Genomic DNA, 72089 nt, shown 5'->3' with positions numbered 1-72089 from the left:
CCACTCGGTAGGATTTTACAAACTTAGGCGAGTACTGGACTGCAGCTAAGCCCCCGAGTGGGAGGATTGCTCATCACTTAGCAGGATTTTTTAAACTTAGGCGAGTACTGGACTGCAGCTAAGCCCCCGAGTGGGAGGGTTGCTCACCACTCTGTACGATTTTACAAACTTAGTCGAGTACTGGACTGCAACTAAGCCCCCGAGTGGGAGGATTGGTCACCACTCGGCAGGATTTTTTAAACTTAGGCGAGTACGGGACTGCAGCTAAGCCCCCAAGTGGGAGGATTGCTCACCACTCGGCAGGATTTTTTAAACTTAGGCGAGTACCGGACTGCAGCTAAGCCCCCGAGTGGGAGGGTTGCTCACCACTCTGTAGGATTTTACAAACTTAGGCAAGTACTGGACTGCAACTAAGCCCCAGAGTGGGAGGATTGCTCAGCACTCGGCACGATTTTTTAAACTTACGCGAGTACTAGACTGCAGCTAAGCCACCGAGTGGGAGGGTTGCTCACCACTCGGTAGGATTTTACAAACTTAGGCTAGTACTGGACTGCAGCTAAACTCCTGAGTGGGAGGATTGCTCACCACTCGGCAGGATTTTTTAAACATAGGCGAGTACTGGACCGCAGCTAAGCCCCCGAGTGGGAGGATTGCTCACCACTCGGCAGGATTTTTTAAACTTAGGCGAGTACTGGACTGCAGCTAAGCCCCCGAGTAGGAGGGTTGATCACCACTCGAGAGGATTTTACAAACTTAGGCGAGTACTGGACTGCAGCTAAGCCCCCGAGTGGGAGGATTGCTCACCACTCGGTAGGATTTGACAAACTTAGGCGAGTACTGGACTGCAGCTAAGCCCCCGAGTGGGAGGATTGCTCATCACTCAGCAGGATTTTTTAAACTTAGGCGAGTACTGGACTGCAGCTAAGCCCCCGAGTGGGAGGGTTGCTCACCACTCGGTAGGATTTTACAAACTTAGGCGAGTACTGGACTGTAGCTAAGGCCCCGAGTTGGAGGATTGCTCATCACTCAGAAGGATTTTTTAAACTTAGGCGAGTACTGGACTGCAGCTAAGCCCCCAAGTGGGAGGGTTGCTCACCACTCGGTAGGATTTTACAAACTTAGGCGAGTACTGGACTGCAGCTAAGCCCCCGAGTGGGAGGATTGCTCATCACTTAGCAGGATTTTTTAAACTTAGGCGAGTACTGGACTGCAGCTAATCCCCCGAGTGGGAGGGTTGCTCACCACTCTGTAGGATTTTACAAACTTAGTCGAGTACTGGACTGCAACTAAGCCCCCGAGTGGGAGGATTGGTCACCACTCGGCAGGATTTTTTAAACTTAGGCGAGTACGGGACTGCAGCTAAGCCCCCAAGTGGGAGGATTGCTCACCACTCGGCAGGATTTTTTAAACTTAGGCGAGTACCGGACTGCAGCTAAGCCCCCGAGTGTGAGGGTTGCTCACCACTCTATAGGATTTTACAAACTTAGGCGAGTACTGGACTGCAACTAAGCCCCCGAGTGGGAGGATTGCTCAGCACTCGACACGATTTTTTAAACTTACGCGAGTACTAGACTGCAGCTAAGCCGCCGAGTGGGAGGGTTGCTCACCACTCGGTAGGATTTTACAAACATAGGCTAGTACTGGACTGCAGCTAAACTCCTGAGTGGGAGGATTGCTCACCACTCGGCAGGAATTTTTAAACTTAGGCGAGTACTGGACTGCAGCTAAGCCCCCGAGTGGGAGGATTGCTCACCACTCGGCAGGATTTTTTAAACTTAGGCGAGTACTGGACTGCAGCTAAGCCCCCGAGTGGGAGGGTTGCTCACCACTCGAGAGGATTTTACAAACTTAGGCGAGTACTGGACTGGATCTAAGCCCCCGAGTGGGAGGATTGCTCACCACTCGGTAGGATTTGACAAACTTAGGCGAGTACTGGACTGCAGCTAAGCCCCCGAGTGGGAGGATTGCTCATCACTCAGCTGGATTTTTTAAACTTAGGCGAGTACTGGACTGCAGCTAAGCCCCCGAGTGGGAGGGTTGCTCACCACTCGGTAGGATTTTACAAACTTAGGCGAGTACTGGACTGTAGCTAAGGCCCCGAGTTGGAGGATTGCTTATCACTCAGCAGGATTTTTTAAACTTAGGCGAGTACTGGACTGCAGCTAAGCCCCCGAGTGGGAGGGTTGCTCACCACTCGGTAGGATTTTACAAACTTAGGCGAGTACTGGACTGCAGCTAAGCCCCCGATTGGGAGGATTGCTCATCACTCAGCAGGATTTTTTAACCTTAGGCGAGTACTGGACTGCAGCTAATCCCCCGAGTGGGAGGGTTGCTCACCACTCGGTAGGATTTTACAAACTTAGGCGAGTACTGGACTGCAGCTAAGCCCCCGAGTGGGAGGGTTGCTCACCACTCGGTAGGATTTTACAAACTTAGGCTAGTACTGGACTGCAGCTAAACTCCTGAGTGGGAGGATTGCTCACCACTCGGCAGGATTTTTTAAACATAGGCGAGTACTGGACCGCAGCTAAGCCCCCGAGTGGGAGGATTGCTCACCACTCGGCAGGATTTTTTAAACTTAGGCGAGTACTGCACTGCAGCTAAGCCCCCGAGTAGGAGGGTTGATCACCACTCGAGAGGATTTTACAAACTTAGGCGAGTACTGGACTGCAGCTAAGCCCCCGAGTGGGAGGATTGCTCACCACTCGGTAGGATTTGACAAACTTAGGCGAGTACTGGACTGCAGCTAAGCCCCCGAGTGGGAGGATTGCTCATCACTCAGCAGGATTTTTTAAACTTAGGCGAGTACTGGACTGCAGCTAAGCCCCCGAGTGGGAGGGTTGCTCACCACTCGGTAGGATTTTACAAACTTAGGCGAGTACTGGACTGTAGCTAAGGCCCCGAGTTGGAGGATTGCTCATCACTCAGAAGGATTTTTTAAACTTAGGCGAGTACTGGACTGCAGCTAAGCCCCCAAGTGGGAGGGTTGCTCACCACTCGGTAGGATTTTACAAACTTAGGCGAGTACTGGACTGCAGCTAAGCCCCCGAGTGGGAGGATTGCTCATCACTTAGCAGGATTTTTTAAACTTAGGCGAGTACTGGACTGCAGCTAAGCCCCCGAGTGGGAGGGTTGCTCACCACTCTGTAGGATTTTACAAACTTAGTCGAGTACTGGACTGCAACTAAGCCCCCGAGTGGGAGGATTGGTCACCACTCGGCAGGATTTTTTAAACTTAGGCGAGTACGGGACTGCAGCTAAGCCCCCAAGTGGGAGGATTGCTCACCACTCGGCAGGATTTTTTAAACTTAGGCGAGTATCGGACTGCAGCTAAGCCCCCGAGTGTGAGGGTTGCTCACCACTCTATAGGATTTTACAAACTTAGGCGAGTACTGGACTGCAACTAAGCCCCCGAGTGGGAGGATTGCTCAGCACTCGACACGATTTTTTAAACTTACGCGAGTACTAGACTGCAGCTAAGCCGCCGAGTGGGAGGGTTGCTCACCACTCGGTAGGATTTTACAAACATAGGCTAGTACTGGACTGCAGCTAAACTCCTGAGTGGGAGGATTGCTCACCACTCGGCAGGATTTTTTAAACTTAGGCGAGTACTGGACTGCAGCTAAGCCCCCGAGTGGGAGGATTGCTCACCACTCGGCAGGATTTTTTAAACTTAGGCGAGTACTGGACTGCAGCTAAGCCCCCGAGTGGGAGGGTTGCTCACCACTCGAGAGGATTTTACAAACTTAGGCGAGTACTGGAGTGGATCTAAGCCCCCGAGTGGGAGGATTGCTCACCACTCGGTAGGATTTGACAAACTTAGGCGAGTACTGGACTGCAGCTAAGCCCCCGAGTGGGAGGATTGCTCATCACTCAGCTGGATTTTTTAAACTTAGGCGAGTACTGGACTGCAGCTAAGCCCCCGAGTGGGAGGGTTGCTCACCACTCGGTAGGATTTTACAAACTTAGGCGAGTACTGGACTGTAGCTAAGGCCCCGAGTTGGAGGATTGCTTATCACTCAGCAGGATTTTTTAAACTTAGGCGAGTACTGGACTGCAGCTAAGCCCCCGAGTGGGAGGGTTGCTCACCACTCGGTAGGATTTTACAAACTTAGGCGAGTACTGGACTGCAGCTAAGCCCCCGATTGGGAGGATTGCTCATCACTCAGCAGGATTTTTTAAACTTAGGCGAGTACTGGACTGCAGCTAATCCCCCGAGTGGGAGGGTTGCTCACCACTCGGTAGGATTTTACAAACTTAGGCGAGTACTGGACTGCAGCTAAGCCCCCGAGTGGGAGGGTTGCTCACCACTCGGTAGGATTTTACAAACTTAGGCTAGTACTGGACTGCAGCTAAACTCCTGAGTGGGAGGATTGCTCACCACTCGGCAGGATTTTTTAAACATAGGCGAGTACTGGACCGCAGCTAAGCCCCCGAGTGGGAGGATTGCTCACCACTCGGCAGGATTTTTTAAACTTAGGCGAGTACTGGACTGCAGCTAAGCCCCCGAGTAGGAGGGTTGATCACCACTCGAGAGGATTTTACAAACTTAGGCGAGTACTGGACTGCAGCTAAGCCCCCGAGTGGGAGGATTGCTCACCACTCGGTAGGATTTGACAAACTTAGGCGAGTACTGGACTGCAGCTAAGCCCCCGAGTGGGAGGATTGCTCATCACTCAGCAGGATTTTTTAAACTTAGGTGAGTACTGGACTGCAGCTAAGCCCCCGAGTGGGAGGGTTGCTCACCACTCGGTAGGATTTTACAAACTTAGGCGAGTACTGGACTGTAGCTAAGGCCCCGAGTTGGAGGATTGCTCATCACTCAGAAGGATTTTTTAAACTTAGGCGAGTACTGGACTGCAGCTAAGCCCCCAAGTGGGAGGGTTGCTCACCACTCGGTAGGATTTTACAAACTTAGGCGAGTACTGGACTGCAGCTAAGCCCCCGAGTGGGAGGATTGCTCATCACTTAGCAGGATTTTTTAAACTTAGGCGAGTACTGGACTGCAGCTAAGCCCCCGAGTGGGAGGGTTGCTCACCACTCTGTAGGATTTTACAAACTTAGTCGAGTACTGGACTGCAGCTAAGCCCCCAAGTGGGAGGATTGCTCACCACTCGGCAGGATTTTTTAAACTTAGGCGAGTACCGGACTGCAGCTAACCCCCAGAGTGTGAGGGTTGCTCACCACTCTGTAGGATTTTACAAACTTAGGCGAGTACTGGACTGCAACTAAGCCCCCGAGTGGGAGGATTGCTTAGCACTTGGCACGATTTTTTAAACTTACGCGAGTACTAGACTGCAGCTAAGCCGCCGAGTGGGAGGGTTGCTCACCACTCGGTAGGATTTTACAAACTTAGGCTAGTACTGGACTGCAACTAAACTCCTGAGTGGGAGGATTGCTCACCACTCGGTAGGATTTTTTAAACTTAGGCGAGTACTGGACTGCAGCTAAGCCCCCGAGTGGGAGGATTGCTCACCACTCGGCAGGATTTTTTAAACTTAGGCGAGTATTGGACTGCAGCTAAGCCCCCGAGTGGGAGGGTTGCTCACCACTCGAGAGGATTTTACAAACTTAGGCGAGTACTGGACTGCAGCTAAGCCCCCGAGTGGGAGGGTTGCTCACCACTCGAGAGGATTTTACAAACTTAGGCGAGTGCTGGACTGGATCTAAGCCCCCGAGTGGGAGGATTGCTCACCACTCGGTAGGATTTGACAAACTTAGGCGAGTACTGGACTGCAGCTAAGCCCCCGAGTGGGAGGATTGCTCATCACTCAGCTGGATTTTTTAAACTTATTCGAGTACTGGACTGCAGCTAAGCCCCCGAGTGGGAGGGTTGCTCACCACTCGGTAGGATTTTACAAACTTAGGCGAGTACTGGACTGTAGCTAAGGCCCCGAGTTGGAGGATTGCTTATCACTCAGCAGGATTTTTTAAACTTAGGCGAGTACTGGACTGCAGCTAAGCCCCCGAGTGGGAGGGTTGCTCACCACTCGGTAGGATTTTACAAACTTAGGCGAGTACTGGACTGCAGCTAAGCCCCCGATTGGGAGGATTGCTCATCACTCAGCAGGATTTTTTAAACTTAGGCGAGTACTGGACTGCAGCTAATCCCCCGAGTGGGAGGGTTGCTCACCACTCGGTAGGATTTTACAAACTTAGGCGAGTACTGGACTGCAGCTAAGCCCCCGAGTGGGAGGGTTGCTCACCACTCGGTAGGATTTTACAAACTTAGGCGAGTACTGGACTGCAGCTAAGGCCCCGAGTTGGAGGATTGCTCATCACTCAGAAGGATTTTTTAAACTTAGGCGAGTACTGGACTGCAGCTAAGCCCCCGAGTGGGAGGGTTGCTCACCACTCGGTAGGATTTTACAAACTTAGGCGAGTACTGGACTGCAGCTAAGCCCCCGAGTGGGAGGATTGCTCATCACTTAGCAGGATTTTTTAAACTTAGGCGAGTACTGGACTGCAGCTAAGCCCCCGAGTGGGAGGGTTGCTCACCACTCTGTAGGATTTTACAAACTTAGTCGAGTACTGGACTGCAACTAAGCCCCCGAGTGGGAGGATTGCTCAGCACTCGGCACGATTTTTTAAACTTACGCGAGTACTAGACTGCAGCTAAGCCGCCGAGTGGGAGGGTTGCTCACCACTCGGTAGGATTTTACAAACATAGGCTAGTACTGGACTGCAGCTAAACTCCTGAGTGGGAGGATTGCTCACCACTCGGCAGGATTTTTTAAACTTAGGCGAATACTGGACTGCAGCTAAGCCCCCGAGTGGGAGGATTGCTCACCACTCGGCAGGATTTTTTAAACTTAGGCGAGTACTGGACTGCAGCTAAGGCCCCGAGTTGGAGGATTGCTCATCACTCAGAAGGATTTTTTAAACTTAGGCGAGTACTGGACTGCAGCTAAGCCCCCGAGTGGGAGGATTGGTCACCACTCGGCAGGATTTTTTAAACTTAGGCGAGTACGAGACTGCAGCTAAGCCCCCAAGTGGGAGGATTGCTCACCACTCGGCAGGATTTTTTAAACTTAGGCGAGTACCGGACTGCAGCTAAGCCCCAGAGTGTGAGGGTTGCTCACCACTCTGTAGGATTTTACAAACTTAGGCGAGTACTGGACTGCAACTAAGCCCCCGAGTGGGAGGATTGCTTAGCACTTGGCACGATTTTTTAAACTTACGCGAGTACTAGACTGCAGCTAAGCCGCCGAGTGGGAGGGTTGCTCACCACTCGGTAGGATTTTACAAACTTAGGCTAGTACTGGACTGCAACTAAACTCCTGAGTGGGAGGATTGCTCACCACTCGGTAGGATTTTTTAAACTTAGGCGAGTACTGGACTGCAGCTAAGCCCCCGAGTGGGAGGATTGCTCACCACTCGGCAGGATTTTTTAAACTTAGGCGAGTATTGGACTGCAGCTAAGCCCCCGAGTGGGAGGGTTGCTCACCACTCGAGAGGATTTTACAAACTTAGGCGAGTACTGGACTGCAGCTAAGCCCCCGAGTGGGAGGATTGCTCATCACTTAGCAGGATTTTTTAAACTTAGGCGAGTACTGGACTGCAGCTAAGCCCCCGAGTGGGAGGGTTGCTCACCACTCTGTAGGATTTTACAAACTTAGGCAAGTACTGGACTGCAACTAAGCCCCAGAGTGGGAGGATTTCTCAGCACTCGGCACGATTTTTTAAACTTACGCGAGTACTAGACTGCAGCTAAGCCACCGAGTGGGAGGGTTGCTCACCACTCGGTAGGATTTTACAAACTTAGGCTAGTACTGGACTGCAGCTAAACTCCTGAGTGGGAGGATTGCTCACCACTCGGCAGGATTTTTTAAACATAGGCGAGTACTGGACCGCAGCTAAGCCCCCGAGTGGGAGGATTGCTCACCACTTGGCAGGATTTTTTAAACTTAGGCGAGTACTGGACTGCAGCTAAGCCCCCTAGTAGGAGGGTTGATCACCACTCGAGAGGATTTTACAAACTTAGGCGAGTACTGGACTGCAGCTAAGCCCCCGAGTGGGAGGATTGCTCACCACTCGGTAGGATTTCACAAACTTAGGCGAGTACTGGACTGCAGCTAAGCCCCCGAGTGGGAGGATTGCTCATCAGTCAGCAGGATTTTTTAAACTTAGGCGAGTACTGGACTGCAGCTAAGCCCCCGAGTGGGAGGGGTGCTCACCACTCGGTAGGATTTTACAAACTTAGGCGAGTACTGGACTGTAGCTAAGGCCCCGAGTTGGAGGATTGCTCATCACTCAGAAGGATTTTTTAAACTTAGGCGAGTACTGGACTGCAGTTAAGCCCCCAAGTGGGAGGGTTGCTCACCACTCGGTAGGATTTTACAAACTTAGGCGAGTACTGGACTGCAGCTAAGCCCCCGAGTGGGAGGATTGCTCATCACTTAGCAGGATTTTTTAAACTTAGGCGAGTACTGGACTGCAGCTAAGCCCCCGAGTGGGAGGATTGCTCATCACTCGGCAGGATTTTTTAAACTTAGGCGAGTACTGGACAGCAGCTAAGCCCGCGAGTGGGAGGATTGCTCACCACTCGGCAGGAATTTTTAAACTTAGGCGAGTACTAGACTGCAGCTAAGCCCCCAAGTGGGAGGATTGCTCACCACTCGGCAGGATTTTTTAAACTTAGGCGAGTACCGGACTGCAGCTAAGCCCCCGAGTGGGAGGGTTGCTCACCACTCGGTAGGATTTTACAAACTTAGGCGAGTACTGGACTGCAACTAAGCCCCCGAGTGGGAGGATTGCTCACCACTCGGCAGGATTTTTTAAACTTAGGCGAGTACTGGACTGCAGCTAAGGCCCCGAGTTGGAGGATTGCTCATCACTCAGAAGGATTTTTTAAACTTAGGCGAGTACTGGACTGCAACTAAGCCCCCGAGTGGGAGGATTGGTCACCACTCGGCAGGATTTTTTAAACTTAGGCGAGTACGAGACTGCAGCTAAGCCCCCAAGTGGGAGGATTGCTCACCACTCGGCAGGATTTTTTAAACTTAGGCGAGTACCGGACTGCAGCTAAGCCCCAGAGTGTGAGGGTTGCTCACCACTCTGTAGGATTTTACAAACTTAGGCGAGTACTGGACTGCAACTAAGCCCCCGAGTGGGAGGATTGCTCAGCACTCGGCACGATTTTTTAAACTTACACGAGTACTAGACTGCAGCTAAGCCGCCGAGTGGGAGGGTTGCTCACCACTCGGTAGGATTTTACAAACATAGGCTAGTACTGGACCGCAGCTAAACTCCTGAGTGGGAGGATTGCTCACCACTCTGCAGGATTTTTTAAACTTAGGCAAATACTGGACTGCAGCTAAGCCCCCGAGTGGGAGGATTGCTCACCACTCGGCAGGATTTTTTAAACTTAGGCGAGTACTGGACTGTAGCTAAGGCCCCGAGTTGGAGGATTGCTCATCACTCAGAAGGATTTTATAAACTTAGGTGAGTACTGGACTGCAGCTAAGCCCCCGAGTGGGAGGGTTGCTCACCACTCGGTAGGATTTTACAAACTTAGGCGAGTACTGGACTGCAGCTAAGCCCCCGAGTGGGAGGATTGCTCATCACTTAGCAGGATTTTTTAAACTTAGGCGAGTACTGGACTGCAGCTAAGCCCCCGAGTGGGAGGGTTGCTCACCACTCTGTAGGATTTTACAAACATAGTCGTGTACTGGACTGCAACTAAGCCCCCGAGTGGGAGGATTGGTCACCACTCGGCAGGATTTTTTAAACTTAGGCGAGTACGGGACTGCAGCTAAGCCCCCAAGTGGGAGGATTGCTCACCACTCGGCAGGATTTTTTAAACTTAGGCGAGTACCGGACTGCAGCTAAGCCCCCGAGTGGGAGGGTTGCTCACCACTCTGTAGGATTTTACAAACTTAGGCAAGTACTGGACTGCAACTAAGCCCCCGAGTGGGAGGATTGCTCAGCACTCGGCACGATTTTTTAAACTTACGCGAGTACTAGACTGCAGCTAAGCCGCCGAGTGGGAGGGTTGCTCACCACTCGGTAGGATTTTACAAACTTAGGCTAGTACTGGACTGCAGCTAAACTCCTGAGTGGGAGGATTGCTCACCACTCGGCAGGATTTTTTAAACATAGGCGAGTACTGGACCGCAGCTAAGCCCCCGAGTGGGAGGATTGCTCACCACTCGGCAGGATTTTTTAAACTTAGGCGAGTACTGGACTGCAGCTAAGCCCCCGAGTAGGAGGGTTGATCACCACTCGAGAGGATTTTACAAACTTAGGAAATTACTGGACTGCAGCTAAGCCCCCGAGTGGGAGGATTGCTCACCACTCGGTAGGATTTGACAAACTTAGGCGAGTACTGGACTGCAGCTAAGCCCCCGAGTGGGAGGATTGCTCATCACTCAGCAGGATTTTTTAAACTTAGGCGAGTACTGGACTGCAGCTAAGCCCCCGAGTGGGAGGGTTGCTCACCACTCGGTAGGATTTTACAAACTTAGGCGAGTACTGGACTGTAGCTAAGGCCTCGAGTTGGAGGATTGCTCATCACTCAGAAGGATTTTTTAAACTTAGGCGAGTACTGGACTGCAGCTAAGCCCCCAAGTGGGAGGGTTGCTCACCACTCGGTAGGATTTTACAAACTTAGGCGAGTACTGGACTGCAGCTAAGCCCCCGAGTGGGAGGATTGCTCATCACTTAGGAGGATTTTTTAAACTTAGGCGAGTACTGGACTGCAGCTAAGCCCCCGAGTGGGAGGGTTGCTCACCACTCTGTAGGATTTTACAAACTTAGTCGAGTACTGGACTACAACTAAGCCCCCGAGTGGGAGGATTGGTCACCACACGGCAGGATTTTTTAAACTTAGGCGAGTACGGGACTGCAGCTAAGCCCCCAAGTGGGAGGATTGCTCACCACTTGGCAGGATTTTTTAAACTTAGGCGAGTACCGGACTGCAGCTAAGCCCCCGAGTGTGAGGGTTGCTCACCACTCTATAGGATTTTACAAACTTAGGCGAGTACTGGACTGCAACTAAGCCCCCGAGTGGGAGGATTGCTCAGCACTCGGCACGATTTTTTAAACTTACGCGAGTACTAGGCTGCAGCTAAGCCGCCGAGTGGGAGGGTTGCTCACCACTCAGTAGGATTTTACAAACATAGGCTAGTACTGGACTGCAGCTAAACCCCTGAGTGGGAGGATTGCTCACCACTCGGCAGGATTTTTTAAACTTAGCCGAGTACTGGACTGCAGCTAAGCCCCCGAGTGGGAGGATTGCTCACCACTCGGCAGGATTTTTTAAACTTGGGCGAGTACTGGACTGCAGCTAAGCCCCCGAGTGGGAGGGTTGCTCACCACTCGAGAGGATTTTACAAACTTAGGCGAGTACTGGACTGGATCTAAGGCCCCGAGTGGGAGGATTGCTCACCACTCGGTAGGATTTGACAAACTTAGGCGAGTACTGGACTGCAGCTAAGCCCCCGAGTGGGAGGATTGCTCATCACTCAGCTGGATTTTTTAAACTTAGGCGAGTACTGGACTGCAGCTAAGCCCCCGAGTGGGAGGGTTGCTCACCACTCGGTAGGATTTTACAAACTTAGGCGAGAACTGGACTGTAGCTAAGGCCCCGAGTTGGAGGATTGCTTATCACTCAGCAGGATTTTTTAAACTTAGGCGAGTACTGGACTGCAGCTAAGCCCCCAAGTGGGAGGGTTGCTCACCACTCGGTAGGATTTTACAAACTTAGGCGAGTACTGGACTGCATTTAAGCCCCCGAGTGGGAGGATTGCTCATCACTCAGCAGGATTTTTTAAACTTAGGCGAGTACTGGACTGCAGCTAAGCCCCCGAGTGGGAGGGTTGCTCACCACTCGGTAGGATTTTACAAACTTAGGCGAGTACTGGACTGCAGCTAAGCCCCAGAGTGGGAGGATTGCTCATCACCCGGCAGGATTTTTTAAACTTAGTCAAGCACTGGACTGCAGCTAAGCCCCCGAGTGGGAGGATTGGTCACCACTCGGCAGGATTTTTTAAACTTAGGCGAGTACTGGACTGCAGCTAAGCCCCCGAGTGGGAGGGTTGCTCACCACTCTGTAGGATTTTACAAACTTAGTCGAGTACTGGACTGCAACTAAGCCCCCGAGTGGGAGGATTGGTCACCGCTCGGCATGATTTTTTAAACTTAGGCGAGTACGGGACTGCAGCTAAGCCCCCAAGTGGGAGGATTGCTCACCACTCGGCAGGATTTTTTAAACTTAGGCGAGTACCGGACTGCAGCTAAGCCCCCGAGTGGGAGGGTTGCTCACCACTCGGTAGGATTTTACAAACATAGGCTAGTACTGGACTGCAGCTAAACTCCTGAGTGGGAGGATTGCTCACCACTCGGCAGGATTTTTTAAACTTAGGCGAGTACTGGACTGCAGCTAAGCCCCCGAGTGGGAGGATTGCTCACCACTCGGCAGGATTTTTTAAACTTGGGCGAGTACTGGACTGCAGCTAAGCCCCCGAGTGGGAGGGTTGCTCACCACTCGAGAGGATTTTACAAACTTAGGCGAGTACTGGACTGGATCTAAGGCCCCGAGTGGGAGGATTGCTCACCACTCGGTAGGATTTGACAAACTTAGGCGAGTACTGGACTGCAGCTAAGCCCCCGAGTGGGAGGATTGCTCATCACTCAGCTGGATTTTTTAAACTTAGGCGAGTACTGGACTGCAGCTAAGCCCCCGAGTGGGAGGGTTGCTCACCACTCGGTAGGATTTTACAAACTTAGGCGAGAACTGGACTGTAGCTAAGGCCCCGAGTTGGAGGATTGCTTATCACTCAGCAGGATTTTTTAAACTTAGGCGAGTACTGGACTGCAGCTAAGCCCCCGAGTGGGAGGGTTGCTCACCACTCGGTAGGATTTTACAAACTTAGGCGAGTACTGGACTGCAGTTAAGCCCCCGAGTGGGAGGATTGCTCATCACTCAGCAGGATTTTTTAAACTTAGGCGAGTACTGGACTGCAGCTAAGCCCCCGAGTGGGAGGGTTGCTCACCACTCGGTAGGATTTTACAAACTTAGGCGAGTACTGGACTGCAGCTAAGCCCCCGAGTGGGAGGATTGCTCATCACCCGGCAGGATTTTTTAAACTTAGTCAAGCACTGGACTGCAGCTAAGCCCCCGAGTGGGAGGATTGGTCACCACTCGGCAGGATTTTTTAAACTTAGGCGAGTACTGGACTGCAGCTAAGCCCCCGAGTGGGAGGGTTGCTCACCACTCTGTAGGATTTTACAAACTTAGTCGAGTACTGGACTGCAACTAAGCCCCCGAGTGGGAGGATTGGTCACCACTCGGCATGATTTTTTAAACTTAGGCGAGTACGGGACTGCAGCTAAGCCCCCAAGTGGGAGGATTGCTCACCACTAGGCAGGATTTTTTAAACTTAGGCGAGTACCGGACTGCAGCTAAGCCCCCGAGTGGGAGGGTTGCTCACCACTCTGTAGGATTTTACAAACTTAGGCAAGTACTGGACTGCAACTAAGCCCCCGAGTGGGAGGATTGCTCAGCACTCGGCACGATTTTTTAAACTTACGCGAGTACTAGACTGCAGCTAAGCCGCCGAGTGGGAGGGTTGCTCACCACTCGGTAGGATTTTACAAACTTAGGCTAGTACTGGACTACAGCTAAACTCCTGAGTGGGAGGATTGCTCACCACTCGGCAGGATTTTTTAAACATAGGCGAGTACTGGACCGCAGCTAAGCCCCCGAGTGGGAGGATTGCTCACCACTCGGCAGGATTTTTTAAACTTAGGCGAGTACTGGACTGCAGCTAAGCCCCCGAGTGGGAGAGGTGATCACCACTCGAGAGGATTTTACAAACTTAGGCGAGTACTGGACTGCAGCTAAGCCCCCGAGTGGGAGGATTGCTCACCACTCGGTAGGATTTGACAAACTTAGGCGAGTACTGGACTGCAGCTAAGCCCCCGAGTGGGAGGATTGCTCATCACTCAGCAGGATTTTTTAAACTTAGGCGAGTACTGGACTGCAGCTAAGCACCCGAGTGGGAGGGTTGCTCACCACTCGGTAGGATTTTATAAACTTAGGCGAGTACTGGACTGTAGCTAAGGCCCCGAGTTGGAGGATTGCTCATCACTCAGAAGGATTTTTTAAACTTAGGCGAGTACTGGACTGCAGCTAAGCCCCCAAGTGGGAGGGTTGCTCACCAGTCGGTAGGATTTTACAAACTTAGGCGAGTACTGGACTGCAGCTAAGCCCCCGAGTGGGAGGATTGCTCATCACTTAGCAGGATTTTTTAAACTTAGGCGAGTACTGGACTGCAGCTAAGCCCCCGAGTGGGAGGGTTGCTCACCACTCTGTAGGATTTTACAAACTTAGTCGAGTACTGGACTACAACTAAGCCCCCGAGTGGGAGGATTGATCACCACACGGCAGGATTTTTTAAACTTAGGTGAGTACGGGACTGCAGCTAAGCCCCCAAGTGGGAGGATTGCTCACCACTTGGCAGGATTTTTTAAACTTAGGCGAGTACCGGACTGCAGCTAAGCCCCCGAGTGTGAGGGTTGCTCACCACTCTGTAGGATTTTAAAAACTTAGGCGAGTACTGGACTGCAACTAAGCCCCCGAGTGGGAGGATTGCTCAGCACTCGGCACGATTTTTTAAACTTACGCGAGTACTAGACTGCAGCTAAGCCGCCGAGTGGGAGGGTTGCTCACCACTCGGTAGGATTTTACAAACATAGGCTAGTACTGGACTGCAGCTAAACTCCTGAGTGGGAGGATTGCTCACCACTCGGCAGGATTTTTTAAACTTAGGCGAGTACTGGACTGCAGCTAAGCCCCCGAGTGGGAGGATTGCTCACCACTCGGCAGGATTTTTTAAACTTAGGCGAGTACTGGACTGCAGCTAAGCCCCCGAGTGGGAGGGTTGCTCACCACTCGAGAGGATTTTACAAACTTAGGCGAGTACTGGACTGGATCTAAGCCCCCGAGTGGGAGGATTGCTCACCACTCGGTAGGATTTGACAAACTTAGGCGAGTACTGGACTGCAGCTAAGCCCCCGAGTGGGAGGATTGCTCATCACTCAGCTGGATTTTTTAAACTTAGGCGAGTACTGGACTGCAGCTAAGCCCCCGAGTGGGAGGGTTGCTCACCACTCGGTAGGATTTTACAAACTTAGGCGAGTACTGGACTGGATCTAAGCCCCCGAGTGGGAGGATTGCTTATCACTCAGTAGGATTTTTTAAACTTAGGCGAGTACTGGACTGTAGCTAAGCCCCCGAGTGGGAGGGTTGCTCACCACTCGGTAGGATTTTACAAACTTAGGCGAGTACTGGACTGCAGCTAAGCCCCCGAGTGGGAGGATTGCTCATCACTCAGCAGGATTTTTTAAACTTAGGCAAGTACTGGACTGCAGCTAAGCCCCCGAGTGGGAGGGTTGCTCACCACTCGGTAGGATTTTACAAACTTAGGCGAGTACTGGACTGCAGCTAAGCCCCCGAGTGGGAGGATTGCTCATCACTCGGCAGGATTTTTTAAACTTAGTCGAGCACTGGACTGCAGCTAAGCCCCCGAGTGGGAGGATTGGTCACCACTCGGCAGGATTTTTTAAACTTAGGTGAGTACGGGACTGCAGCTAAGCCCCCGAGTGGGAAGATTGCTCACCACTCGGCAGGATTTTTTAAACTTAGGCGAGTACCGGACTGCAGCTAAGCCCCCGAGTGGGAGGGTTGGTCACCACTCTGTATGATTTTACAAACTTAGGCGAGTACTGGACTGCAACTAAGCCCCCGAGTGGGAGGATTGCTCAGCACTCGGCATGATTTTTTTAACTTACGCTAGTACTGGACTGCAGCTAAACCCCTGAGTAGGAGGATTGCTCACCACTCGGCAGGATTTTTTAAACTTAGGCGAGTACTGGACTGCAGCTAAGCCCCCGAGTGGTAGGATTGCTCACCACTCAGCAGGATTTTTTAATCTTAGGCGAGTACTGGACTGCAGCTAAGCCCCCGAGTGGGAGGGTTGCTCACCACTCGGGAGGATTTTACAAACTTAGGCGAGTACTGGACTGCAGCTAAGCCCCCGAGTGGGAGGATTGCTCACCACTCGGTAGGATTTGACAAACTTAGGCGAGTACTGGACTGCAGCTAAGCCCCCGAGTGGGAGGATTGCTCATCACTCGGCAGGATTTTTTAAACTTAGTCGAGCACTGGACTGCAGCTAAGCCCCCGAGTGGGAGGATTGGTCACCACTCGGCAGGATTTTTTAAACTTAGGCGAGTACTGGACTGCAGCTAAGCCCCCGAGTGGGAGGGTTGCTCACCACTCTGTAGGATTTTACAAACTTAGTCGAGTACTGGACTGCAACTAAGCCCCCGAGCGGGAGGATTGGTCACCACTCGGCAGGATTTTTTAAACTTAGGCGAGTACGGGACTGCAGCTAAGCCCCCGAGTGGGAGGATTGCTCACCACTCGGCAGGATTTTTTAAACTTAGGCGAGTACCGGACTGCAGCTAAGCCCCCGAGTGGGAGGGTTGCTCACCACTCTGTAGGATTTTACAAACTTAGGCAAGTACTGGCCTGCACCTAAGCCCCCGAGTGGGAGGATTGCTCAGCACTCGGCACGATTTTTTAAACTTATGCGAGTACTAAACTGCAGCTAAGCCGCCGAGTGGGAGGGTTGCTCACCACTCGGTAGGATTTTACAAACTTAGGCTAGTACTGGACTGCAGCTAAACTCCTGAGTGGGAGGATTGCTCACCACTCGGCAGGATTTTTTAAACATAGGCGAGTACTGGACCGCAGCTAAGCCCCCGAGTGGGAGGATTGCTCACCACTCGGCAGGATTTTTTAAACTTAGGCGAGTACTGGACTGCAGCTAAGCCCCCGAGTGGGAGGGTTGATCACCACTCGAGAGGATTTTACAAACTTAGGCGAGTACTGGACTGCAGCTAAGCCCCCGAGTGGGAGGATTGCTCACCACTCGGTAGGATTTGACAAACTTAGGCGAGTACTGGACTGCAGCTAAGCCCCCGAGTGGGAGGATTGCTCATCACTCAGCAGGATTTTTTAAACTTAGGCGAGTACTGGACTGCAGCTAAGCCCCCGAGTGGGAGGGTTGCTCACCACTCGGTAGGATTTTACAAACTTAGGCGAGTACTGGACTGTAGCTAAGGTCCCGAGTTGGAGGATTGCTCATCACTCAGAAGGATTTTTTAAACTTAGGCGAGTACTGGACTGCAGCTAAGCCCCCAAGTGGGAGGGTTGCTCACCACTCGGTAGGATTTTACAAACTTAGGTGAGTACTGGACTGCAGCTAAGCCCCCGAGTGGGAGGATTGCTCATCACTTAGCAGGATTTTTTAAACTTAGGCGAGTACTGGACTGCAGCTAAGCCCCCGAGTGGGAGGGTTGCTCACCACTCTGTAGGATTTTACAAACTTAGTCGAGTACTGGACTACAACTAAGCCCCCGAGTGGGAGGATTGGTCACCACACGGCAGGATTTTTTAAACTTAGGCGAGTACGGGACTGCAGTTAAGCCCCCAAGTGGGAGGATTGCTCACCACTTGGCAGGATTTTTTAAACTTAGGCGAGTACCGGACTGCAACTAAGCCCCCAAGTGTGAGGGTTGCTCACCACTCTATAGGATTTTACAAACTTAGGCGAGTACTGGACTGCAACTAAGCCCCCGAGTGGGAGGATTGCTCAGCACTCGGCACGATTTTTTAAACTTACGCGAGTACTAGACTGCAGCTAAGCCGCCGAGTGGGAGGGTTGCTCACCACTCGGTAGGATTTTACAAACATAGGCTAGTACTGGACTGCAGCTAAACTCCTGAGTGGGAGGATTGCTCACCACTCGGCAGGATTTTTTAAACTTAGGCAAGTACTGGACTGCAACTAAGCCCCCGAGTGGGAGGATTGCTCACCACTCGGCAGGATTTTTTAAACTTAGGCGAGTACTGGACTGCAGCTAAGCCCCCGAGTGGGAGGGTTGCTCACCACTCTGTAGGATTTTACAAACTTAGTCGAGTACTGGACTGCAACTAAGCCCCCGAGCGGGAGGATTGGTCACCACTCGGCAGGATTTTTTAAACTTAGGCGAGTACGGGACTGCAGCTAAGCCCCCGAGTGGGAGGATTGCTCACCACTCGGCAGGATTTTTTAAACTTAGGCGAGTACCGGACTGCAGCTAAGCCCCCGAGTGGGAGGGTTGCTCACCACTCTGTAGGATTTTACAAACTTAGGCAAGTACTGGCCTTCACCTAAGCCCCCGAGTGGGAGGATTGCTCAGCACTCGGCACGATTTTTTAAACTTATGCGAGTACTAAACTGCAGCTAAGCCGCCGAGTGGGAGGGTTGCTCACCACTCGGTAGGATTTTACAAACTTAGGCTAGTACTGGACTGCAGCTAAACTCCTGAGTGGGAGGATTGCTCACCACTCGGCAGGATTTTTTAAACATAGGCGAGTACTGGACCGCAGCTAAGCCCCCGAGTGGGAGGATTGCTCACCACTCGGCAGGATTTTTTAAACTTAGGCGAGTACTGGACTGCAGCTAAGCCCCCGAGTGGGAGGGTTGATCACCACTCGAGAGGATTTTACAAACTTAGGCGAGTACTGGACTGCAGCTAAGCCCCCGAGTGGGAGGATTGCTCACCACTCGGTAGGATTTGACAAACTTAGGCGAGTACTGGACTGCAGCTAAGCCCCCGAGTGGGAGGATTGCTCATCACTCAGCAGGATTTTTTAAACTTAGGCGAGTACTGGACTGCAGCTAAGCCCCCGAGTGGGAGGGTTGCTCACCACTCGGTAGGATTTTACAAACTTAGGCGAGTACTGGACTGTAGCTAAGGTCCCGAGTTGGAGGATTGCTCATCACTCAGAAGGATTTTTTAAACTTAGGCGAGTACTGGACTGCAGCTAAGCCCCCAAGTGGGAGGGTTGCTCACCACTCGGTAGGATTTTACAAACTTAGGTGAGTACTGGACTGCAGCTAAGCCCCCGAGTGGGAGGATTGCTCATCACTTAGCAGGATTTTTTAAACTTAGGCGAGTACTGGACTGCAGCTAAGCCCCCGAGTGGGAGGGTTGCTCACCACTCTGTAGGATTTTACAAACTTAGTCGAGTACTGGACTACAACTAAGCCCCCGAGTGGGAGGATTGGTCACCACACGGCAGGATTTTTTAAACTTAGGCGAGTACGGGACTGCAGTTAAGCCCCCAAGTGGGAGGATTGCTCACCACTTGGCAGGATTTTTTAAACTTAGGCGAGTACCGGACTGCAACTAAGCCCCCAAGTGTGAGGGTTGCTCACCACTCTATAGGATTTTACAAACTTAGGCGAGTACTGGACTGCAACTAAGCCCCCGAGTGGGAGGATTGCTCAGCACTCGGCACGATTTTTTAAACTTACGCGAGTACTAGACTGCAGCTAAGCCGCCGAGTGGGAGGGTTGCTCACCACTCGGTAGGATTTTACAAACATAGGCTAGTACTGGACTGCAGCTAAACTCCTGAGTGGGAGGATTGCTCACCACTCGGCAGGATTTTTTAAACTTAGGCAAGTACTGGACTGCAACTAAGCCCCCGAGTGGGAGGATTGCTCACCACTCGGCAGGATTTTTTAAACTTAGGCGAGTACTGGACTGCAGCTAAGCCCCCGAGTGGGAGGGTTGCTCACCACTCGAGAGGATTTTACAAACTTAGGCGAGTACTGGACTTGATCTAAGCCCCCGAGTGGGAGGATTGCTCACCACTCGGTAGGATTTGACAAACTTAGGCGAGTACTGGACTGCAGCTAAGCCCCCGAGTGGGAGGATTGCTCATCACTCAGCTGGATTTTTTAAACTTAGGCGAGTACTGGACTGCAGCTAAGCCCCCGAGTGGGAGGGTTGCTCACCACTCGGTAGGATTTTACAAACTTAGGCGAGAACTGGACTGTAGCTAAGGCCCCGAGTTGGAGGATTGCTTATCACTCAGCAGGATTTTTTAAACTTAGGCGAGTACTGGACTGCAGCTAAGCCCCCGAGTGGGAGGTTTGCTCACCACTCGGTAGGATTTGACAAACTTAGGCGAGTACTGGACTGCAGCTAAGCCCCCGAGTGGGAGGATTGCTCATCACTCAGCTGGATTTTTTAAACTTAGGCGAGTACTGGACTGCAGCTAAGCCCCCGAGTGGGAGGGTTGCTCACCACTCGGTAGGATTTTACAAACTTAGGCGAGAACTGGACTGTAGCTAAGGCCCCGAGTTGGAGGATTGCTTATCACTCAGCAGGATTTTTTAAACTTAGGCGAGTACTGGACTGCAGCTAAGCCCCCGAGTGGGAGGGTTGCTCACCACTCGGTAGGATTTTACAAACTTAGGCGAGTACTTGACTGGAGCTAAGCCCCCGAGTGGGAGGATTGCTCATCACTCAGCAGGATTTTTTAAACTTAGGCGAGTACTGGACTGCAGCTAAGCCCCCGAGTGGGAGGGTTGCTCACCACTCGGTAGGATTTTACAAACTTAGGCGAGTACTGGACTGCAGCTAAGCCCCCGAGTGGGAGGGTTGCTCACCACTCGGTAGGATTTTACAAACTTAGGCGAGTACTGGACTGCAACTAAGCCCCCGAGTGGGAGGATTGCTTAGCACTCGACACGATTTTTTAAACTTACGCGAGTACTAGACTGCAGCTAAGCCGCCGAGTGGGAGGCTTGCTCACCACTCGGTAGGATTTTACAAACATAGGCTAGTACTGGACTGCAGCTAAACTCCTGAGTGGGAGGATTGCTCACCACTCGGCAGGATTTTTTAAACTTAGGCGAGTACTGGACTGCAGCTAAGCCCCCGAGTGGGAGGATTGCTCACCACTCGGCAGGATTTTTTAAACTTAGGCGAGTACTGGACTGCAGCTAAGCCCCCGAGTGGGAGGGTTGCTCACCACTCGAGAGGATTTTACAAACTTAGGCGAGTACTGGACTGGATCTAAGCCCCCGAGTGGGAGGGTTGCTCACCACTCGGTAGGATTTTACAAACTTAGGCGAGTACTGGACTGCAGCTAAGCCCCCGAGTGGGAGGATTGCTCATCACTCGGCAGGATTTTTTAAACTTAGTCGAGTACAGGACTGCAGCTAAGCCCCCGAGTGGGAGGATTGGACACCACTCGGCAGGATTTTTTAAACTTAGGCGAGTACGGGACTGCAGCTAAGCCCCCGAGTGGGAGGATTGCTCACCACTCGGCAGGATTTTTTAAACTTAGGCGAGTACCGGACTGCAGCTAAGCCCCCGAGTGGGAGGGTTGCTCACCACTCTGTAGGAGTTTACAAACTTAGGCAAGTACTGGACTGCAACTAAGCCCCCGAGTGGGAGGATTGCTCAGCACTCGGCACGATTTTTTAAACTTACGCGAGTACTAGACTGCAGCTAAGCCGCCGAGTGGGAGGGTTGCTCACCACTCGGTAGGATTTTACAAACTTAGGCTAGTACTGGACTGCAGCTAAACTCCTGAGTGGGAGGATTGCTCACCACTCGGCAGGATTTTTTAAACATAGGCGAGTACTGGACCGCAGCTAAGCCCCCGAGTGGGAGGATTGCTCACCACTCGGCAGGATTTTTTAAACTTAGGCGAGTACTGGACTGCAGCTAAGCCCCCGAGTGGGAGGGTTGATCACCACTCGAGAGGATTTTACAAACTTAGGCGAGTACTGGACTTCAGCTAAGCCCCCGAGTGGGAGGATTGCTCACCACTCGGTAGGATTTGACAAACTTAGGCGAGTAATGGACTGCAGCTAAGCCCCCGAGTGGGAGGATTGCTCACCACTCGGCAGGATTTTTTAAACTTAGGCGAGTACTGGACTGCAGCTAAGCCCCCGAGTGGGAGGGTTGCTCACCACTCGGTAGGATTTTACAAACTTAGGCGAGTACTGGACTGTAGCTAAGGCCCCGAGTTGGAGGATTGCTCATCACTCAGAAGGATTTTTTAAACTTAGGCGAGTACTGGACTGCAGCTAAGCCCCCAAGTGGGAGGGTTGCTCACCACTCGGTAGGATTTTACAAACTTAGGCGAGTACTGGACTGCAGCTAAGCCCCCGAGTGGGAGGATTGCTCATGACTTAGCAGGATTTTTTAAACTTAGGCGAGTACTAGACTGCAGCTAAGCCCCCGAGTGGGAGGGTTGCTCACCACTCTGTAGGATTTTACAAACTTAGTCGAGTACTGGACTACAACTAAGCCCCCAAGTGGGAGGATTGGTCACCACACGGAAGGATTTTTTAAACTTAGGCGATTACGGGACTGCAGCTAAGCCCCCAAGTGGGAGGATTGCTCACCACTTGGCAGGATTTTTTAAACTTAGGCGAGTACCGGACTGCAGATAAGCCCCCGAGTGTGAGGGTTGCTCACCACTCTATAGGATTTTACAAACTTAGGCGAGTACTGGACTGCAACTAAGCCCCCGAGTGGGAGGATTGCTCAGCACTCGGCACGATTTTTTAAACTTACGCGAGTACTAGGCTGCAGCTAAGCCGCCGAGTGGGAGGGTTGCTCACCACTCGGTAGGATTTTACAAACATAGGCTAGTACTGGACCGCAGCTAAACTCCTGAGTGGGAGGATTGCTCACCACTCGGCAGGATTTTTTAAACTTAGGCGAATACTGGACTGCAGCTAAGCCCCCGAGTGGGAGGATTGCTCACCACTCGGCAGGATTTTTTAAACTTAGGCGAGTACTGGACTGTAGCTAAGGCCCCGAGTTGGAGGATTGCTCATCACTCAGAAGGATTTTATAATCTTAGGTGAGTACTGGACTGCAGCTAAGCCCCCGAGTGGGAGGGTTGCTCACCACTCGGTATGATTTTACAAACTTAGGCGAGTACTGGACTGCAGCTAAGCCCCCGAGTGGGAGGATTGCTCATCACTTAGCAGGATTTTTTAAACTTAGGCGAGTACTGGACTGCAGCTAAGCCCCCGAGTGGGAGGGTTGCTCACCACTCTGTAGGATTTCACAAACATAGTCGAGTACTGGACTGCAACTAAGCCCCCGAGTGGGAGGATTGGTCACCACTCGGCAGGATTTTTTAAACTTAGGCGAGTACGGGACTGCAGCTAAGCCCCCAAGTGGGAGGATTGCTCACCACTCGGCAGGATTTTTTAAACTTAGGCGAGTACCGGACTGCAGCTAAGCCCCCGAGTGGGAGGGTTGCTCACCACTCTGTAGGATTTTACAAACTTAGGCAAGTACTGGACTGCAACTAAGCCCCCGAGTGGGAGGATTGCTCAGCACTCGGCACGATTTTTTAAACTTACGCGAGTACTAGACTGCAGCTAAGCCGCCGAGTGGGAGGGTTGCTCACCACTCGGTAGGATTTTACAAACTTAGGCTAGTACTGGACTGCAGCTAAACTCCTGAGTGGGAGGATTGCTCACCACTCGGCAGGATTTTTTAAACATAGGCGAGTACTGGACCGCAGCTAAGCCCCCGAGTGGGAGGATTGCTCACCACTCGGCAGGATTTTTTAAACTTAGGCGAGTACTGGACTGCAGCTAAGCCCCCGAGTGGGAGGGTTGATCACCACTCGAGAGGATTTTACAAACTTAGGCGAGTACTGGACTACAGCTAAGCCCCCGAGTGGGAGGATTGCTCACCACTCGGTAGGATTTGACAAACTTAGGCGAGTACTGGACTGCAGCTAAGCCCCCGAGTGGGAGGATTGCTCATCACTCAGCAGGATTTTTTAAACTTAGGCGAGTACTGGACTGCAGCTAAGCCCCCGAGTGGGAGGGTTGCTCACCACTCGGTAGGATTTTACAAACTTAGGCGAGTACTGGACTGTAGCTAAGGCCCCGAGTTGGAGGATTGCTCATCACTCAGAAGGATTTTTTAAACTTAGGCGAGTACTGGACTGCAGCTAAGCCCCCAAGTGGGAGGGTTGCTCACCACTCGGTAGGATTTTACAAACTTAGGCGAGTACTGGACTGCAGCTAAGCCCCCGAGTGGGAGGATTGCTCATCACTTAGCAGGATTTTTTAAACTTAGGCGAGTACTGGACTGCAGCTAAGCCCCCGAGTGGGAGGGTTGCTCACCACTCTGTAGGATTTTACAAACTTAGTCGAGTACTGGACTACAACTAAGCCCCCGAGTGGGAGGATTGGTCACCACACGGAAGGATTTTTTAAACTTAGGCGAGTACGGGACTGCAGCTAAGCCCCCAAGTGGGAGGATTGCTCACCACTTGGCAGGATTTTTTAAACTTAGGCGAGTACCAGACTGCAGCTAAGCCCCCGAGTGTGAGGGTTGCTCACCACTCTATAGGATTTTACAAACTTAGGCGAGTACTGGACTGCAACTAAGCCCCCGAGTGGGAGGATTGCTCAGCACTCGGCACGATTTTTTAAACTTACGCGAGTACTAGGCTGCAGCTAAGCCGCCGAGTGGGAGGGTTGCTCACCACTCGGTAGGATTTTACAAACATAGGCTAGTACTGGACTGCAGCTAAACTCCTGAGTGGGAGGATTGCTCACCACTCGGCAGGATTTTTTAAACTTAGGCGAGTACTGGACTGCAGCTAAGCCCCCGAGTGGGAGGATTGCTCACCACTCGGCAGGATTTTTTAAACTTAGGCGAGTACTGGACTGCAGCTAAGCCCCCGAGTGGGAGGGTTGCTCACCACTCGAGAGGATTTTACAAACTTAGGCGAGTACTGGACTGGATCTAAGCCCCCGAGTGGGAGGATTGCTCACCACTCGGTAGGATTTGACAAACTTAGGCGAGTACTGGACTGCAGCTAAGCCCCCGAGTGGGAGGATTGCTCATCACTCAGCTGGATTTTTTAAACTTAGGCGAGTACTGGACTGCAGCTAAGCCCCCGAGTGGGAGGGTTGCTCACCACTCGGTAGGATTTTACAAACTTAGGCGAGTACTGGACTGCAGCTAAGCCCCCGAGTGGGAGGATTGCTCATCACTCGGCAGGATTTTTTAAACTTAGTCGAGTACAGGACTGCAGCTAAGCCCCCGAGTGGGAGGATTGGACACCACTCGGCAGGATTTTTTAAACTTAGGCGAGTACGGGACTGCAGCTAAGCCCCCGAGTGGGAGGATTGCTCACCACTCGGCAGGATTTTTTAAACTTAGGCGAGTACCGGACTGCAGCTAAGCCCCCGAGTGGGAGGGTTGCTCACCACTCTGTAGGAGTTTACAAACTTAGGCAAGTACTGGACTGCAACTAAGCCCCCGAGTGGGAGGATTGCTCAGCACTCGGCACGATTTTTTAAACTTACGCGAGTACTAGACTGCAGCTAAGCCGCCGAGTGGGAGGGTTGCTCACCACTCGGTAGGATTTTACAAACTTAGGCTAGTACTGGACTGGAGCTAAACTCCTGAGTGGGAGGATTGCTCACCACTCGGCAGGATTTTTTAAACATAGGCGAGTACTGGACCGCAGCTAAGCCCCCGAGTGGGAGGATTGCTCACCACTCGGCAGGATTTTTTAAACTTAGGCGAGTACTGGACTGCAGCTAAGCCCCCGAGTGGGAGGGTTGATCACCACTCGAGAGGATTTTACAAACTTAGGCGAGTACTGGACTGCAGCTAAGCCCCCGAGTGGGAGGATTGCTCACCACTCGGTAGGATTTGACAAACTTAGGCGAGTACTGGACTGCAGCTAACCCCCGAGTGGGAGGATTGCTCATCACTCAGCAGGATTTTTTAAACTTAGGCGAGTACTGGACTGCAGCTAAGCCCCCGAGTGGGAGGGTTGCTCACCACTCGGTAGGATTTTACAAACTTAGGCGAGTACTGGACTGTAGCTAAGGCCCCGAGTTGGAGGATTGCTCATCACTCAGAAGGATTTTTTAAACTTAGGCGAGTACTGGACTGCAGCTAAGCCCCCAAGTGGGAGGGTTGCTCACCACTCGGTAGGATTTTACAAACTTAGGCGAGTACTGGACTGCAGCTAAGCCCCCGAGTGGGAGGATTGCTCATCACTTAGCAGGATTTTTTAAACTTAGGCGAGTACTGGACTGCAGCTAAGCCCCCGAGTGGGAGGGTTGCTCACCACTCTGTAGGATTTTACAAACTTAGTCGAGTACTGGACTACAACTAAGCCCCCAAGTGGGAGGATTGGTCACCACACGGAAGGATTTTTTAAACTTAGGCGATTACGGGACTGCAGCTAAGCCCCCAAGTGGGAGGATTGCTCACCACTTGGCAGGATTTTTTAAACTTAGGCGAGTACCGGACTGCAGCTAAGCCCCCGAGTGTGAGGGTTGCTGACCACTCTATAGGATTTTACAAACTTAGGCGAGTACTGGACTGCAACTAAGCCCCCGAGTGGGAGGATTGCTCAGCACTCGGCACGATTTTTTAAACTTACGCGAGTACTAGGCTGAAGCTAAGCCGCCGAGTGGGAGGGTTGCTCACCACTCGGTAGGATTTTACAAACATAGGCTAGTACTGGACTGCAGCTAAACTCCTGAGTGGGAGGATTGCTCACCACTCGGCAGGATTTTTTAAACTTAGGCGAGTACTGGACTGCAGCTAAGCCCCCGAGTGGGAGGATTGCTCACCACTCGGCAGGATTTTTTAAACTTAGGCGAGTACTGGACTGCAGCTAAGCCCCCGAGTGGGAGGGTTGCTCACCACTCGAGAGGATTTTACAAACTTAGGCGAGTACTGGACTGGATCTAAGCCCCCGAGTGGGAGGATTGCTCACCACTCGGTAGGATTTGACAAACTTAGGCGAGTACTGGACTGCAGCTAAGCCCCCGAGTGGGAGGATTGCTCATCACTCAGCTGGATTTTTTAAACTTAGACGAGTACTGGACTGCAGCTAAGCCCCCGAGTGGGAGGGTTGCTCACCACTCGGTAGGATTTTACAAACTTAGGCGAGTACTGGACTGCAGCTAAGCCCCCGAGTGGGAGGATTGCTCATCACTCGGCAGGATTTTTTAAACTTAGTCGAGTACAGGACTGCAGCTAAGCCCCCGAGTGGGAGGATTGGACACCACTCGGCAGGATTTTTTAAACTTAGGCGAGTACGGGACTGCAGCTAAGCCCCCGAGTGGGAGGATTGCTCACCACTCGGCAGGATTTTTTAAACTTAGGCGAGTACCGGACTGCAGCTAAGCCCCCGAGTGGGAGGGTTGCTCACCACTCTGTAGGAGTTTACAAACTTAGGCAAGTACTGGACTGCAACTAAGCCCCCGAGTGGGAGGATTGCTCAGCACTCGGCACGATTTTTTAAACTTACGCGAGTACTAGACTGCAGCTAAGCCGCCGAGTGGGAGGGTTGCTCACCACTCGGTAGGATTTTACAAACTTAGGCTAGTACTGGACTGCAGCTAAACTCCTGAGTGGGAGGATTGCTCACCACTCGGCAGGATTTTTTAAACATAGGCGAGTACTGGACCGCAGCTAAGCCCCCGAGTGGGAGGATTGCTCACCACTCGGCAGGATTTTTTAAACTTAGGCGAGTACTGGACTGCAGCTAAGCCCCCGAGTGGGAGGGTTGCTCACCACTCGGTAGGATTTTACAAACTTAGGCGAGTACTGGACTGTAGCTAAGGCCCCGAGTTGGAGGATTGCTCATCACTCAGAAGGATTTTTTAAACTTAGGCGAGTACTGGACTGCAGCTAAGCCCCCGAGTGGGAGGGTTGATCACCACTCGAGAGGATTTTACAAACTTAGGCGAGTACTGGACTGCAGCTAAGCCCCCGAGTGGGAGGATTGCTCACCACTCGGTAGGATTTGACAAACTTAGGCGAGTACTGGACTGCAGCTAAGCCCCCGAGTGGGAGGATTGCTCATCACTCAGCAGGATTTTTTAAACTTAGGCGAGTACTGGACTGCAGCTAAGCCCCCGAGTGGGAGGGTTGCTCACCACTCGGTAGGATTTTACAAACTTAGGCGAGTACTGGACTGTAGCTAAGGCCCCGAGTTGGAGGATTGCTCATCACTCAGAAGGATTTTTTAAACTTAGGCGAGTACTGGACTGCAGCTAAGCCCCCAAGTGGGAGGGTTGCTCACCACTCGGTAGGATTTTACAAACTTAGGCGAGTACTGGACTGCAGCTAAGCCCCCGAGTGGGAGGATTGCTCATCACTTAGCAGGATTTTTTAAACTTAGGCGAGTACTGGACTGCAGCTAAGCCCCCGAGTCGGAGGGTTGCTCACCACTCTGTAGGATTTTACAAACTTAGTCGAGTACTGGACTACAACTAAGCCCCCAAGTGGGAGGATTGGTCACCACACGGAAGGATTTTTTAAACTTAGGCGATTACGGGACTGCAGCTAAGCCCCCAAGTGGGAGGATTGCTCACCACTTGGCAGGATTTTTTAAACTTAGGCGAGTACCGGACTGCAGCTAAGCCCCCGAGTGTGAGGGTTGCTCACCACTCTATAGGATTTTACAAACTTAGGCGAGTACTGGACTGCAACTAAGCCCCCGAGTGGGAGGATTGCTCAGCACTCGGCACGATTTTTTAAACTTACGCGAGTACTAGGCTGCAGCTAAGCCGCCGAGTGGGAGGGTTGCTCACCACTCGGTAGGATTTTACAAACATAGGCTAGTACTGGACTGCAGCTAAACTCCTGAGTGGGAGGATTGCTCACCACTCGGCAGGATTTTTTAAACTTAGGCGAGTACTGGACTGCAGCTAAGCCCCCGAGTGGGAGGATTGCTCACCACTCGGCAGGATTTTTTAAACTTAGGCGAGTACTGGATTGCAGCTAAGCCCCCGAGTGGGAGGGTTGCTCACCACTCGAGAGGATTTTACAAACTTAGGCGAGTACTGGACTGGATCTAAGCCCCCGAGTGGGAGGATTGCTCACCACTCGGTAGGATTTGACAAACTTAGGCGAGTACTGGACTGCAGCTAAGCCCCCGAGTGGGAGGATTGCTCATCACTCAGCTGGATTTTTTAAACTTAGGCGAGTACTGGACTGCAGCTAAGCCCCCGAGTGGGAGGGTTGCTCACCACTCGGTAGGATTTTACAAACTTAGGCGAGAACTGGACTGTAGCTAAGGCCCCGAGTTGGAGGATTGCTTATCACTCAGCAGGATTTTTTAAACTTAGGCGAGTACTGGACTGCAGCTAAGCCCCCGAGTGGGAGGGTTGCTCACCACTCGGTAGGATTTTACAAACTTAGGCGAGTACTGGACTGCAGTTAAGCCCCCGAGTGGGAGGATTGCTCATCACTCAGCAGGATTTTTTAAACTTAGGCGAGTACTGGACTGCAGCTAAGCCCCCGAGTGGGAGGGTTGCTAACCACTCGGTAGGATTTTACAAACTTAGGCGAGTACTGGACTGCAGCTAAGCCCCCGAGTGGGAGGATTGCTCATCACTCGGCAGGATTTTTTAAACTTAGTCGAGCACTGGACTGCAGCTAAGCCCCCGAGTGGGAGGATTGGTCACCACTCGGCAGGATTTTTTAAACTTTGGCGAGTACTGGACTGCAGCTAAGCCCCCGAGTGGGAGGGTTGCTCACCACTCTGTAGGATTTTACAAACTTAGTCGAGTACTGGACTGCAACTAAGCCCCCGAGTGGGAGGATTGGTCACCACTCGGTAGGATTTTTTAAACTTAGGCGAGTACGGGACTGCAGCTAAGCCCCCAAGTGGGAGGATTGCTCACCACTCGGCAGGATTTTTTAAACTTAGGCGAGTACCGGACTGCAGCTAAGCCCCCGAGTGGGAGGGTTGCTCACCACTCTGTAGGATTTTACAAACTTAGGCAAGTACTGGACTGCAACTAAGCCCCCGAGTGGGAGGATTGCTCAGCACTCGGCACGATTTTTTAAACTTACGCGAGTACTAGACTGCAGCTAAGCCGCCGAGTGGGAGGGTTGCTCACCACTCGGTAGGATTTTACAAACTTAGGCTAGTACTGGACTGCAGCTAAACTCCTGAGTGGGAGGATTGCTCACCACTCGGCAGGATTTTTTAAACATAGGCGAGTACTGGACCGCAGCTAAGCCCCCGAGTGGGAGGATTGCTCACCACTCGGCAGGATTTTTTAAACTTAGGCGAGTACTGGACTGCAGCTAAGCCCCCGAGTGGGAGGGTTGATCACCACTCGAGAGGATTTTACAAACTTAGGCGAGTACTGGACTGCAGCTAAGCCCCCGAGTGGGAGGATTGCTCACCACTCGGTAGGATTTGACAAACTTAGGCGAGTACTGGACTGCAGCTAAGCCCCCGAGTGGGAGGATTGCTCATCACTCAGCAGGATTTTTTAAACTTAGGCGAGTACTGGACTGCAGCTAAGCCCCCGAGTGGGAGGGTTGCTCACCACTCGGTAGGATTTTACAAACTTAGGCGAGTACTGGACTGTAGCTAAGGCCCCGAGTTGGAGGATTGCTCATCACTCAGAAGGATTTTTTAAACTTAGGCGAGTACTGGACTGCAGCTAAGCCCCCAAGTGGGAGGGTTGCTCACCACTCGGTAGGATTTTACAAACTTAGGCGAGTACTGGACTGCAGCTAAGCCCCCGAGTGGGAGGATTGCTCATCACTTAGCAGGAATTTTTAAACTTAGGCGAGTACTGGACTGCAGCTAAGCCCCCGAGTGGGAGGGTTGCTCACCACTCTGTAGGATTTTACAAACTTAGTCGAGTACTGGACTACAACTAAGCCCCCGACTGGGAGGATTGATCACCACACGGCAGGATTTTTTAAACTTAGGCGAGTAAGGGACTGCAGCTAAGCCCCCAAGTGGGTGGATTGCTCACCACTTGGCAGGATTTTTTAAACTTAGGCGAGTACCGGACTGCAGCTAAGCCCCCGAGTGTGAGGGTTGCTCACCACTCTATAGGATTTTACAAACTTAGGCGAGTACTGGACTGCAACTAAGCCCCCGAGTGGGAGGATTGCTCAGCACTCGGCACGATTTTTTAAACTTACGCGAGTACTAGACTGCAGCTAAGCCGCCGAGTGGGAGGGTTGCTCACCACTCGGTAGGATTTTACAAACATAGGCTAGTACTGGACTGCAGCTAAACTCCTGAGTGGGAGGATTGCTCACCACTCGGCAGGATTTTTTAAACTTAGGCGAGTACTGGACTGTAGCTAAGCCCCCGAGTGGGAGGATTGCTCACCACTCGGCAGGATTTTTTAAACTTAGGCGAGTACTGGACTGCAGCTAAGCCCCCGAGTGGGAGGGTTGCTCACCACTCGAGAGGATTTTACAAACTTAGGCGAGTACTGGACTAGATCTAAGCCCCCGAGTGGGAGGATTGCTCACCACTCGGTAGGATTTGACAAACTTAGGCGAGTACTGGACTGTAGCTAAGCCCCCGAGTGGGAGGATTGCTCATCACTCAGCTGGATTTTTTAAACTTAGGCGAGTACTGGACTGCAGCTAAGCCCCCGAGTGGGAGGGTTGCTCACCACTCGGTAGGATTTTACAAACTTAGGCGAGTACTGGACTGTAGCTAAGGCCCTGAGTTGGAGGATTGCTTATCAGTCAGCAGGATTTTTTAAACTTAGGCGAGTACTGGACTGCAGCTAAGCCCCCGAGTGGGAGGGTTGCTCACCACTCGGTAGGATTTTACAAACTTAGGCGAGTACTGGACTGCAGCTAAGCCCCCGAGTGGGAGGATTGCTCATCACTCAGCAGGATTTTTTAAACTTAGGCGAGTACTGGACTGCAGCTAAGCCCCCGAGTGGGAGGGTTGCTCACCACTCGGTAGGATTTTACAAACTTAGGCGAGTACTGGACTGCAGCTAAGCCCCCGAGTGGGAGGATTGCTCATCACTCGGCAGGATTTTTTAAACTTAGTCGAGCACTGGACTGCAGCTAAGCCCCCGAGTGGGAGGATTGGTCACCACTCGGCAGGATTTTTTAAACTTAGGTGAGTACGGGACTGCAGCTAAGCCCCCGAGTGGGAGGATTGCTCACCACTCGGCAGGATTTTTTAAACTTAGGCGAGTACCGGACTGCAGCTAAGCCCCCGAGTGGGAGGGTTGGTCACCACTCTGTACGATTTTACAAACTTAGGCGAGTACTGGACTGCAACTAAGCCCCCGAGTGGGAGGATTGCTCAGCACTCGGCATGATTTTTTTAACTTACGCTAGTACTGGACTGCAGCTAAACCCCTGAGTAGGAGGATTGCTCACCACTCGGCAGGATTTTTTAAACTTAGGCGAGTACTGGACTGCAGCTAAGCCCCCGAGTGGTAGGATTGCTCACCACTCAGCAGGATTTTTTAAACTTAGGCGAGTACTGGACTGCAGCTAAGCCCCCGAGTGGGAGGGTTGCTCACCACTCGGGAGGATTTTACAAACTTAGGCGAGTGCTGGACTGCAGCTAAGCCCCCGAGTGGGAGGATTGCTCACCACTCGGTAGGATGTGACAAACTTAGGCGAGTACTGGACTGCAGCTAAGCCCCCGAGTGGGAGGATTGCTCATCACTCGGCAGGATTTTTTAAACTTAGTCGAGCACTGGACTGCAGCTAAGCCCCCGAGTGGGAGGATTGGTCACCACTCGGCAGGATTTTTTAAACTTAGGCGAGTACTGGACTGCAGCTAAGCCCCCGAGTGGGAGGGTTGCTCACCACTCTGTAGGATTTTACAAACTTAGTCGAGTACTGGACTGCAACTAAGCCCCCGAGTGGGAGGATTGGTCACCACTCGGCAGGATTTTTTAAACTTAGGCGAGTACGGGACTGCAGCTAAGCCCCCGAGTGGGAGGATTGCTCACCACTCGGCAGGATTTTTTAAACTTAGGCAAGTACCGGACTGCAGCTAAGCCCCCGAGTGGGAGTGTTGCTCACCACTCTGTAGGATTTTACAAACTTAGGCTAGTACTGGACTGCACCTAAGCCCCCGAGTGGGAGGATTGCTCAGCACTCGGCACGATTTTTTAAACTTACGCGAGTACTAGACTGCAGCTAAGCCGCCGAGTGGGAGGGTTGCTCACCACTCGGTAGGATTTTACAAACTTAGGCTAGTACTGGACTGCAGCTAAACTCCTGAGTGGGAGGATTGCTCACCACTCGGCAGGATTTTTTAAACATAGGCGAGTACGGGACCGCAGCTAAGCCCCCGAGTGGGAGGATTGCTCACCACTCGGCAGGATTTTTTAAACTTAGGCGAGTACTGGACTGCAGCTAAGCCCCCGAGTGGGAGGGTTGATCACCACTCGAGAGGATTTTACAAACTTAGGCGAGTACTGGACTGCAGCTAAGCCCCCGAGTGGGAGGATTGCTCACCACTCGGTAGGATTTGACAAACTTAGGCGAGTACTGGACTGCAGCTAAGCCCCCGAGTGGGAGGATTGCTCATCACTCAGCAGGATTTTTTAAACTTAGGCGAGTACTGGACTGCAGCTAAGCCCCCGAGTGGGAGGGTTGCTCACCACTCGGTAGGATTTTACAAACTTAGGCGAGTACTGGACTGTAGCTAAGGCCCCGAGTTGGAGGATTGCTCATCACTCAGAAGGATTTTTTAAACTTAGTCGAGTACAGGACTGCAGCTAAGCCCCCGAGTGGGAGGATTGGACACCACTCGGCAGGATTTTTTAAACTTAGGCGAGTACGGGACTGCAGCTAAGCCCCCGAGTGGGAGGATTGCTCACCACTCGGCAGGATTTTTTAAACTTAGGCGAGTACCGGACTGCAGCTAAGCCCCCGAGTGGGAGGGTTGCTCACCACTCTGTAGGATTTTACAAACTTAGTCGAGTACTGGACTACAACTAAGCCCCCGAGTGGGAGGATTGGTCACCACACGGCAGGATTTTTTAAACTTAGGCGAGTACGGGACTGCTGCTAAGCCCCCAAGTGGGAGGATTGCTCACCACTTGGCAGGATTTTTTAAACTTAGGCGAGTACCGGACTGCAGCTAAGCCCCCGAGTGTGAGGGTTGCTCACCACTCTATAGGATTTTACAAACTTAGGCGAGTACTGGACTGCAACTAAGCCCCCGAGTGGGAGGATTGCTCAGCACTCGGCACGATTTTTTAAACTTACGCGAGTACTAGACTGCAGCTAAGCCGCTGAGTGGGAGGGTTGCTCACCACTCGGTAGGATTTTACAAACATAGGCTAGTACTGGACTGCAGCTAAACTCCTGAGTGGGAGGATTGCTCACCACTCGGCAGGATTTTTTAAACTTAGGCGAGTACTGGACTGCAGCTAAGCCCCCGAGTGGGAGGATTGCTCACCACTCGGCAGGATTTTTTAAACTTAGGCGAGTACTGGACTGCAGCTAAGCCCCCGAGTGGGAGGGTTGCTCACCACTCGAGAGGATTTTACAAACTTAGGCGAGTACTGGACTGGATCTAAGCCCCCGAGTGGGAGGATTGCTCACCACTCGGTAGGATTTGACAAACTTAGGCGAGTACTGGACTGCAGCTAAGCCCCCGAGTGGGAGGATTGCTCATCACTCAGCTGGATTTTTTAAACTTAGGCGAGTACTGGACTGCAGCTAAGCCCCCGAGTGGGAGGGTTGCTCACCACTCGGTAGGATTTTACAAACTTAGGCGAGTACTGGACTGTAGCTAAGGCCCCGAGTTGGAGGATTGCTTATCACTCAGCAGGATTTTTTAAACTTAGGCGAGTACTGGACTGCAGCTAAGCCCCCGAGTGGGAGGATTGCTCACCACTCGGTAGGATTTTACAAACTTAGGCGAGTACTAGACTGCAGCTAAGCCCCCGAGTGGGAGGATTGCTCATCACTCAGCAGGATTTTTTAAACTTAGGCGAGTACTGGACTGCAGCTAAGCCCCCGAGTGGGAGGGTTGCTCACCACTCAGTAGGATTTTACAAACTTAGGCGAGTACTGGACTGCAGCTAAGCCCCCGAGTGGGAGGATTGCTCGTCACACGGCAGGATTTTTTAAACTTAGTCGAGCACTGGACTGCAGCTAAGCCCCCGAGTGGGAGGATTGGTCACCACTCGGCAGGATTTTTAAAACTTAGGTGAGTACGGGACTGCAGCTAAGCCCCCGAGTGGGAGGATTGCTCACCACTCGGCAGGATTTTTTAAACTTAGGCGAGTACCGGACTGCAGCTAAGCCCCCGAGTGGGAGGGTTGGTAACCACTCTGTACGATTTTACAAACTTAGGCGAGTACTGGACTGCAACTAAGCCCCCGAGTGGGAGGATTGCTCAGCACTCGGCATGATTTTTTTAACTTACGCTAGTACTGGACTGCAGCTAAACCCCTGAGTAGGAGGATTGCTCACCACTCGGCAGGATTTTTTAAACTTAGGCGAGTACTGTACTGCAGCTAAGCCCCCGAGTGGTAGGATTGCTCACCACTCAGCAGGATTTTTTAAACTTAGGCGAGTACTGGACTGCAGCTAAGCCCCCGAGTGGGAGGGTTGCTCACCACTCGGGAGGATTTTACAAACTTAGGCGAGTACTGGACTGCAGCTAAGCCCCCGAGTGGGAGGATTGCTCACCACTCGGTAGGATTTGACAAACTTAGGCGAGTACTGGACAGCAGCTAAGCCCCCGAGTGGGAGGATTGCTCATCACTCAGCAGGATTTTTTAAACTTAGGCGAGTACTGGAGTGCAGCTAAGCCCCCGAGTGGGAGGATTGCTCACCACTCGGTAGGATTTTACAAACTTAGGCGAGTACTGGACTGCAGCTAAGCCCCCGAGTGGGAGGATTGCTCATCACTCAGCAGGATTTTTTAAACTTAGGCGAGTACTGGACTGCAGCTAAGCCCCCGAGTGGGAGGGTTGCTCACCACTCGGTAGGATTTTACAAACTTAGGCGAGTACTGAACTGCAGCTAAGCCCCCGAGTGGGAGGATTGCTCATCACTCGGCAGGATTTTCTAAACTTAGTCGAGTACTGGACTACAGCTAAGCCCCCGAGTGGGAGGATTGGTCACCACTCGGCAGGATTTTTTAAACTTAGGTGAGTACGGGACTGCAGCTAAGCCCCCGAGTGGGAGGATTGCTCACCACTCGGCAGGATTTTTTAAACTTAGGCGAGTACCGGACTGCAGCTAAGCCCCCGAGTGGGAGGGTTGGTCACCAGTCTGTACAATTTTCCAAACTTAGGCGAGTGCTGTACTGCAGCTAAGCCCCCGAGTGGGAGGGTTGCTCAGCACTCGGCACGATATTTTTTAACCTTACGCTAGTACTGGACTGCAGCTAAACCCCTGAGTAGGAGGATTGCTCACCACTCGGCAGGATTTTTTAAACTTAGGCGAGTACTGGACTGCGGCTATGCCCCCGAGTGGGAGGATTGCTCACCACTCAGCAGGATTTTTTAAACTTAGGCGAGTACTGGACTGCAGCTAAGCCCCCGAGGGGGAGGGTTGCTCACCACTCAGTAGGATTTTACAAACTTAGGCTAGTACTGGACTGCAGCTAAGCCCCCGGGTGAGAGGATTGCACATCACTCAGCAGGATTTTTTAAACTTAGGCGAGTACTGGACTGCAGCTAAGCCCCCGAGTGGGAGGGTTGCTCACCACTCGGTAGGATTTTACAAACATAGGCGAGTACTGTACTGCAGCTAAGCCCCCGAGTGTGAGGATTGCTCATCACTTAGCAGGATTTTTTAAACTTAGTCGAGTACTGGACTGCAGCTAAGCCCCCGAGTGGGAGGATTGGTCACCACTCGGCAGGATTTTTAAAACTTAGGCGAGTACGGGACTGCTGCTAAGCCCCCGAGTGGGAGGATTGCTCACCACTCGGCAGGATTTTTTAAACTTAGGCGAGTACCGGACTGCAGCTAAGCCCCCGAGTGGGAGGGTTGCTCACCACTCGATAGGATTTTACAAACTTAGGCGAGTACTAGACTGCAGCTAAGCCCCCGAGTGGGAGGATTTCTCATCACTCGGCAGGATTTTTTAAACTTAGTCAAGTACTGGACTGCAGCTAAGCCCCCGAGTGGGAGGATTGGTCACCACTCAGCAGGATTTTTTAAACTTAGGCGAGTACTGGACTGCAGCTAAGCCCCTGAGTGGGAGGATTGCTCACCACTCGGCAGGATTTTTTAAACTTAGTCAAGTACTGTACTGTAGCTAAGCCCCCGAGTGGGACGGTTGCTCAGCACTCGGTAGGATTTTACAAACTTAGGCGAGTACTTGACTGCAGCTAAGCCCCCGAGTGGGGGGATTGCTTACCACTCGGCAGGATTTTTTAAACTTAGGCGAGTACTGGACTGCAGCTAAGCCCTCGAGTGGGAGGATTGCTCACCACTCGGCAGGATTTTTTAAACTTGGGCTAGTACTGGACTGTAGCTAAGCCCGCGAGTGGGAGGATTGCTCATCACTCGGCAGGATTTTTTAAACTTAGTCGAGTATTGGACTGCAGCTAAGCCCCCGAGTGGGAGGATTGGTCAGCACTCGGCAGGATTTTTTAAACTTAGGCGAGTACTGGACTGCTGCTAAGCCCCCGAGTGGGAGGATTGCTCACCACTCGGCAGGATTTTTTAAACTTAGGCGAGTACCGGACTGTAGCTAAGCCCCCGAGTGGGAGGGTTGCTCACCACTCGGTAGGATTTTACAAACTTAGGCAAGTACTGGACTGTAACTAAGCCCCCGAGTTGGACGATTGCTCACCACTCGGCAGGATTTTTTAAACTTACGCGAGTACTGGACTGCAGCTAAGCCCCCGAGTGGGAGGGTTGCTCACCACTCGGTTGGATTTTACAAACTTAGGCGAGTACTGGACTGGAGCAAAACCCCCGACTGAGAGGATTGCTCACCACTCGGCAGGATTTTTTAAACTTAGTCGAGTACCGGACTGTAGCTAAGCCCCCGAGTGGGAGGGTTGCTCACCACTCGGTAGGATTTTACAAACTTAGGCAAGTACTGGACTGTAACTAAGCCCCCGAGTTGGACGATTGCTCACCACTCGGGAGGATTTTTTAAACTTACGCGAGTACTGGACTGCAGCTAAGCCCCCGAGTGGGAGGGTTGCTCACCACTCGGTTGGATTTTACAAACTTAGGCGAGTACTGGACTGGAGCAAAACCCCCGACTGAGAGGATTGCTCACCACTCGGCAGGATTTTTTAAAGTTAGTCGAGTATTGGACTACAGCTAAGCCCCCGAGTGGGAGGATTGGTCACCACTCAGCAGGATTTTTCATACTTAGGTGAGTACTGGACTACAGCTAAGCCCCTGAGTGGGAGGATTGCTCACCACTCGGTAGGATTTTACAAACTTAGGCGAGTACTGGACTGCAGCTAAGCCCCCGAGTGGGAGGGTTGCTCACCACTCGGTAGGATTTTACAAACTTAGGCGAGTACTGGACTGCAACTAAGCCCCCGAGTGGGAGGATTGCTCACCACTCGGCACGATTTTTTGAACTTACGCGAGTACTGGACTGCAGCTAAGCCTCCGAGTGGGAGGGTTTCTCACCACTCGGTTGGATTTCACAAACTTAGGCGAGTACTAGACTGGAGGAAAACCCCCGAGTGGGAGGATTGCTCACCACTCGGCATGATTTTCTAAACATAGGCGAGTACTGTACTGTAGCTAAGCCCCTGAGTGGGAGGGTTGCTCAGCACTCGGTAGGATTTTACAAACTTAGGCGAGTACTGGACTGCAGCTAAGCCCCCGAGTGGGAGGATTGCTTACCACTCGGCAGGATTTTTTAAACTTAGGCGAGTACTGGACTGCAGCTAAGCCCTCGAGTGGGAGGATTGCTCACCACTCGGCAGGATTTTTTAAACATGGGCTAGTACTGGACTGTAGCTAAGCCCCCGAGTGGGAGGATTGCTCATCACTCGGCAGGATTTTTTAAACTTAGTCGAGTATTGGACTGTAGCTAAGCCCCGGAGTGGGAGGATTGGTCAGCACTCGGCAGGATTTTTTAAACTTAGGCGAGTACTGGACTCCAGCTAAGCCCCCGAGTGGGAGGATTGCTCACCACTCGGCAGGATTTTTTAAACTTAGGCGAGTACCGGACTGTAGCTAAGCCCCCGAGTGGGAGGGTTGCCCACCACTCGGTAGGATTTTACAAACTTAGGCAAGTACTGGACTACAACTAAGCCCCCGAGTTGGAGGATTGCTCACCACTCGGCTGGATTTTTTAAACTTACGCGAGTACTGGACTGCAGCTAAGCCCCCGAGTGGGAGGGTTGCTCACCACTCGGTTGGATTTTACAAACTTAGGCGAGTACTGGACTGGAGCAAAACCCCCGAGTGGGAGGATTGCTCACCACTCGGCAGGATTTTTTAAACTTAGTCGAGTATTGGACTGCAGCTAAGCCCCCGAGTGGGAGGATTGGTCAGCACTCGGCAGGATTTTTCAAACTTAGGCGAGTACTGGACTGCAGCTAAGCCCCCGAGTGGGAGGATTGCTCACCACTCGGCAGGATTTTTTAAACTTAGGCGAGTACCGGACTGTACCTAAGCCCCCGAGTGGGAGGGTTGCTCACCACTCGGTAGGATTTTACAAACTTAGGCGAGTACTGGACTGCAACTAAGCCCTCGAGTTGCAGGATTGCTCACCACTCGGTTGGATTTTTTAAACTTACGCGAGTACTGGACTGCAGCTAAGCCCCCGAGTGGGAGGGTTGCTCACCACTCGGTTGGATTTTACAAACTTAGGCGAGTACTGGACTGGAGCAAAACCCCCGAGTGGGAGGATTGCTCACCACTCGGCATGATTTTTTAAACTTAGGCGAGTACTGTACTGCAGCTAAGCCCCCGAGTGGGAGGGTTGCTCACCACTCGGTAGGATTTTACAAACATAGGCGAGTAGCGGACTTCAGCTAAGCCCCCGAGTGTGAGGATTGCTCATCACTCAGCAGGATTTTTTAAACTTAGGCGAGTATTGGACTGCAGCTAAGCCCCCGAGTGGGAGGGTTGCTCACCACTCAGTAGGATTTTACAAACTTAGGCGAGTACTGGACTGCAGTTAAGCCCCCGAGTGGGAGGATTGCTCATCACTCAGCAGGATTTTTTAAACTTAGGCGAGTACTGGACTGCAGCTAAGCCCCCGAGTGGGAGGGTTGCTCACCACTCGGTAGGATTTTACAAACTTAGGCGAGTACTGGACAGCAGCTAAGCCCCCGAGTGGGAGGATTGCTCATAACTCGGCAGGATTTTTTAAACTTAGATGAGTACTGCACTGCAGCTAAGCCCCCGAGTGGGAGGATTGGTCACCACTCGGCAGGATTTTTTAAACTTAGGTGAGTACGGGACTGTAGCTAAGCCCCCGAGTGGGAGGATTGCTCACCACTCGGCAGGATTTTTTAAACTTAGGCGAGTACCGGACTGAAGCTAAGCCCCCGAGTGGGAGGGTTGCTCACCACTCTGTAGGATTTTACAAACTTAGGCGAGTACTGGACTGCAACTAAGCCCTCGAGTGGGAGGATTGCTCAGCACTCGGCACGATTTTTTAAACTTACGCTAGTACTGGACTGCAGCTAAACCCCTGAGTGGGAGGATTGCTCACCACTCGGCAGGATTTTTTAAACTTAGGCGAGTACTGGACTGCAGCTAAGCCCCCGAGTGGGAGGATTGCTCACCACTCAGCAGGATTTTACAAACTTAGGCGAGTACTGGACTACAGCTAAGCCCCCGAGTGGGAGGGTTGCTCACCACTTTGTAGGATTTTACAAACTTAGGCGAGTACTGGACTTCAACTAAGCCCCCGAGTGGGAGGATTGCTCTGCACTCGGCAGGATTTTTTAAACTTAGGCGAGTACTGGACTGCAGCTAAGCCCCTGAGTGGGAGGATTGCTCACCACTCGGTAGGATTTGACAAACTTAGGCGAGTACTGGACTGCAGCTAAGCCCCCGAGTGGGAGGATTGCTCACCACTCAGCAGGATTTTTTAAACTTAGGCGAGTACTGGACTGCAGCTAAGCCCCCAAGTGGGAGGATTGCTCACCACTCGGTAGGATTTGACAAACTTAGGCGAGTACTGGACCGCAGCTAAGCCCCCGAGTGGGAGGGTTGCTCACCACTCGGTAGGATTTGACAAACTTAGGCGAGTACTAGACTGCAGCTAAACCCCCGAGTGGGAGGGTTGCTCATCACTCGGGAGGATTTTACAAACTTAGGCGAGTACTGGACTGCAGCTAAGCCCCCGAGTGGGAGGATTGCTCACCACTCGGTAGGATTTGACAAACTTAGGCGAGTACTGGACTGCAGCTAAGCCCCCGAGTGGGAGGATTGCTCATCAGTCGGCAGGATTTTTTAAACATAGGCGAGTACTGGACTGCAGCTAATCCCCCGAGTGGGAGGGTTGCTCACCACTCGGTAGGATTTTACAAACTTAGGTGAGTACTGGACTGCAGCTAAGCTCCCGGGTGGGAGGATTGCTCATCACTCAGCAGGATTTTTTAAACTTAGGCGAGTACTGGACTGCAGCTAAGCCCGCGAGTGGGAGGGTTGCTCACCACTCCGTAGGATTTTACAAACTTAGGCAAGTACTAGAATGCAGCTAAGCCCCCGAGTGGGAGGATTTCTCATCACTCAGCAGGATTTTTTAAACTTAGTCGAGTACTGGACTGCAGCTAAGCCCCCGAGTGGGAGGATTGGTCACCACTCGGCAGGATTTCTTAAACTTAGGCGAGTACGGGACTGCTGCTAAGCCCCCGAGTGGGAGGATTTCTCACCTCTCGGCAGGATTTTTTAAACTTAGGCGAGTACCGGACTGCAACTAAGCCCCTGAGTGGGAGGGTTGCTCACCACTCGGTTGGATTTTACAAACTTAGGCGAGTATTGGACTGGAGCAAAACCCCCGAGTGGGAGGATTTCTCACCACTCGACATGATTTTTAAACTTAGGCGAGTAATGTACTGCAGCTAAGCCCCCGAGTGGGAGGGTTGCTCACCACTCGGTAGGATTTTACAAACTTAAGCGAGTACTGGACTGCAGCTAAGCCCCCGAGTTGGAGGATTGCTCACCACTCGGCAGGATTTTTTAAACTTAGGCGAGTACTTGACTGCAGGTAAGCCCCCGAGTGGGAGAGTTGCTCACCACTTGGTAGGATTTTACAAACTTAGGCGAGTACTGGACTGCAGCTAAGCCCCCGAGTGGGAGGATTGCTCTTCACTCGAAAAGATTTTTTAAACTTAGGCGAGTACTTTACTGCAGCTAAGCCCCCGAGTGGGAGGGATGCTCACCACTCGGTAGGATTATACAAACTTAGGCGAGTACTGGACTGTAGCTAAGCCCCCGAGTGGAAGGGTTGCTCACCACTCGACATGATTTTTTAAACTTAGGCGAGTACTGGACTGCAGCTAAGCCACCGAGTGGGAGGGTTGCTCACCACTCGGTAGGATTTTACAAACTTTGGCTAGTACTGGACTGCAGCTAAACCCCTGAGTGGGAGGATTGCTCACCACTCGGCAGGATTTTTTAAACTTAGGCGAGTACTGGACTGCAGCTAAGCCCCCGAGTGGGAGGATTGCTCACCACTCAGCAGGATTTTCTAAACTTAGGCGAGTACTGGACTGCAGCTAAGCCCCCGAGTGGGAGGGTTGCTAACCACTCGGGAGGATTTTACAAACTTAGGCGAGTACTGGACTGCAGCTAAGCCCCCGAGTGGGAGGATTGCTCACCACTCGGTAGGATTTTACAAACTTAGGCGAGTATTGGACTGCAGCTAAGTCCCCGAGTGGGAGGATAGCTCACCACTCGGCATGATCTTTTAAACTTAGGCGAGTACTGTACTGTAGCTAAGCCCCCGAGTGGGAGGGTTGCTCACCACTCGGTAGGATTATACAAACTTAGGTGAGTACTGGACTGTAGCTAAGGCCCCGAGTTGGAGGATTGCTCATCACTCAGCAGGATTTTTTAAACTTAGGCGAGTACTGGACTGCAGCTAAGCCCCCAAGTGGGAGGGTTGCTCATCACTCGGTAGGATTTTACAAACTTAGGCGAGTACTCGACTGCAGCTAAGCGCCCGAGTGGGAGGATTACTCATCACTCAGCAGGATTTTTTAAACTTAGGCAAGTACGGGACTGCAGCTAAGCCCCCAAGTGGGAGGGTTGCTCACCACTCGGTAGGATTTTACAAACTTAGGCGAGTACTGGACTGCAGCTAAGCCCCCGAGTGGGAGGATTGCTCATCACTCGGCAGGATTTTTTAAACTTAGTCGAGTACTGGACTGCAGCTAAGCCCCCGAGTGGGAGGATTGTTCACCACTCAGCAGGATTTTTTAAACTTAGGCGAGTACGGGACTGTAGCTAAGCCCCCGAGTGGGAGGATTGCTCACCACTCGGCAGGATTTTTTAAACTTAGGCGAGTACCGGACTGCAGGTAAGCCCCCGAGTGGGAGGGTTGCTCACCACTCTGTAGGATTTTACAAACTTAGGCGAGTACTGGACTGCAACTAAGCCCCCGAGTGGGAGGATTGCACAGCACTTGGCACGATTTTTTAAACTTATGCGAGTACTGGACTGCAGCTAAGCCCCCAAGTGGGAGGGTTGCTCACCACTCAGTTGGATTTTACAAACTTAGGCGAGTACTGGACAGGAGCAAAACCCCCAAGTGGGAGGATTGCTCACCACTCGGCATGATTTTTAAACTTAGGCGAGTACTGTACTGCAGCTAAGCCCCCGAGTGGGAGGGTTGCTCACCACTCGGCATGATTTTTAAACTTAGGCGAGTACTGTACTGCAGCTAAGCCCCCGAGTGGGAGGGTTGCTCACTACTCGGGAGGATTTTACAAACTTAGGCGAGTACTGGACTGCAGCTAAGCCCCCGAGTGGGAGGATTGCTCATCACTCAGCAGGATTTTTTAAACTTAGTCGAGTACTGGACTGCAGCTAAGCCCCCGAGTGGGAGGATTGGTCACCACTCGGCAGGATTTTTTAAACTTAGGCGAGTACGGGACTGCTGCTAAGCCCCCGAGTGGGAGGATTTCTCACCTCTCGGCAGGATTTTTTAAACTTAGGCGAGTACCGGACTGCAGCTAAGCCCCCGAGTGGGAGGATTGCTCTTCACTCGAAAAGATTTTTTAAACTTAGGCGAGTACTGTACTTCAGCTAAGCCCCAAGTGGGAGGGTTTCTCACCACTCGGCAGGATTTTTTAAACTTAGGCGAGTACTGGACTGCAGCTAAACCCCGAGTGGAAGGGTTGCTCACCACACGACATGATTTTTTAAATTTGGCGAGTACTGGACTGCAGCTAAGCCGCCGAGTGGGAGGGTTGCTCACCACTCGGTGGGATTATACATACTTTGGCTAGTACTGGACTACAGCTAAACCCCTGAGTGGGCGGATTGCTCACAACTCGGCAGGATTTTTTAAACTTAGGCGAGTACTGGACTGCAGCTAAGCCCCCGTGTGGGAGGATTGCTCACCACTCAGCAGGATTTTTTAAACTTAGGCGAGTACTAGACTGCAGCTAAGCCCCCGAGTGGGAGGGTTGCTAACCACTCGGGAGGATTTTACAAACTTAGGCGAGTACTGGACTGCAGCTAAGCCCCCGAGTGGGAGGATTGCTCACCACTCGGTAGGATTTGACAAACTTAGGCGAGTACTGGACTGCAGCTAAGCCCCCGAGTGGGAGGATTGCTCATCAATCAGAAGGATTTTTTAAACTTAGGCGAGTACTGGACTGCAGCTAAGCCCCCGAGTGGGAGGGTTGCTCACCACTCGGTAGGATTATACAAACTTAGGCGAGTACTGGACTGTAGCTAAGGCCCCGAGTTGGAGGATTTCTCATCACTCAGCAGGATTTTTTAAACTTAGGCGAGTACTGGACTGCAGCTAAGCCCCCAAGTGGGAGGGTTGCTCACCACTCGGTAGGATTTTACAAACTTAGGCGAGTACTGGACTGCAGCTAAGCCCCCGAGTGGGAGGATTGCTCATCACTCGGCAGGATTTTTTAAACTTAGTCGAGTACTGGACTGCAGCTAAGCCCCCGAGTGGGAGGATTGTTCACCACTCGGCAGGATTTTTTAAACTTAGGCGAGTACGGGACTGTAGCTAAGCCCCCGAGTGGGAGGATTGCTCACCACTCGGCAGGATTTTTTAAACTTAGGCGAGTACCGGACTGCAGGTAAGCCCCCGAGTGGGAGGGTTGCTCACCACTCTGTAGGATTTTACAAACTTAGGCGAGTACTGGACTGCAACTAAGCCCCCGAGTGGGAGGATTGCACAGCACTTGGCACGATTTTTTAAACTTATGTGAGTACTGGACTGCAGCTAAGCCCCCGAGTGGGAGGGTTGCTCACCACTCGGTTGGATTTTACAAACTTAGGCGAGTACTGGACAGGAGCAAAACCCCCAAGTGGGAGGATTGCTCACCACTCGGCATGATTTTTAAACTTAGGCGAGTACTGTACTGCAGCTAAGCCCCCGAGTGCGAGGGTTGCTCACCACTCGGCATGATTTTTAAACTTAGGCGAGTACTGTACTGCAGCTAAGCCCCCGAGTGGGAGGGTTGCTCACCACTCGGTAGGATTTTACCAACTTAGGCGAGTACTGGACTGCAGCTAAGCCCCCGAGTTGGAGGATTGCTCACCACTCGGAAGGATTTTTTAAACTTAGGCGAGTACTGGACTGGAGTTAAGCCCCTGACTGGGAGAGTTGCTCACCACTTGGTAGGATTTTACAAACTTAGGCGAGTACTGGACTGCAGCTAAGACCCCGAGTGGGAGGATTGCTCTTCACTCGACAGGATTTTTTAAACTTAGGCGAGTACTGTACTGCAGCTAAGCCCCCGAGTGGGAGGGTTGCTCACCACTCGGTAGGATTTTACAAACTTAGGCGAGTACTGGACTGCAGCTAAGCCCCCGAGTTGGAGGATTGCTCACCACTCGGCAGGATTTTTTAAACTTAGGCGAGTACTGGACTTCAGGTAAGCCCCCGAGTGGGAGAGTTGCTCACCACTTGGTAGGATTTTACAAACTTAGGAGAGTACTGGACTGCAGCTAAGCCCCCTAGTGGGAGGATTGCTCTTCACTCGACAGGATTTTTTAAACTTAGGCGAGTACTGGACTGCAGCTAAGCCCCCGAGTGGGAGGGTTGCTCACCACTCGACACGATTTTTTAAACTTAGGCGAGTACTGGACTGCAGCTAAGCCGCCGAGTGGGAGGGTTGCTCACCACTCGGTAGGATTTTACAAACTTAGGCTAGTACTGGACTGCAGCTAAACCCCTAAGTGGGAGGATTGCTCACCACTCGGCAGGATTTTTTAAACTTAGGCGAGTACTGGACTGCAGCTAAGCCCCCGAGTGGGAGGATTGGTCACCACTCAGCAGGATTTCTTAAACTTAGGCGAGTACTGGACTGCAGCTAAGCCCCCGAGTGGGAGGGTTGCTCACCACTCGGGAGGATTTTACAAGCTTAGGCGAGTACTGGACTGCAGCTAAGCCCCCGAGTGGGAGGATTGCTCACCACTCGGTAGGATTTGACAAACTTAGGCGAGTACTGGACTGCAGCTAAGCCCCCGAGTGGGAGGATTGCTCATCACTCAGCAGGATTTTTTAAACTTAGGCGAGTACTGGACTGCAGCTAAGCCCCCGAGTGGGAGGGTTGCTCACCACTCGGTAGGATTTTACAAACTTAGGCGAGTACTGGACTGCAGCTACGCCCCCGAGTGGGAGGATTGCTCACCACTCGGTAGGATTTGACAAACTTAGGCGAGTACTGGACTGCAGCTAAGGCCCTGAGTTGGAGGATTACTCATCACTCAGCAGGATTTTTTAAACTTAGGCGAGTACTGGACTGCAGCTAAGCCCCCGAGTGGGAGGATTGGTCACCACTCAGCAGGATTTCTTAAACTTAGGCGAGTACTGGACTGCAGCTAAGCCCCCGAGTGGGAGGGTTGCTCACCACTCGGGAGGATTTTACAAGCTTAGGCGAGTACTGGACTGCAGCTAAGCCCCCGAGTGGGAGGATTGCTCACCACTCGGTAGGATTTGACAAACTTAGGCGAGTACTGGACTGCAGCTAAGCCCCCGAGTGGGAGGATTGCTCATCACTCAGCAGGATTTTTTAAACTTAGGCGAGTACTGGACTGCAGCTAAGCCCCCGAGTGGGAGGGTTGCTCACCACTCGGTAGGATTTTACAAGCTTAGGCGAGTACTGGACTGCAGCTAAGCCCCCGAGTGGGAGGATTGCTCACCACTCGGTAGGATTTGACAAACTTAGGCGAGTACTGGACTGCAGCTAAGGCCCTGAGTTGGAGGATTGCTCATCACTCAGCAGGATTTTTTAAACTTAGGCGAGTACTGGACTGCAGCTAAGCCCCCGAGTGGGAGGGTTGCTCACCACTCAGTAGGATTTTACGAACCAAGGCGAGTACTGGACTGCAGCTAAGCCCCCGAGTGGGAGGATTGCTCATCACTCAGTAGGATTTTTTAAACTTAGGCGAGTATTAGACTGCAGCTAAGCCCCTAAGTGGGAGGATTGCTCACCACTCGGCAGGATTTTACAAACTTAGGCGAGTACTGGACTGGAGCAAAACCCCCAAGTGGTAGGATTGCTCACCACTCGGCATGATTTTTAAACTTAGGCGAGTACTGTACTGCAGCTAAGCCCCCGAGTGGGAGGGTTGCTCACCACTCGGTAGGATTTTACAAACTTAGGCGAGTACTGGACTGCAGCTAAGCCCCCGAGTGGGAGGATTGCTCATCACTCGGCAGGATTTTTTAAACTTAGTCGAGTACAGGACTGCAGCTAAGCCCCCGAGTGGGAGGATTGGACACCACTCGGCAGGATTTTTTAAACTTAGGCGAGTACTGGACTGCAGCTAAGCCCCCGAGTGGGAGGATTGGTCACCACTCAGCAGGATTTCTTAAACTTAGGCGAGTACTGGACTGCAGCTAAGCCCCCGAGTGGGAGGGTTGCTCACCACTCGGGAGGATTTTACAAGCTTAGGCGAGTACTGGACTGCAGCTAAGCCCCCGAGTGGGAGGATTGCTCACCACTCGGTAGGATTTGACAAACTTAGGCGAGTACTGGACTGCAGCTAAGCCCCCGAGTGGGAGGATTGCTCATCACTCAGCAGGATTTTTTAAACTTAGGCGAGTACTGGACTGCAGCTAAGCCCCCGAGTGGGAGGGTTGCTCACCACTCGGTAGGATTTTACAAGCTTAGGCGAGTACTGGACTGCAGCTAAGCCCCCGAGTGGGAGGATTGCTCACCACTCGGTAGGATTTGACAAACTTAGGCGATTACTGGACTGCAGCTAAGGCCCTGAGTTGGAGGATTGCTCATCACTCAGCAGGATTTTTTAAACTTAGGCGAGTACTGGACTGCAGCTAAGCCCCCGAGTGGGAGGGTTGCTCACCACTCAGTAGGATTTTACGAACCAAGGCGAGTACTGGACTGCAGCTAAGCCCCCGAGTGGGAGGATTGCTCATCACTCAGTAGGATTTTTTAAACTTAGGCGAGTATTAGACTGCAGCTAAGCCCCTAAGTGGGAGGATTGCTCACCACTCGGCAGGATTTTACAAACTTAGGCGAGTACTGGACTGGAGCAAAACCCCCAAGTGGTAGGATTGCTCACCACTCGGCATGATTTTTAAACTTAGGCGAGTACTGTACTGCAGCTAAGCCCCCGAGTGGGAGGGTTGCTGACCACTCGGTAGGATTTTACAAACTTAGGCAAGTACTGGACTGCAGCTAAGCCCCCGAGTGGGAGGATTGCTCATCACTCGGCAGGATTTTTTAAACTTAGTCGAGTACAGGACTGCAGCTAAGCCCCCGAGTGGGAGGATTGGACACCACTCGGCAGGATTTTTTAAACTTAGGCGAGTACGGGACTGCAGCTAAGCCCCCGAGTGGGAGGATTGCTCACCACTCAGCAGGATTTCTTAAACTTAGGCGAGTACTGGACTGCAGCTAAGCCCCCGAGTGGGAGGGTTGCTCACCACTCGGGAGGATTTTACAAGCTTAGGCGAGTACTGGACTGCAGCTAAGCCCCCGAGTGGGAGGATTGCTCACCACTCGGTAGGATTTGACAAACTTAGGCGAGTACTGGACTGCAGCTAAGCCCCCGAGTGGGAGGATTGCTCATCACTCAGCAGGATTTTTTAAACTTAGGCGAGTACTGGACTGCAGCTAAGCCCCCGAGTGGGAGGGTTGCTCACCACTCGGTAGGATTTTACAAGCTTAGGCGAGTACTGGACTGCAGCTAAGCCCCCGAGTGGGAGGATTGCTCACCACTCGGTAGGATTTGACAAACTTAGGCGAGTACTGGACTGCAGCTAAGGCCCTGAGTTGGAGGATTGCTCATCACTCAGCAGGATTTTTTAAACTTAGGCGAGTACTGGACTGCAGCTAAGCCCCCGAGTGGGAGGGTTGCTCACCACTCAGTAGGATTTTACGAACCAAGGCGAGTACTGGACTGCAGCTAAGCCCCCGAGTGGGAGGATTGCTCATCACTCAGTAGGATTTTTTAAACTTAGGCGAGTATTAGACTGCAGCTAAGCCCCTAAGTGGGAGGATTGCTCACCACTCGGCAGGATTTTACAAACTTAGGCGAGTACTGGACTGGAGCAAAACCCCCAAGTGGTAGGATTGCTCACCACTCGGCATGATTTTTAAACTTAGGCGAGTACTGTACTGCAGCTAAGCCCCCGAGTGGGAGGGTTGCTCACCACTCGGTAGGATTTTACAAACTTAGGCGAGTACTGGACTGCAGCTAAGCCCCCGAGTGGGAGGATTGCTCATCACTCGGCAGGATTTTTTAAACTTAGTCGAGTACAGGACTGCAGCTAAGCCCCCGAGTGGGAGGATTGGACACCACTCGGCAGGATTTTTTAAACTTAGGCGAGTACGGGACTGCAGCTAAGCCCCCGAGTGGGAGGATTGCTCACCACTCGGCAGGATTTTTTAAACTTAGGCGAGTACCGGACTGCAGCTAAGCCCCCGAGTGGGAGGGTTGCTCACCACTCTGTAGGATTTTACAAACTTAGGCGAGTACTAAACTGCAACTAAGCCCCCGAGTGGGAGGATTGCTCAGCACTCGGCACGATTTTTTAAACTTATGCGAGTACTGGACTGCAGCTAAGGCCCCAAGTGGGAGGGTTGCTCACCACTCGGTTGGATTTTACAAACTTAGGCGAGTACTGGACTGGAGCAAAACCCCCAAGTGGTAGGATTGCTCACCACTCGGCATGATTTTTAAACTTAGGTGAGTACTGTACTGTAGCTAAGCCCCCGAGTGGGAGGGTTGCTCACCAGTCGGTAGGATTTTACAAACTTAGGCGAGTACTGGACTGCAGCTAAGCCCCTGAGTTGGAGGATTGCTCACCAGTCGGCAGGATTTTCTAAACTTAGGCGAGTACTGGACTGCAGTTACGCCCCCGAGTGGGAGAGTGGCTCACCACTTGGTAGGATTTTACAAACTTAGGCGAGTACTGGACTGCAGCTGAGCCCCCGAGTGGGGGGATTGCTCTTCACTCAACAGGATTTTTTAAACTTAGGCGAGTACTGTACTGGAGCTAAGCCCCAAGTGGGAGGGTTGCTCACCACTCGGCAGGATTTTTTAAACTTAGGCGAGTACTGGACTGCAGCTAAGCCCCCGAGTGGGAGGGTTGCTCACCACTCGACAGGATTTTTTAAACTTAGGCGAGCACTGGACTGCAGCTAAGCCGCCGAGTAGGAGGGTTGCTCACCACTCGGTAGGATTTTACAAACTTAGGCTAGTACTGGACTGGAGCAAAACCCCCAAGTGGTAGGATTGCTCACCACTCGGCATGATTTTTAAACTTAGGCGAGTACTGTACTGCAGCTAAGCCCCCGAGTGGGAGGGTTGCTCACCACTCGGTAGGATTTTACAAACTTAGGCGAGTACTGGACTGCAGCTAAGCCCCCGAGTGGGAGGATTGCTCATCACTCGGTAGGATTTTTTAAACTTAGTCGAGTACTGGACTGCAGCTAAGCCCCCGAGTGGGAGGATTGCTCACCACTCGGCAGGATTTTTTAAACTTAGGCGACTACTGGACTGCAGCTAAGCCCCCGAGTGGGAGGGTTGCTCACCACCCGACATCATTTTTTAAACTTAGGCGAGCACTGGACTACAGCTAAGCCGCCGAGTGGGAGGGTTGCTCACCACTCGGTAATATTTTACAAACATAGGCTAGTACTGGACATGAGCAAAACCCCCAAGTGGTAGGATTGCTCACCACTCAGCATGATTTTTAAACTTAGGCGAGTACTGTAGTGCAGCTAAGCCCCCGAGTGGGAGGGTTGCTCACCACTCGGTTGTATTTTACAAACTTAGGCGAGTACTGGACAGGAGCAAAACCCCCGAGTGGGCGGATTGCTCACCACTCGGCAGGATTTTTTAAACTTAGGCGAGTACCGGACTGCAGCTAAGCCCCCGAGTGGGAGGGTTGCTCACCACTCTGTAGGATTTTACAAACTTAGGCGAGTACTGGACTGCAACTAAGCCCCCGAGTGGGAGGATTGCTCAGCACTCGGCACGATTTTTTAAACTTATGCGAGTACTGGACTACAGCTAAGCCCCCAAGTGGGAGGGTTGCTCACCACTCGGTTGGATTTTACAAACTTAGGCGAGTACTGGACTGGAGCAAAACCCACAAGTGGTAGGATTGCTCACCACTCGGCATGATTTTTAAACTTAGGCGAGTACTGTACTGCAGCTAAGCCCCCGAGTGGGAGGGTTGCTCACCAGTCGGTAGGATTTTACAAACTTAGGCGAGTACTTGACTGCAGCTAAGCCCCCGAGTTGGAGGATTGCTCACCACTCGGCAGGATTTTTTAAACTCAGGCGAGTACTGGACTGCAGTTACGCCCCCGAGTGGGAGAGTGGCTCACCACTTGGTAGGATTTTACAAACTTAGGCGAGTACTGGACTGCAGCTAAGCCCCCGAGTGGGAGGATTGCTCTTCACTCAACAGGATTTTTTAAACTTAGGCGAGTACTGCACTGGAGCTAAGCCCCAAGTGGGAGGGTTGCTCACCACTCGGCAGGATTTTTTAAACTTAAGCGAGTACTGGAGTGCAGCTAAGCCCCCAAGTGGGAGGGTTGCTCACCACTCGACAGGATTTTTTAAACTTAGGCGAGCACTGGACTGCAGCTAAGCCGCCGAGTAGGAGGGTTGCTCACCACTCGGTAGGATTTTACAAACTTAGGCTAGTACTGGACTGGAGCAAAACCCCCAAGTGGTAGGATTGCTCACCACTCGGCATGATTTTTAAACTTAGGCGAGTACTGTACTGCAGCTAAGCCCCCGAGTGGGAGGGTTGCTCACCACTCGGTAGGATTTTACAAACTTAGGCGAGTACTGGACTGCAGCTAAGCCCCCGAGTGGGAGGATTGCTCATCACTCGGCAGGATTTTTTAAACTTAGTCGAGTACTGGACTGCAGCTAAGCCCCCGAGTGGGAGGATTGCTCACCACTCGGCAGGATTTTTTAAACTTAGGCGACTACTGGACTGCAGCTAAGCCCCCGAGTGGGAGGGTTGCTCACCACCCGACATCATTTTTTAAACTTAGGCGAGCACTGGACTGCAGCTAAGCCGCCGAGTGGGAGGGTTGCTCACCACTCGGTAGGATTTTACAAACATAGGCTAGTACTGGACTGGAGCAAAACCCCCAAGTGGTAGGATTGCTCACCACTCAGCATGATTTTTAAACTTAGGCGAGTACTGTACTGCAGCTAAGCCCCCGAGTGGGAGGGTTGCTCACCACTCGGTTGTATTTTACAAACTTAGGCGAGTACTGGACAGGAGCAAAACCCCCGAGTGGGCGGATTGCTCACCACTCGGCAGGATTTTTTAAACTTAGGCGAGTACCGGACTGCAGCTAAGCCCCCGAGTGGGAGGGTTGCTCACCACTCTGTAGGATTTTACAAACTTAGGCGAGTACTGGACTGCAACTAAGCCCCCGAGTGGGAGGATTGCTCAGCACTCGGCACGATTTTTTAAACATATGCGAGTACTGGACTGCAGCTAAGCCCCCAAGTGGGAGGGTTGCTCACCACTCGGTTGGATTTTACAAACTTAGGCGAGTACTGGACTGGAGCAAAACCCCCAAGTGGTAGGATTGCTCACCACTCGGCATGATTTTTAAACTTAGGCGAGTACTGTACTGCAGCTAAGCCCCCGAGTGGGAGGGTTGCTCACCAGTCGGTAGGATTTTACAAACTTAGGCGAGTACTGGACTGCAGCTAAGCCCCCGAGTTGGAGGATTGCTCACCACTCGGCAGGATTTTTTAAACTTAGGCGAGTACTGGACTGCAGTTACGCCCCCGAGTGGGAGAGTGGCTCACCACTTGGTAGAATTTTACAAACTTAGGCGAGTACTGGACTGCAGCTAAGCCCCCGAGTGGGAGGATTGCTCTTCACTCGACAGGATTTTTTAAACTTAGGCGAGTACTGTACTGGAGCTAAGCCCCAAGTGGGAGGGTTGCTCACCACTCGGCAGGATTTTTTAAACTTAGGCGAGTACTGGACTGCAGCTAAGCCCCCGAGTGGGAGGGTGTCTCACCACTCGACAGGATTTTTTAAACTTAGCCGAGCACTGGACTGCAGCTAAGCCGCCGAGTAGGAGGGTTGCTCACCACTCGGTAGGATTTTACAAACTTAGGCTAGTACTGGACTGGAGCAAAACCCCCAGGTGGTAGGATTGCTCACCACTCGGCATGATTTTTAAACTTAGGCGAGTACTGTACTGCAGCTAAGCCCCCGAGTGGGAGGGTTGCTCACCACTCGGTAGGATTTTAAAAACTTAGGCGAGTACTGGACTGCAGCTAAGCCCCCGAGTGGGAGGATTGCTCATCACTCGGCATGATTTTTTAAACTTAGTCGAGTACTGGACTGCAGCTAAGCCCCCAAGTGGGAGGATTGCTCACCACTCGGCAGGATTTTTTAAACTTAGGCGACTACTGGACTGCAGCTAAGCTCCCGAGTGGGAGGGTTGCTCACCACCCGACATCATTTTTTAAACTTAGGCGAGCACTGGACTGCAGCTAAGCCGCCGAGTGGGAGGGTTGCTCACCACTCGGTAGGATTTTACAAACATAGGCTAGTACTGGACTGGAGCAAAACCCCCAAGTGGTAGGATTGCTCACCACTCAGCATGATTTTTAAACTTAGGCGAGTACTGTACTGCAGCTAAGCCCCCGAGTGGGAGGGTTTCTCACCACTCGGTTGTATTTTACAAACTTAGGCGAGTACTGGACTTGAGCAAAACCCCCGAGTGGGCGGATTGCTCACCACTCGGCAGGATTTTTTAAACTTAGGCGAGTACTGTAGTACAGCTGAGCCCCCGAGTGGGAGGGTTGCTCACCACTCGGTAGGATTTTACAATCATAGGCGAGTACTGGGCTGCAGCTAAGCCCCCGAGTGGGAGGATTGCTCACCACTCGGCAGGATTTTTTAAACTTAGGCGAGTACCGGACTGCAGCTAAGCCCCCGAGTGGGAGGGTTGCTCACCACTCGATAGGATTTTACAAACTTAGGCGAGTACTGGACTGCAACTAAGCCCCCGAGTGGGAGGATTGCTCACCACTCGGCAGGATTTTCTAAACTTAGGCGAGTACTGTACTGCAGCTAAGCCCCCGAGTGGGAGGGTTGCTCAACACTCGGTAGGATTTTACAAACTTAGGCGAGTACTGGACTGCAGCTAAGCCCCCGAGTCGGACGATTGCTCACCACTCGGCAGGATTTTTTAAACTTAGGCGAGTACCGGACTGCAGCTAAGCCCCCGAGTGGGAGGATTGCTCAACACTCGACAGGATTTTTTAAACTTGGGCCAGTACTGGACTTCAGCTAAGCCCCCGAGTGGGAGGGTTGCTCACCCCTCGGTAGGATTTTACAAACTTAGGCGAGTACTGGACTGCAGCTAAGCCCCCGATTGGGAGGGTTGCTCACCACTCGGGAGGATTTTACAAACTTAGGCGAGTACTGGACTGCCACTAAGCCCCCGAGTGGGAGGGTTGCTCACCACTCGGCAGGATTTTTTAAACTTAGGCGACTACTGGACTGCAGCTAAGCCCCCGAGTGGGAGGGTTGCTCACCACTCGGTTGTATTTTACAAACTTAGGCAAGTACTGGACTGGAGCAAAACCCCCGAGTGGGCGGATTGCTGACCACTCGGCAGGATTTTTTAAACTTAGGCGAGTACTGTACTACAGCTGAGCCCCCGAGTGGGAGGGTTGCTCACCACTCGGTAGGATTTTACAATCTTAGGCGAGTACTGGACTACAGCTAAGCCCCCGAGTGGGAGGATTGCTCACCACTCGGCAGGATTTTTTAAACTTAGGCGAGTACCGGACTGCAGCTAAGCCCCCGAGTGGGAGGGTTGCTCACCACTCGGTAGGATTTTACAAACTTAGGCGAGTACTGTACTACAGCTAAGCCCCCGAGTGGGAGGGTTGCTCACCACTCGGTAGGATTTTACAAACATAGGCGAGTATTGGACTGCAACTAAGCCCCCGAGTGGGAGGATTGCTCACCACTCGGTAGAATTTTACAAACTTAGGCGAGAACTGTACTGCAGCTAAGCCCCCGAGTGGGAGGGTTGCTCACCACTTGGTAGGATTTTACAAACTTAGGCGAGTACTTGACTGCAGCTAAGCCCCCGAGTGGGACGATTGCTCACCACTCGGCATGATTTTTTAAACTTAGGCGAGTACTGGAATGCAGCTAAGCCCCCGAGTGGGAGGATTGCTCAACACTCGACAGGATTTTTTAAACTTGGGCGAGTACTGGACTGCAGCTAAGCCCCCGAGTGGGAGGGTTGCTCACCACTCGGCAGGATTTTACAAACATAGGCGAGTACTCCACTGCAACTAAGCCCCCGAATGGGAGGATTGCTCACCACTCGGTAGGATTTTACAAACTTAGGCGAGTACTGTACTGCAGCTAAGCCCCCGAGTGGGAGGGTTGCTCACCACTCGGTAGGATTTTACAAACTTAGGCGAGTACTGGACTGCAGCTAAGCCCCCGAGTGGGACGATTGCTCACCACTCGGCAGGATTTTTTAAACTTAGGCGAGTACTGGACTGCAGCTAAGCCCCCGAGTGGGAGGATTGCTCAACACTCGACAGGATTTTTTAAACTTGGGCGAGTACTGGACTGCAGCTAAGCCCCCGAGTGGGAGGGTTGCTCACCCCTCGGTAGGATTTTACAAACTTAGGCGAGTACTGGACTGCAACTAAGCCAACGAGTGGGAGGATTTCTCACCACTCGGTAGGATTTTTTAAACTTAGGCGAGTACTGGACTGTAGCTAAGCCCCAGACTGGGACGGTTGCTCACCACTCGGTAGGATTTTACAAACTTAGGCGAGTACTGGACTGTAGCTAAGCCCCCGAGTTGGAGGATTGCCCATCACTCAGCAGGATTTTTTAAACTTAGGCGAGTACTGGACTACAGTTAACCCCCCGAGTGGGAGGGTTGCTCACCACTCGGTAGGATTTTACAAACTTCGGCGAGTACTGGACTGCAGCTAAGCCCCCGAGTGGGAAGATTGCTCATCACTCAGCAGAATTTTTTAAACTTTAGCGAGTAATGGACTGCAGCTAAGCCCCTGAGTGGGAGGGTGGCTCACCACTCGGTAGGATTTTACAATCTTAGGCGAGTACTGGGCTGCAGATAAGCCCCCGAGTGGGAGGATTGCTCACCACTCGGCAGGATTTTTTAAACTTAGGCGAGTACCGGACTGCAGCTAAGCCCCCGAGTGGGAGGGTTGCTCACCACTCGATAGGATTTTACAAACTTAGGCGAGTACTGGACTGCAACTAAGCAACCGAGTGGGAGGATTGCTCACCACTCGGCAGGATTTTTTAAACTTAGGCGAGTACTGTACTGCAGCTAAGCCCCCGAGTGGGAGGGTTGCTCAACACTCGGTAGGATTTTACAAACTTAGGCGAGTACTGGACTGCAGCTAAGCCCCCGAGTCGGACGATTGCTCACCACTCGGCAGGATTTTTTAAACTTAGGCGAGTACCGGACTGCAGCTAAGCCCCCGAGTGGGAGGATTGCTCAACACTCGACAGGATTTTTTAAACTTGGGCGAGTACTGGACTGCAGCTAAGCCCCCGAGTGGGAGGGTTGCTCACCCCTCGGTAGGATTTTACAAACTTAGGCGAGTACTGGACTGTAGCTAAGCCCCCGAGTGGGAGGGTTGCTCACCACTCGGGAGGATTTTACAAACTTAGGCGAGTACTGGACTGCAACTAAGCCCCCGAGTGGGAGGGTTGCTCACCACTCGGTAGGATTTTACAAACATAGGCGAGTATTGGACTGCAACTAAGCCCCCGAGTGGGAGGATTGCTCACCACTCGGTAGGATTTTACAAACTTAGGCGAGTACTGTACTGCAGCTAAGCCCCCGAGTGGGAGGGTTGCTCACCACTCGGTAGGATTTTACAAACTTAGGCGAGTACTTGACTGCAGCTAAGCCCCCGAGTGGGACGATTGCTCACCACTCGGCATGATTTTTTAAACTTAGGCGAGTACTGGACTGCAGCTAAGCCCCCGAGTGGGAGGATTGCTCAACACTCGACAGGATTTTTTAAACTTGGGCGAGTACTGGACTGCAGCTAAGCCCCCGAGTGGGAGGGTTGCTCACCACTCGGCAGGATTTTACAAACATAGGCGAGTACTGGACTGCAACTAAGCCCCCGAGTGGGAGGATTGCTCACCACTCGGTAGGATTTTACAAACTTAGGCGAGTACTGTACTGCAGCTAAGCCCCCGAGTGGGAGGGTTGCTCACCACTCGGTAGGATTTTACAAACTTAGGCGAGTACTGGACTGGAGGAAAACCCACGAGTGGGATGATTGCTCACCACTCGGCATGATTTTCTAAACTTAGTCGAGTACTGTACTGCAGCTAAGCCCCCGAGTGGGAGGGTTGCTCACCACTCGGTAGGATTTTACAAACTTAGGCGAGTACTGGACTGCAGCTAAGCCCCCGAGTGGGAGGATTGCTCACCACTCGGCAGGATTTTTTAAACTTAGGCGAGTACTGGACTGCAGCTAAGCCCCCGAGTGGGAGGATTGCTCACCACTCGGCAGGATTTTTTAAACTTGGGCAAGTACTGGACTGCAGCTAAGCCCCCGAGTGGGAGGGTTGCTCACCCCTCGGTAGGATTTTACAAACTTAGGCGAGTACTGGACTGCAGCTAAGCCCCCGAGTGGGAGGGTTGCTCACCACTCGACAGGATTTTTTAAACTTAGGTGAGCACTGGACTGCAGCTAAGCCGCCGAGTAGGAGGGTTGCTCACCACTCGGTAGGATTTTACAAACTTAGGCTAGTACTGGACTGGAGCAAAACCCCCAAGTGGTAGGATTGCTCACCACTCGGCATGATTTTTAAACTTAGGCGAGTACTGTACTGCAGCTAAGCCCCCGAGTGGGAGGGTTGCTCACCACTCGGTAGGATTTTACAAACTTAGGCGAGTACTGGACTGCAGCTAAGCCCCCGAGTGGGAGGATTGCTCATCACTCGGTAGGATTTTTTAAACTTAGTCGAGTACTGGACTGCAGCTAAGCCCCCGAGTGGGAGGATTGCTCACCACTCGGCAGGATTTTTTAAACTTAGGCGACTACTGGACTGCAGCTAAGCCCCCGAGTGGGAGGGTTGCTCACCACCCGACATCATTTTTTAAACTTAGGCGAGCACTGGACTACAGCTAAGCCGCCGAGTGGGAGGGTTGCTCACCACTCGGTAGGATTTTACAAACATAGGCTAGTACTGGACTGGAGCAAAACCCCCAAGTGGTAGGATTGCTCACCACTCAGCATGATTTTTAAACTTAGGTGAGTACTGTAGTGCAGCTAAGCCCCCGAGTGGGAGGATTGCTCACCACTCGGTAGGATTTTAGAAACTTAGGCGAGTACTGGACTGTAGCTAAGCCCCAGACTGGGAGGGTTGCTCACCACTCGGTAGGATTTTACAAACTTAGGCGAGTACTTGAGTGTAGCTAAGCCCCCGAGTGGGACGATTGCTCACCACTCGGCATGATTTTTTAAACTTAGGCGAGTACTGGACTGCAGCTAACCCCCCGAGTGGGAGGATTGCTCAACACTCGACAGGATTTTTTAAACTTGGGCGAGTACTGGACTGCAGCTAAGCCCCCGAGTGGGAGGGTTGCTCACCACTCGGCAGGATTTTACAAACATAGGCGAGTAATGGACTGCAACTCAGCCCCCGAGTGGGAGGATTGCTCACCACTCAGTAGGATTTTACAAACTTAGGCGAGTATTGTACTGCAGCTAAGCCCCCGAGTGGGAGGATTGCTCACCACTCGGCAGGATTTTTTAAACTTAGGCGAGTACCGGACTGCAGCTAAGCCCCCGAGTGGGATGATTGCTCACCACTCGGCAGGATTTTTTAAACTTAGGCGAGTACTGGACTGCAGCTAAGCAACCGAGTGGGAGGATTGCTCACCACTCGGCATGATTTTCTAAACTTAGGCGAGTACTGTACTGCAGCTAAGCCCCCGAGTGGGAGGGTTGCTCAACACTCGGTAGGATTTTACAAACTTAGGCGAGTACTGGACTGCAGCTAAGCCCCCGAGTCGGAGGATTGCTCACCACTCGGCAAGATTTTTTAAACTTAGGCGAGTACGGGACTGCAGCTAAGCCCTCGAGTGGGAGGATTGCTCAACACTCGACAGGATTTTTTAAACTTGGGCTAGTACTGGACTGCAGCTAAGCCCCCGAGTGGGAGGGTTGCTCACCCCTCGGCAGGATTTTTTAAACTTAGACAAGTACTGGACTGCAGCTAAGCCCCCGAGTGGGAGGATTGGTCACCACTCGGCAGGATTTTTTAAACTTAGGCGAGTACTGTACTGCAGCGAAGCCCCCGAGTGGGAGGGTTGCTCACCACTCGGTAGGATTTTACAAACATAGGCGAGTATTGGACTGCAGCTAAGCCCCCGAGTGGGACGATTGCTCACCACTCGGTAGGATTTTTTAAACTTAGGCGAGTACTGGACTGCAGCTAAGCCCCCGAGTGGGAGGATTGCTCAACACTCGGTAGGATTTTACAAACTTAGGCGAGTACTTGACTGCAGCTAAGCCCCTGAGTGGGACGATTGCTCACCACTCGGCATGATTTTTTAAACTTAGGCGAGTACTGGACTGCAGCTAAGCCCCCGAGTGGGAGGATTGCTCACCACTCGGTAGGATTTTTTAAACTTAGGCGAGTACTGGACTGCAGCTAAGCCCCAGACTAGGAGGGTTGCTCACCACTCGGTAGGATTTTACAAACATAGGCGAGTACTGGACTGTAGCTAAGCCCCCGAGTGGGAGGATTTCTCACCACTCGGTAGGATTTTTTAAACTTAGGCGAGTACTGGACTGCAGCTAAGCCCCAGACTGGGAGGGTTGCTCACCACTCGGTAGGATTTTACAAACTTAGGCGAGTACTGGACTGCAGCTAAGCCCCCGAGTGGGATGATTGCTCACCACTCGGCAGGATTTTTTAAACTTAGGCGAGTACTGGACTGCAGCTAAGCCCCCGAGTGGGAGGATTGCTCAACACTCGACAGGATTTTTTAAACTTGGGCGAGTACTGGACTGCAGCTAAGCCCCCGAGTGGGAGGGTTGCTCACCCCTCGGTAGGATTTTACAAACTTAGGCGAGTACTGGACTGCAACTAAGCCAACGAGTGGGAGGATTTCTCACCACTCGGTAGGATTTTTTAAACTTAGGCGAGTACTGGACTGTAGCTAAGCCCCAGACTGGGAGGGTTGCTCACCACTCGGTAGGATTTTACAAACTTAGGCGAGTACTGGACTGTAGCTAAGCCCCCGAGTTGGTAGATTGCCCATCACTCAGCAGGATTTTTGAAACTTAGGCGAGTACTGGACTACAGTTAACCCCCCGAGTGGGAGGGTTGCTCACCACTCGGTAGGATTTTACAAACTTAGGCGAGTACTGGACTGCAGCTAAGCCCCCGAGTGGGAAGATTGCTCATCACTCAGCAGAATTTTTTAAACTTTAGCGAGTAATGGACTGCAGCTAAGCCCCTGAGTTGGAGGGTGGCTCACCACTCGGTAGGATTTTACAATCTTAGGCGAGTACTGGGCTGCAGATAAGCCCCCGAGTGGGAGGATTGCTCACCACTCGGCAGGATTTTTTAAACTTAGGCGAGTACCGGACTGCAGCTAAGCCCCCGAGTGGGAGGGTGGCTCACCACTCGATAGGATTTTACAAACTTAGGCGAGTACTGGACTGCAACTAAGCAACCGAGTGGGAGGATTGCTCACCACTCGGCAGGATTTTTTAAACTTAGGCGAGTACTGTACTGCAGCTAAGCCCCCGAGTGGGAGGGTTGCTCAACACTCGGTAGGATTTTACAAACTTAGGCGAGTACTGGACTGCAGCTAAGCCCCCGAGTCGGACGATTGCTCACCACTCGGCAGGATTTTTTAAACTTAGGCGAGTACCGGACTGCAGCTAAGCCCCCGAGTGGGAGGATTGCTCAACACTCGACAGGATTTTTTAAACTTGGGCGAGTACTGGACTGCAGCTAAGCCCCCGAGTGGGAGGGTTGCTCACCCCTCGGTAGGATTTTACAAACTTAGGCGAGTACTGGACTGTAGCTAAGCCCCCGAGTGGGAGGGTTGCTCACCAGTCGGGAGGATTTTACAAACTTAGGCGAGTACTGGACTGCAACTAAGCCCCCGAGTGGGAGGGTTGCTCACCACTCGGCAGGATTTTGTAAACTTAGGCGACTACTGGACTGCAGCTAAGCCCCCGAGTGGGAGGGTTGCTCACCACTCGGTTGTATTTTACAAACTTAGGCGAGTACTGGACTGGAGCAAAACCCCCAAGTGGGCGGATTGCTCACCACTCGGCAGGATTTTTTAAACTTAGGCGAGTACTGTACTGCAGCTGAGCCCCCGAGTGGGAGGGTTGCTCACCACTCGGTAGGATTTTACAATCTTAGGCGAGTACTGGACTGCAGCTAAGCCCCCGAGTGGGAGGATTGCTCACCACTCGGCAGGTTTTTTTAAACTTAGGCAAGTACCGGACTACAGCTAAGCCCCCGAGTCGGAGGGTTGCTCACCACTCGGTAGGATTTTACAAACTTAGGCGAGTACTGTACTACACCTAAGCCCCCGAGTGGGAGTGTTGCTCACCACTCGGTAGGATTTTACAAACTTAGGCGAGTACTGGACTGCAACTAAGCCCCCGAGTGGGAGGATCGCTCACCACTCGGCAGGATTTTTTAAACTTAGGCGAGTATTGTACTGCAGCCAAGCCCCCGAGTGGGAGGGTTGCTCACCACTCGGTAGGATTTTACAAACTTAGGCGAGTACTGGACTGCAGCTAAGCCCCCGAGTGGGACGATTGCTCACCACTCGGCAGGATTTTTTAAACTTAGGCGAGTACTGGACTGCAGCTAAGCCCCCGAGTGGGAGGATTGCTCAACACTCGACAGGATTTTTTAAACTTGGGCGAGTACTGGACTGCAGCTAAGCCCCCGAGTGGGAGGGTTGCTCACCCCTCGGTAGGATTTTACAAACTTAGGCGAGTACTGGACTGCAACTAAGCCAACGAGTGGGAGGATTGCTCACCACTCGGCAGGATTTTTTAAACTTAGGCGAGTACTGGACTTTAGCTAAGCCCCAGAGTGGGAGGGTTGCTCACCACTCGGTAGGATTTTACAAACTTAGGCGAGTACTGGACTGCAGATAACCCCCCGAGTTGGAGGATTGCCCATCACTCAGCAGGATTTTTTAAACTTAGGCGAGTACTGGACTGCAGATAACCCCCTGAGTGGGAGGGTTGCTCACCACTCGGTAGGATTTTACAAACTTAGGCGAGTACTGGACTGCAGCTAAGCCCCCGAGTGGGAGGATTGCTCATCACTCAGCAGAATTTTTTAAACTTTGGCGAGTACTGGACTGCAGCTAAGCCCCTGAGTGGGAGGGTGGCTCACCACTCGGTAGGATTTTACAAACTTAGGCGAGTACTCGACTGCAGCTAAGCCCCCGAGTGGGAGGATTGCTCATCACTTGGCAGGATTTTTTAAACTTAGACAAGTACTGGACTGCAGCTAAGCCCCCGAGTGGGAGGATTGGTCACCACTCGGCAGGATTTTTTAAACTTAGACGAGTACTGGACTGCAGCTAAGCCCCCGAGTGGGAGGATTGCTCACCACTCGGCAGGATTTTTTAAACTTAGGCGAGTACCGGACTGCAGCTAAGCCCCCGAGTGGGAGGGTTGCTCACCACTCGGTAGGATTTTACAAACTTAGGCGAGTACTGGACTGCAACTAAGCCCCCGAGTGGGAGGATTGCTCACCACTCGGCAGGATTTTTTAAACTTACGCAAGTACTGGACTGCAGCTAAGCCTCCGAGTGGGAGGGTTGCGCACCACTCGGTTGGATTTTACAAACTTAGGCAAGTACTGGACTGGAGGAAAACCCACGAGTGGGAGGATTGCTCACCACTCGGCATGATTTTCTAAACTTAGGCGAGTACTGTACTGTAGCTAAGCCCCCGAGTGGGAGGGTTGCTCACCACTCGGTAGGATTTTACAAACTTAGGCGAGTACTGGACTGCAGCTAAGCCCCCGAGTGGGAGGATTGCTCACCACTCGGCAGGATTTTTTAAACTTAGGCGAGTACTGGACTGCAGCTAAGCCCCCGAGTGGGAGGGTTGCTCACCCCTCGGTAGGATTTTACAAACTTAGGCGAGTACTGGACTGCAGCTAAGCCCCCGAGTGGGAGGGTTGCTCACCCCTCGGTAGGATTTTACAAACTTAGGCGAGTACTGGACTGCAACTAAGCCAACGAGTGGGAGTATTGCTCACCACTCCGCAAGATTTTTTAAACTTAGGCGAGTACTGGACTGTAGCTAAGCCCCCGAGTTGGAGGATTGCCCATCACTCAGCAGGATTTTTTAAACTTAGGCGAGTACTGGACTGCAGCTAACCCCCCGAGTGGGAGGGTTGCTCACCACTCGGTAGGATTTTACAAACTTAGGCGAGTACTGGACTGCAGCTAAGCCCCCGAGTGGGAGGATTGCGCATCACTCAGCAGAATTTTTTAAACTTTGGCGAGTACTGGACTGCAGCTAAGCCCCTGAGTGGGAAGGTGGCTCACCACTCGGTAGGATTTTACAAACTTAGGCGAGTACTCGACTGCAGCTAAGCCCCCGAGTGGGAGGATTGCTCATCACTCGGCAGGATTTTTTAAACTTAGACAAGTACTGGACTGCAGCTAAGCCCCCGAGTGGGAGGATTGGTCACCACTCGGCAGGATTTTTTAAACTTAGACGAGTACTGGACTGCAGCTAAGCCCCCGAGTGGGAGGATTGCTCACCACTCGGCAGGATTTTTTAAACTTAGGCGAGTACCGGAATACAGCTAAGCCCCCGAGTGGGAGGGTTGCTCACCACTCGGTAGGATTTTACAAACTTAGGCGAGTACTGGACTGCAACTAAGCCCCCGAGTGGGAGGATTGCTCACCACTCGGCAGGATTTTTTAAACTTACGCAAGTACTGGACTGCAGCTAAGCCTCCGAGTGGGAGGGTTGCGCACCACTCGGTTGGATTTTACAAACTTAGGCGAGTACTGGACTGGAGGAAAACCCCCGAGTGGGAGGATTGCTCACCACTCGACATGATTTTCTAAACTTAGGCGAGTACTGTACTGTAGCTAAGCCCCCGAGTGGGAGGGTTGCTCACCAGTCGGGAGGATTTTACAAACTTAGGCGAGTACTGGACTGCAACTAAGCCCCCGAGTGGGAGGGTTGCTCACCACTCGGCAGGATTTTGTAAACTTAGGCGACTACTGGACTGCAGCTAAGCCCCCGAGTGGGAGGGTTGCTCACCACTCGGTTGTATTTTACAAACTTAGGCGAGTACTGGACTGGAGCAAAACCCCCAAGTGGGCGGATTGCTCACCACTCGGCAGGATTTTTTAAACTTAGGCGAGTACTGTACTGCAGCTGAGCCCCCGAGTGGGAGGGTTGCTCACCACTCGGTAGGATTTTACAATCTTAGGCGAGTACTGGACTGCAGCTAAGCCCCCGAGTGGGAGGATTGCTCACCACTCGGCAGGTTTTTTTAAACTTAGGCGAGTACCGGACTACAGCTAAGCCCCCGAGTCGGAGGGTTGCTCACCACTCGGTAGGATTTTACAAACTTAGGCGAGTACTGTACTACACCTAAGCCCCCGAGTGGGAGTGTTGCTCACCACTCGGTAGGATTTTACAAACTTAGGCGAGTACTGGACTGCAACTAAGCCCCCGAGTGGGAGGATCGCTCACCACTCGGCAGGATTTTTTAAACTTAGGCGAGTATTGTACTGCAGCCAAGCCCCCGAGTGGGAGGGTTGCTCACCACTCGGTAGGATTTTACAAACTTAGGCGAGTACTGGACTGCAGCTAAGCCCCCGAGTGGGACGATTGCTCACCACTCGGCAGGATTTTTTAAACTTAGGCGAGTACTGGACTGCAGCTAAGCCCCCGAGTGGGAGGATTGCTCAACACTCGACAGGATTTTTTAAACTTGGGCGAGTACTGGACTGCAGCTAAGCCCCCGAGTGGGAGGGTTGCTCACCCCTCGGTAGGATTTTACAAACTTAGGCGAGTACTGGACTGCAACTAAGCCAACGAGTGGGAGGATTGCTCACCACTCGGCAGGATTTTTTAAACTTAGGCGAGTACTGGACTTTAGCTAAGCCCCAGAGTGGGAGGGTTGCTCACCACTCGGTAGGATTTTACAAACTTAGGCGAGTACTGGACTGCAGATAACCCCCCGAGTTGGAGGATTGCCCATCACTCAGCAGGATTTTTTAAACTTAGGCGAGTACTGGACTGCAGATAACCCCCTGAGTGGGAGGGTTGCTCACCACTCGGTAGGATTTTACAAACTTAGGCGAGTACTGGACTGCAGCTAAGCCCCCGAGTGGGAGGATTGCTCATCACTCAGCAGAATTTTTTAAACTTTGGCGAGTACTGGACTGCAGCTAAGCCCCTGAGTGGGAGGGTGGCTCACCACTCGGTAGGATTTTACAAACTTAGGCGAGTACTCGACTGCAGCTAAGCCCCCGAGTGGGAGGATTGCTCATCACTCGGCAGGATTTTTTAAACTTAGACAAGTACTGGACTGCAGCTAAGCCCCCGAGTGGGAGGATTGGTCACCACTCGGCAGGATTTTTTAAACTTAGACGAGTACTGGACTGCAGCTAAGCCCCCGAGTGGGAGGATTGCTCACCACTCGGCAGGATTTTTTAAACTTAGGCGAGTACCGGACTGCAGCTAAGCCCCCGAGTGGGAGGGTTGCTCACCACTCGGTAGGATTTTACAAACTTAGGCGAGTACTGGACTGCAACTAAGCCCCCGAGTGGGAGGATTGCTCACCACTCGGCAGGATTTTTTAAACTTACGCAAGTACTGGACTGCAGCTAAGCCTCCGAGTGGGAGTGTTGCGCACCACTCGGTTGGATTTTACAAACTTAGGCAAGTACTGGACTGGAGGAAAACCCACGAGTGGGAGGATTGCTCACCACTCGGCATGATTTTCTAAACTTAGGCGAGTACTGTACTGTAGCTAAGCCCCCGAGTGGGAGGGTTGCTCACCACTCGGTAGGATTTTACAAACTTAGGCGAGTACTGGACTGCAGCTAAGCCCCCGAGTGGGAGGATTGCTCACCACTCGGCAGGATTTTTTAAACTTAGGCGAGTACTGGACTGCAGCTAAGCCCCCGAGTGGGAGGGTTGCTCACCCCTCGGTAGGATTTTACAAACTTAGGCGAGTACTGGACTGCAGCTAAGCCCCCGAGTGGGAGGGTTGCTCACCCCTCGGTAGGATTTTACAAACTTAGGCGAGTACTGGACTGCAACTAAGCCAACGAGTGGGAGTATTGCTCACCACTCCGCAAGATTTTTTAAACTTAGGCGAGTACTGGACTGTAGCTAAGCCCCCGAGTTGGAGGATTGCCCATCACTCAGCAGGATTTTTTAAACTTAGGCGAGTACTGGACTGCAGCTAACCCCCCGAGTGGGAGGGTTGCTCACCACTCGGTAGGATTTTACAAACTTAGGCGAGTACTGGACTGCAGCTAAGCCCCCGAGTGGGAGGATTGCGCATCACTCAGCAGAATTTTTTAAACTTTGGCGAGTACTGGACTGCAGCTAAGCCCCTGAGTGGGAAGGTGGCTCACCAGTCGGTAGGATTTTACAAACTTAGGCGAGTACTCGACTGCAGCTAAGCCCCCGAGTGGGAGGATTGCTCATCACTCGGCAGGATTTTTTAAACTTAGACAAGTACTGGACTGCAGCTAAGCCCCCGAGTGGGAGGATTGGTCACCACTCGGCAGGATTTTTTAAACTTAGACGAGTACTGGACTGCAGCTAAGCCCCCGAGTGGGAGGATTGCTCACCACTCGGCAGGATTTTTTAAACTTAGGCGAGTACCGGAATACAGCTAAGCCCCCGAGTGGGAGGGTTGCTCACCACTCGGTAGGATTTTACAAACTTAGGCGAGTACTGGACTGCAACTAAGCCCCCGAGTGGGAGGATTGCTCACCACTCGGCAGGATTTTTTAAACTTACGCAAGTACTGGACTGCAGCTAAGCCTCCGAGTGGGAGGGTTGCGCACCACTCGGTTGGATTTTACAAACTTAGGCGAGTACTGGACTGGAGGAAAACCCCCGAGTGGGAGGATTGCTCACCACTCGGCATGATTTTCTAAACTTAGGCGAGTACTGTACTGTAGCTAAGCCCCCGAGTGGGAGGGTTGCTCACCACTCGGTAGGATTTTACAAACTTAGGCGAGTACTGGACTGCAGCTAAGCCCCCGAGTGGGAGGATTGCTCACCACTCGGCAGGATTTTTTAAACTTAGGCGAGTACGGGACTACAGCTAAGCCCTCGAGTGGGAGGATTGCTCACCACTCGGCAGGATTTTTTAAACTTAGGCGAGTACGGGACTACAGCTAAGCCCTCGAGTGGGAGGATTGCTCACCACCTGGCAGGATTTTTTAAACTTGGGCTAGTACTGGACTGTAGCTAAGCCCCCGAGTGGGAGGATTGCTCATCACTCGGTAGGATTTTTTAAACTTAGACAAGTACTGGACTACAGCTAAGCCCCCGAGTGGGAGGATTGGTCACCACTCGGCAGGATTTTTTAAACTTAGGCGAGTACTGTACTACAGCTGAGCCCCGGAGTGGGAGGGTTGCTCACCACTCGGTAGGATTCTACAATCTTAGGCGAGTACTGGACTGTAGCTAAGCCCCCGAGTGGGAGGATTGCTCACCACTCGGCAGGATTTTTTAAACTTAGGCGAGTACCCGACTGCAGCTAAGCCCCCGAGTGGGAGGGTTGCTCACCACTCGATAGGATTTTACAAACTTAGGCGAATACTGGACTACAACTAAGCCCCCGAGTGGGAGGATTGCTCACCACTCGGCAGGATTTTTTAAACTTAGGCGAGTACTGTACTGCAGCTAAGCCCCCGAGTGGGAGGGTTGCTCACCACTCGATAGGATTTTACAAACTTAGGCGAGTACTGGACTGCAGCTAAGCCCCCGAGTGGGAGGATTGCTCACCACTCGGCAGGATTTTTTAAACTTAGGCGAGTACTGGACTGCAGCTAAGCCCCCGAGTGGGAGGGTTGCTCACCCCTCGGTAGGATTTTACAAACTTAGGCGAGTACTGGACTGCAGCTAAGCCCCCGAGTGGGAGGGTTGCTCACCCCTCGGTAGGATTTTACAAACTTAGGCGAGTACTGGACTGCAACTAAGCCAACGAGTGGGAGGATTGCTCACCACTCGGCAGGATTTTTTAAACTTAGGCGAGTACTGGACTGTAGCTAAGCCCCCGAGTTGGAGGATTGCCCATCACTCAGCAGGATTTTTTAAACTTAGGCGAGTACTGGACTGCAGCTAACCCCCCGAGTGGGAGGGTTGCTCACCACTCGGTAGGATTTTACAAACTTAGGCGAGTACTGGACTGCAGCTAAGCCCCCGAGTGGGAGGATTGCGCATCACTCAGCAGAATTTTTTAAACTTTGGCGAGTACTGGACTGCAGCTAAGCCCCTGAGTGGGAAGGTGGCTCACCACTCGGTAGGATTTTACAAACTTAGGTGAGTACTCGACTGCAGCTAAGCCCCCGAGTGGGAGGATTGCTCATCACTCGGCAGGATTTTTTAAACTTAGACAAGTACTGGACTGCAGCTAAGCCCCCGAGTGGGAGGATTGGTCACCACTCGGCAGGATTTTTTAAACTTAGACGAGTACTGGACTGCAGCTAAGCCCCCGAGTGGGAGGATTGCTCACCACTCGGCAGGATTTTTTAAACTTAGGCGAGTACCGGAATACAGCTAAGCCCCCAAGTGGGAGGGTTGCTCACCACTCGGTAGGATTTTACAAACTTAGGCGAGTACTGGACTGCAACTAAGCCCCCGAGTGGGAGGATTGCTCACCACTCGGCAGGATTTTTTAAACTTACGCAAGTACTGGACTGCAGCTAAGCCTCCGAGTGGGAGGGTTGCGCACCACTCGGTTGGATTTTACAAACTTAGGCGAGTACTGGATTGGAGGAAAACCCCCGAGTGGGAGGATTGCTCACCACTCGGCATGATTTTCTAAACTTAGGCGAGTACTGTACTGTAGCTAAGCCCCCGAGTGGGAGGGTTGCTCACCACTCGGTAGGATTTTACAAACTTAGGCGAGTACTGGACTGCAGCTAAGCCCCCGAGTGGGAGGATTGCTCACCACTCGGCAGGATTTTTTAAACTTAGGCGAGTACGGGACTACAGCTAAGCCCTCGAGTGGGAGGATTGCTCACCACTCGGCAGGATTTTTTAAACTTAGGCGAGTACGGGACTACAGCTAAGCCCTCGAGTGGGAGGATTGCTCACCACCTGGCAGGATTTTTTAAACTTGGGCTAGTACTGGACTGTAGCTAAGCCCCCGAGTGGGAGGATTGCTCATCACTCGGTAGGATTTTTTAAACTTAGACAAGTACTGGACTACAGCTAAGCCCCCGAGTGGGAGGATTGGTCACCACTCGGCAGGATTTTTTAAACTTAGGCGAGTACTGTACTACAGCTGAGCCCCGGAGTGGGAGGGTTGCTCACCACTCGGTAGGATTCTACAATCTTAGGCGAGTACTGGACTGCAGCTAAGCCCCCGAGTGGGAGGATTGCTCACCACTCGGCAGGATTTTTTAAACTTAGGCGAGTACCCGACTGCAGCTAAGCCCCCGAGTGGGAGGGTTGCTCACCACTCGATAGGATTTTACAAACTTAGGCGAATACTGGACTACAACTAAGCCCCCGAGTGGGAGGATTGCTCAACACTCGGCAGGAATTTTTAAACTTAGGCGAGTACTGTACTGCAGCTAAGCCCCCGAGTGGGAGGGTTGCTCACCACTCGGTAGGATTTTACAAACTTAGGCGAGTACTGGACTGCAGCTAAGCCCCCGAGTGGGACGATTGCTCACCACTCGGCAGGATTTTATAAACTTAGGCGAGTACTGGACTGCAGCTAAGCCCCCGAGTGGGAGGATTGCTCAACACACGACTGGATTTTTTAAACTTGGGCGAGTACTGGACTGCAGCTAAGCCCCCGAGTGGGTGGGTTGCTCACCCCTCGGTAGGATTTTACAAACTTAGGCGAGTACTGGACTGCAACTAAGCCAACGAGTGGGAGGATTGCTCACCACTCGGCAAGATTTTTTAAACTTAGGTGAGTACTGGACTGTAGCTAAGCCCAAGAGTGGGAGGGTTGCTCACCACTCGGTAGGATTTTACAAACTTAGGCGAGTACTGGACTGTAGCTAAGCCCCCGAGTTGGAGGATTGCCCATCACTCAGCAGGATTTTTTAAACTTAGGCGAGTACTGGACTGCAGCTAACCCACCGAGTGGGAGGGTTGCTCACCACTCGGTAGGATTTTACAAACTTAGGCGAGTACTGGACTGCAGCTAAGCCCCCGAGTGGGAGGATTGCTCATCACTCAGCAGAATTTTTTAAACTTTGGCGAGTACTGGACTACACCTAAGCCCCTGAGTGGGAGGATTGCTCACCACTCGGTAGGATTTTACAAACTTAGGCGAGTACTCGACTGCAGCTAAGCCCCCGAGTGGGAGGATTGCTCATCACTCGGCAGGATTTTTTAAACTTAGACAAGTACTGGACTGCAGCTAAGCCCCCGAGTGGGAGGATTGGTCACCACTCGGCAGGATTTTTTAAACTTAGACGAGTACTGGACTGCAGCTAAGCCCCCGAGTGGGAGGATTGCTCACCACTCGGCAGGATTTTTTAAACTTAGGCGAGTACCGGACTGCAGGTAAGCCCCCGAGTGGGAGGGTTGCTCACCACTCGGTAGGATTTTACAAACTTAGGCGAGTACTGGACTACAACTAAGCCCCCGAGTGGGAGGATTGCTCACCACTCGGCAGGATTTTTTAAACTTACGCAAGTACTGGACTGCAGCTAAGCCTCCGAGTGGGAGGGTTGCGCACCACTCGGTTGGATTTTACAAACTTAGGCGAGTACTGGACTGGAGGAAAACCCCCGAGTGGGAGGATTGCTCACCACTTGGCATGATTTTCTAAACTTAGGCGAGTACTGTACTGTAGCTAAGCCCCCGAGTGGGAGGGTTGCTCACCACTCGGTAGGATTATACAAACTTAGGCGAGTACTGGACTGCAGCTAAGCCCCCGAGTGGGAGGATTGCTCACCACTCGGCAGGATTTTTTAAACTTAGGCGAGTACGGGACTACAGCTAAGCCCTCAAGTGGGAGGATTGCTCACCACTTGGCAGGATTTTTTAAACTTGGGCTAGTACTGGACTGTAGCTAAGCCCCCGAGTGGGAGGATTGCTCATCACTCGGCAGGATTTTTTAAACTTAGACAAGTACTGGACTGCAGCTAAGCCCCCGAGTGGGAGGATTGGTCACCACTCGGCAGGATTTTTTAAACTTAGGCGAGTACTGTACTGTAGCTGAGCCCCGGAGTGGGAGGGTTGCTCACCACTCGGTAGGATTCTACAATCTTAGGCGAGTACTGGACTGCAGCTAAGCCCCCGAGTGGGAGGATTGCTCACCACTCGGCAGTATTTTTTAAACTTAGGCGAGTACCCGACTGCAGCTAAGCCCCCGAGTGGGAGGGTTGCTCACCACTCGATAGGATTTTACAAACTTAGGCGAATACTGGACTACAACTAAGCCCCCGAGTGGGAGGATTGCTCAACACTCGGCAGGAATTTTTAAACTTAGGCGAGTACTGTACTGCAGCTAAGCCCCCGAGTGGGAGGGTTGCTCACCACTCGGTAGGATTTTACAAACTTAGGCGAGTACTGGACTGCAGCTAAGCCCCCGAGTGGG

Source organism: Triticum urartu, chromosome 5A, assembly GCF_056163025.1.
Source record: "Triticum urartu cultivar PI428250 chromosome 5A, HENAU_Tu73, whole genome shotgun sequence".
In the NCBI taxonomy this organism is placed as follows: Eukaryota; Viridiplantae; Streptophyta; class Magnoliopsida; order Poales; family Poaceae; genus Triticum; species Triticum urartu.
This window is presented reverse-complemented; position numbering follows the sequence as displayed.